A 72089-nucleotide genomic window follows, 5' to 3' on the forward strand; every position below is an offset into this window, starting at 1 on the left:
CAGTCTCTGGAGTAGCCAAGACAACAGGCATGACACCATACCTAATTTTTTAAATTTTTATTTTGTAGAGATGGGGTCTTGTTATGTTACCTAGGCTGGTCTTGAACTTCTGGCCTCAAGTGATCCTCCTGCCTCATCCTCCTAAAGTGCTGGGATTACAGGCCTGAGCCACCATGTCTGGCCCAGGTGTTGAAACTTAATGGCCATGTGATGGTATTAAGAGGTGGGGCCTTTAAGAGGTGATGAGGCAGCGGGGCACAGTGGCTCATGTCTGTAATCCCAGCACTTTGGGAGGCTGAGGTGGGTGGATCACCTGAGGTCGGAAGTTTGAAACCAGCTTGACCAACACGGAAAAACCCTGTCTCTACTAAAAATACAAAATTAGCCAGGCATGGTGAAGCGTGCCTGTAATCCCAGCTACTCCGGAGGCTAAGGCAGGAGAATTGCTTGAACTCAGGAGGCAGAGGTTGTGGTGAGCTGAGATTACACCATTGCACTCCAGCTTGGGCAACAAGAGTGAAACTCCATCTCAGAAAAAAAAAAAAAAAAAAAGAGGTGATGAGGCTATGAGGGCTCCTCCCTCCCTAATGGGACTAAGGCCCTCATAAAAGAAGCTTCACACAGCACAGCATTCAGTTGGCTCATGCTTCCACCTTCTAGCCACTTGAGGACACAGCGTTCCTCCCCTCCGGACAACGCAGCCCTCACGAGATAATCAAACCCACGGCACCTTGATTTTGGATTTTCTAGCCTCCAGAACTGGAGAAAAGATTCTATTCTTTATAAATCACTCCAACTCAGGTATTTGGTGATAGCAGCACAAATCCACTAAGACAGGTTTCAACATTTGTTATTTACTTATTTATTTTTGAGACGGAGTCTCACTCTGTCACCGAGGCTGGAGTGCAGCGGTGTGATCTTGGCTCACTGCAACCTCCACCTCCTGGGTTCAAGTGATTCTCCTGCCTCAGCTTCCCCCAAGTAGCTGGGATTACAGGCGTCCATCACCACGCCCAGCTTATTTTTATATTTTTAGTGGAGATGGGGTTTCACCATGTTGGCCAGGCTGGTCTTGAACTCCTGACCTCAGGTGATCCGCCTGCCTCGGCCTCCCAAAGTGCTGGGATTACAGGTGTGAGCCACCTCGCCCGGCCTAGGTTTCAACATTTGAATTTTGTCAGGGTTGGATGAAAAAACATTCAGCCCATAGCAGAAGGTCACAGCTCCTATGCGGTGGCTGTCTCCTGAAGGCCTTGCTGGATTCTGGCAGTGACTCCTTCTCTTTGCCCTTCCAGAGCTGCGACAGCTAACGGCTTCCTGATGGTGCCAGAGCTGGGGCGCTGATGGCTCTGGCCATACCTTGATGGCTCCCTGAACTGTGCCCACACCTCCATATACAGCCTTTCATACAGAAATCCCCTCCAATCACACCTCTGAGTGGGCCATCTCTGGGTGTACCTAACACTCCGTGCTAAGTACCCATCCTTGTGGTTGCCTGTGCTGTTATCTTATTTTCTTCGTGGCAGTGATCACTGTTGGAAATGAACTTGTGTGCTTACTTTTTCCGTGCCTGTCTCTCCACTGGCCTGTGTGCTCCATGAGGTCAGGGGCCTTGTCTGTTATGTTCAGTCCTGAATCTCCTGCACCAAATGCTGACCTCATAGGAGGAGCTCCATCCGTAGTAATTAGATGACTCAGCAAATAAATGGCAAAGTCAGAACTTGAACTCAGGTCTTCTGACTCCTAATTCAGTGCTCTTTCACCTTCTTACATTCTGGAAGAAAATGAATAGAAGATTCTAGAGTCTTCTGCCCTGTCCTGAAGAAGTTTATATGCTAGGACAAGGTAATTATTATACAATAACAAGGATACTGATACAATAACTACCATTTACCAGATGCTTATCTGATTCCAAGTGCTGAGCGAAGCCCCGGCCTCTATCACCTCCTAGGGACCCTCATGACCACATGGGAGACGGGGACTGTTGTGACCCTACTGACAGATGAGAGATGGAGCCTGAGGATTAGGGACTTGTTTGCTCGTTCTGGCCAGGCAGGCTGCAAAGCTGAGGGCATGGAAAACCACAAGAGGGTAAGGAGCACCTGTGCTCTCCACACCATACCCCAGAGCAGGGCCTGGTCCACACAATCTGCCTCCCAATTGCCATGCTCTGGGTGAGTGAGCGTGAAGGGTCTGCCCTCAGCACAGCAGGGAATCACTGGGATGGAGTAGGGGAGCCCTGTGGGTTGGTGTAGCCCTTTCTTGGCCACCCTCATAAAGTGCCAGGAGCCCAGGCTCTGGATGCCCTTTCTCCCTCCCTCCCAAGTTGGGCTGCTTGAGCCCCAGACCCTGGGCATGTCTCCCTAAGAAAGGTGTGAAGTCCAGTCCACATACCTGCTCTCTTGGTACCACTCTGTGCTGGTCAGGGGGGTGGGTGCTGGTCAGGGGGGCGGGTGCTGGTCAGGGGGGTAGGTGCTGGTCAGGGAGAATGGGGTGCTGGTCAGGGGGGTGGGTGCTGGTCAGGGGATGGGTCCTGGTCAGGAGGGATGGGTGCTGATCAGGGGGTTGGGTGCTGGCCAGGGGAATGGGTGCTGATTGGTGGATGGGTGCTGGAATGGACTGAAAGCAGCAGTGAGGGTGAGCTGTGTGCCAGCCCCAGTCTTGCCTACCTGGCTCACTTGCCTGAGGTCATGAGACCAATACCATGGAAGAACCAGGACCTGAGCCGGGGCTGATTGTGGAGCCCTGACCTTTAGTCACCCTTACTTCAGAATAGATGGCCCGGGCTTCTGGACAGCACAATAATTATGGGAACTGCCACTTATTTGTAGTTTCACACTGACAGCCTGCTGGGAGGGAACCCACTCAGACTCACCTCCTCCCGGCCATGTGACCCTTGCAGCCCGGGGAGTCCTGGGAGTGGGGTGGGGGTGGGGGATGAGGGTGTTCTCTGTTCTCAGGCCAAATGGAGAAAGACAGGAAACCAGCGCACATTAGGCCGGCTTTCCTCGTGGGCAGCGCCCTGGCCAGCCCTTGCAGACTCTCCCCGTGGGCATTGTGAATGCCTTTCCTGGGCTGCAGAGACACCCGATGGTCCCCTGACAGCACATCCCAAGGGGGTTTTAGGTACTTATGGCATTGAGAGCTCTGGCCAATTCAAGACCCTGGAGCATTTGACTCCCAAATTTGAGCTAGATTATTCTGACTCCAGGCCACAAAGCACTAAGGAAGCAGGAAGCAGTGAGGCGTCCAGGTCCGGGTTCTAAATCCTAGCTGTAGAGACAAAAGCAACTCCATCTTGGATGCATCCGCGGGTTTGACTTCTGATTAGCTTAGTCCCATGAATGCCTCCTTGTTTCCACTTTATTTCCTGTCCCTAGCGTAAGAACATGTCAACCTTGATGTTATCGCACAAACTGTGGGCTGTGACGCACACAGCATTCTTGCCTGTTCTGGAGGGCTGCCTGTAATTTTCTTGCTGGAATACACGTACCCTTTCTCTATGGTATACAATCCTAAGGTCTTGGGAGTAACAGTGGAGAACTGCCTGCATTATGGCCACCTAAGACCACGCTTCTGTCTGTGAGTTCCCCTAATAAATCACCCAATACTGACAAACTGGATTTGTCTGCCTCCTTTGGTTTCTCAGCTCCTTTGGCATTTGGGGATTGCTTTGCACATATGGCTCTGTGATAGTTAATACTGAGTGTCAACTTGATTGAAGGATGCAAATTATTGATCCTGGGTGTGCCTGTGAGGGTGTTGCCAAAGGAGATTAACATTTGAGTTACTGGGCTGGGAAAGGCAGACCCACCCTCAATCTGGGTGGGCACAATCTAATCAGCTGCCAGTGAGGCTAGAATATAAAGTAGGCAGAAAAAAAAAAATGTGAAAAGACTAGACTGTCCTAGCCTCCCAGCCTACATCTTTCTCTCGTGCTGGATGCTTCCTGCCCTCAAGTATCAGACTCCAAGTTCTTCAGTTTTGGGACTTGGACTGACCCTCCTTGCTCTTGCACCTCAGCTTGCAGACAGCCTATTGTGGGACCTTGTGATCATGTGAGTTAATTCTTAATAAACTCATATATATATATATATTATTATTATGAACTATTAGTTCTGTCCCTCTAGAGAACCCTAACTAATATAGGCTCTTTCACGGAACACCAGCTCTGCACATATGGGCTGTGGGAGATCTTTAGCCAGTCACTTGGCCTGCCTAGCCCTTGATTTTCTCATCTGTAAAATGGGGATAATAATAACACCAATGTCTCCAGGTGGTTGTGAGGATTACATAGAACAATGCAAGTGGGACCGTATGGAGGTTTTGAGACCCATGTGGTCCCGTCCTTGGGTAGAATCTAAAAGAACAACAGCCCATCGGAATTCCAGTGAGTGCTCATGTCTCCTGAAGAACATGATGTGGGTCTAGGCATATATGCCACAGCCCACTCTGGCCTCATCACCGTCCTCTGTAACACCATGCAACTCCCATAGGATGCTCATCCTCCTCTACAGAAAATCTCCCCTTCTTCCATGCATGCCTGCTCCACACTTGCCACCTTGCCAGGCCTCTGCCCTGCAGCCAGGGGCCCAATTCCAGAAGGCGGCACTCACAGCATGTTCAACGGGCGAGTCTGCACAGTAGTGCTGTTGCCACCTGCTACGAGGTGTACCGCCTTTGACCTTGCTTCCCTCGGGACAGTTCTTTCCCTTTCTGTCTCTCAGAACTTGTCTGGCAGTGGCAACATGCTTTAGGGAGGGCATGGAAGCAAACAGTAGGCAATGCCAGAGCCCTCTCTGTCGGGCCTGGGACAGCTAGGAACATTCCCACCTTCATACCTGTGCTTCTGTTACACAGGGGACGCACTCAGCACAGGTGCAAGCTCTTAGGCGGCATTTTTAGAACTGTCTAACGTAAAAGCTCTGCTGCAATTTTCTGTCTAGGCTAAGAGTGGGCTTGGGAAATGCATCCAGTCAAAGATGAAAGAACTTGGAAGGAAGCAGTCTGGGCTGCCTTCCCTGCCCCTGTGACATTGATTAGCCTGAGTGGTCACACACAAATAGGACAGGCTGGGTCTTGATGTTTTCCAGGTGACAGATTAGGGAACATCTGCAAACCTTGACTGAACTAAGTCAGAGGAAGGATCAGGACAAGCAGCCTAGTGGCAATGTTTTGAAACCAGAAAGCAACCAGGCAGCAAGGCCTTGGACATGGTGCAGCCTCATTCTCCAAGGCTGAGAGCTGCAAGGAAGGTGGCGGCGTGGGGGGCCCAGGAGCTGCCTGGGAGGCCAGTCAGTAAGGGGCACCATGACATACTGGAAATGCCATGAGAAGGAGGCGACCATATGAATTAATCAGAGCTCTTCTCAGGGAAAGCTGTGCGTGGGGCAGGTAGGGGAGCTTTGGGGAGCCTCCTAGAGTGAGGGAGGAAAGATGGCAAGGAGTGTGAGTAAGTAATCATGACAATTGCTTGCTGGACCCTAGGGCAGGTGGCTGAAGAGCTCCAGGGCTTCTGTTTTGCCGAGTTAGGGGTTCAGGACAGTTGAGGAGAGGCTAGACCTTGTACCAGCCCCTCCTTCTGAAAGCTCTGACTCAGGGACAGCCTCTCCTCTTACACGCACATCAAACATCTGGCCCAGGGATACTAGTTTTGGGGTTGCCTGTTGAGGTGCCCCGGATTATCACCAGGCTCTGGCTAAAGGAACCAGTGTCTCTGGGCCTTTGTTACCAGCTTCATTCTGTCTCCTGGTGGAAGGTGCTTGTTATGGGTTGAACTGCATCCCTAAAATATATGTTGACGTCCTGGTGTGGTGGCTCCCGCCTGTAATCCCAGCACTTTGGGAGGCTGAGGTGGGTGGATCACCTGAGGTCAGGAGTTTGAGACCAGCCTGGCCAACATGGTGAAACCCCGTCTCTCCACTAAAAATACAAAAATTAGCCAGGCACAACAGCATACACCTGTAGCCCTAGCTACTCGGGAGGCTGAGGCTGGAGAATCACTTGAACCCGGGAGGTGGTGGTTGCGGTGAGCTGAGGTCACACCACTGCACTCCAGCCTGGGTGACAGAATGAGAATCCATCTCAAAAAATAAATAAATAAGTAAATAAATGTTGACGTCCTCCCCCCCATACAAGTGAATGTGCTTTATTTTGGGAATAGGAATTTTGCAGATGTCATCAATTTAAGAAGAGATCATTAGGGTGGGCTGTAATCCACTATGACTGGTGTTTATAAAAGGGAAAATTTGGCCACAGAGACAGACAGGCACAGAATGAAGAGAACACAGTGACACAGCAGAAGACTGTATGTGATGATGGAAGCAGAGATCAGACTGACGCAGCTGCGGCCAAGGAAACCACCAGAAATTAGGAAGAGGTAAGGAAGGATTCTCCCCTAGAGCCTTCAGAGGGAGCATGGCCCTGCTGGCACCTTGATTTTGGATATCTAGCCCCCAGAACTGTGAGAGAATAAATCTCTGTTGTTTTAAGCCATCTAGTTTGTGGTGTTTTTTCACTACAGCCACAGGAAAGGAATCCAGTGCTTCTGACACAAGAGTGGGGGAGCCTTGTCCAGAAGCGTTTGTCTGGTAACACACCTTCCATCGGCCAGAGTAAAACCTGCGCACAGAGCCCGTCTGTGAGGAGGTTCTACAATGCACAGCTTGGCGAACTCTGGAGCCTATGACCCAGCCTTGGTTCCTGTCTGTAAAAGGAGGGACCAGAATGGAATTAGCCCTCTCCAAATTCTAACTTGTTTCAGTTTTGTAAGCCCTCCTATTCCTAGTCAGAACATAAAGACCCAAGGGACTGTCAACCATTGAGAGCTTGCTTGCCCTATACTGGGCAGGGTCCTAGGGGACTGATGGAGGCATCTGTCCCATGGGGATGCAGCCTATGGGCTCCCAGGACACCTCCTCTGCCTGCACTAGAGGAAGCTGGCAGCATCCAAGTGATATTTTGGTGACTTGGCTGCTCTGGAACTAATGACAAAATAAAATTCCCAACATCAAACCAGTCCCTGCTCTGAGCTGGACTGTCCTGTGAAGCTTTCCTATATAAATACCACTTCTGATCAAGGTGCAGTGGCTCACACCTGTAATCCCAGCACTTTGGGAGGCCGAGGCAGGCGGATTGTTTTAGGTCAGGAGTTTGAGACCAGCCTGGGCAACATGGTGAAACGGTCTCAACAACAACAACGACGACGACAACAAAAATTAGCTGTGTGTGGTGGTGTGTGCCTGTAATCCCAGCTACTTGAGAGGCTAAGGTGGGAGGATCACTTGATTCCAGGAGGCCGAAGGTACGGTGAGCCAAGATCGTGCCACTGCATTCCAGCCTGGGCAACAGAGTGATACCCTGTTTCAAAAATAAATAAATAAATAAATAAATAAATAAATAAATAAATAAATATCACTTCTTAGGCGTTAAAATCCCTGAGGTTGAGCAATTTCTGATATGGAGGCTTTTTTACCCTATTATTTATTTATGATGTTATTTCTATCCACTTTCTTTCTCTCTATGAGATTTAAGGGCCAAATCCACCTGCTCTTTCCATTCTCCAAAAAACTCATGGAAATGAAATGGCAACATTAAACTAGTCAGTAATTTGATGCTGGAGATTCTCACCTCTCCTCATCTTAGACAATGTGAAATTTAGGAGGGATAAAAGTAAAGTCCAATGTCAAAAACAAACCAATGGCATGAGAACAGGACAGCAGAGGCGTGACTGAAGACTGAAGCACTCAGGTCATTTCTAGCTGAATGAGCACAGCTTAATGTGCGGTTCCAAGGATGCTGATGAAACCCAGCAGAATGCTTACTATGCATGGGTCAGCAGGGTGTGGACAGGCAGGTCATTCTGGGATTGACATTTTGAGAAGGTCATAGAAATATTAGACAGCAACTGGAGGGCAGTGATCGGGATGGAAACCGTGTGTGTATGAGTGATGGTGCATGAATTTAGACAATGAATTTAGTCTTTGAGCCAGTGCTTTAGTCTGCAGGTTTATGTCTCCCCCAGCTCCTGTGACAAATTCGCATCACCAAAGCAATGCTATTAGGAAGTGGGGTGCTTTGGGAGGTGATGAGGCAGAGCCCTCATGAAGGAGGTCACAGAGAGCTAACTAACCGCTTCCACCATGGGAAGACACAGCAAGAAGGTGCCATCTATGAACTAGGAAATGGGCCCTCACCAGACAAGGAATTACTGGCGTCTTGATCTTGGACTTCCCAGCCTCCAGAACTGTCAAATATAAATTTCTGTTCTTTATAAGCCACCCAGGGTATGGTGTTTTTTTATAGCAGCCTGAATGGACTAAGATGCCAGTGATTTCATTTCTAGGTCTCTGGCTGAGTTTGCATCTTATTGTGGCTATAACAAATCACAATAACGAACTGGGCAGCCTGAGGAGCACAAATTCATAACCTCAGAGCTAGGGAGGACAGAAGTCCAATGGGTTGGCAAGGCCACAATCCTCCTGGAGGCTACAGGTGAGACTTCATTTCCTCGCCTTTTCCAGCTTCTAGAGGCCTCCTTTGGCTTGTGGTCCCTTCAACAATGACGTCACTCTGGCCTCTGCTTCTGTCATTGCGTCTCCTTCTTCCCCTCTGCTTCTGCATCACATGGCCTGCTCTGTGACTCTCTTGCTCTCTCTTGTAAGGACCCTTATGATTATAATGGGCTTACCCCACAACCCAGGATCACCTCCCCCCACCTACCACAAGAGCTTTAATTTAATCACATCTGCAAGTCTCTTGTCATGCAAGGTAACAAATTCACGGGTTCTGAGCATTAGCATGTGGGCATCGTTGGGAGGCCATTACTCTGTCCTCTACACTTGCCTACAGAATACACAGGTGTGCAAGGGTGTAGGAACAATGTTCTCAAATAATAAAAACACAGAGACAGCCTAACATCTGACAACAGGGTTCTGGTTGGACAATGATGCAGCCATTCTATGGAATATCACACAGCCATAAAAAGATGGAGGTAGATGACATGGAAGGATGTCCGTGATGTATTATTATTATTATTATTATTATTATTATTTTTGAGACAGGGTCTTACTCTGTTGCCCAGGCTGGACTGCAGTGGCACGATCTTGGCTCACTGCAACCTCCGCCTCCCAGGTTCAAGTGATTCTCCCACCTCAGCCTCCCGGGCAGCTGGGATTACAGACTCATGCCACCACACCCGGCTAATTTTTGTATTTTTTGAAAGAGACGGGGTTTTACCATGTTGGCCAGGCTGATCTCGAACTCCTGACCTCAAGTGATCCACCTGCCTCAGCCTCCCAAAGTGCTGGGATTACAGGCATGAGCCACTGTGTCCAGCCCATGATGTATTTTTGAATAAGAGATAATTTTCAGAAATTCATAATTTATTTAAGAAATACTTTCAACGCTTACTATGTGCCAGGAGCTGAGAACACAGCAGTAAGTTAAACAGGCAGAATTCATATTCATTTTCTAAAAACTGTATATACAGAAATGTGTATGTATGGGGAAAAAAGTCTTACCTGGAAAGTACATGCTAAGTTGTTAATAGTGATTCTTAGGAGAGGAAGAGTGGGGCATGGAGATGGTGAGAATTTGCCGGGTTTATTTTGATGTTTTCATATGGTTTTATCTTTTCAACAAGCACTTGTTATTTCTGCTAAAAATGAAAATGAACTAAGGTAGAGTCATCAAGACAAATTATTATGTGAACTCTAACTTCTTGACGATAAAGCTGTACCATCTGCAAAAGAGAAAGAAGGAAGGAAAGAAGAAGAGAGGGAAGGAAGGAGAGAGAATGGAAACAAAGAAAAGGGGAAAGGAAAAGAAGAGAAAAAGAACAAACTGGTAAGTGTTCACTTGGAGAAGGGAAGGCTTGAGGGGCCCTTTGCCAAGGCTCTTGTGGTTCAAAGTGTCCCTCTCTCCCCTGCAGGAGCTGGCAGCTCCTCCAGATATATTTCCTTCTATCCTCTCTTTGGGCACCTGGCCCTGTGCCTGTGCACAGTGGGTGATCAGTGACATATTGTCGACAAGCAAAGCAACAAATGGAAGCGCTGGTAGAGGTGGAGAAGCCACTTCATCAAGCCAGGGTGCATCTTTGACTCCCTGAGCCATCAGGCACATTCACCAGCCTCAAGTTTTTTCTTTATTTTGAGAAAGGGTCTCATTCTATTATCCAGGATGGACAGCAGTGATGCCATCATAGCTCACTGCAGCCTCATCCTCCCAGGCTCAAGTGATCCTCCCACCTCAGCATCCGGAGTAGCTGGGACCACAGCACCAACCTTAATACTATACCAAGATTCACTACCCTTTTTTTTTTGAGACAGAGTCTCGCTCTGTTGCCCAGGCTGGAGTGCAGTGGTGCGGTCTTGGCTCACTGAAACCTCCAGCTCTCAGGTTCAAGCAATTCTCCTGCCTCAGCCTCCCAAGTAGCTGGGATTACAGGCACCTGCCACCACACCCGGCTAAGTTTTATGTTTTTAGTAGAACCGGGGTTTTGCCATGTTGGCCAGGCTAGTCTGCAACTCCTGACCTCAAGTGATCTGCCCGCCTCAGCCTCCCAAAGTGCTGGAATTACAGGCGTGAGCCACCTTGCCTGGCCCTCCCCTCATTTATAACCATTTCAGGTCAAACTCTGGTCCTTCCCAAGCCCCTGGAACTTCCTAGATTCTTCAAGGCACAGATTCTGCCGTTTGGGGACGTGGGTGGAAATTCTAGCTCACTTATTTCGGCCACAGTGGTCCCCAAGATGAATCTGTGGTTTGCTGCTTCCTCACCCTGAACTGTAATCTCTGAGCTGGCCTTTCTGCCCGCTGCATGTGTCTCTGAGACTGAGGCTTTGTGGTGGGACGTGTGGGAGGAAGAGGAGGGATGAGGCCTTAGGCATGGGGGCTCTCTATCCTGGGCACTGTGATCTCAGCCTTACGTTCCCCTGACAGACACTGCCTCAGGTTGCACGCCTGGCAGATGGTTTTTCTGAGAACGCCACCCAGTAACAAACAAAGCAGGCATCTGTCTTTTCATTTTACTCTTGGTTCTTAGCGTTTTAGGAAAAAATGTGTCTGGACTTGAGTATCTGAAATATTCACATGTTTTACTGAGAAAACAAGGAACCTCTGATTTTCTTGGGAAACAATGAGAGTTGTCATTTCCTTTTAGTGCTCTTAAGCACAAGTTGAAACAAGGACAACACAATTTCGATTAGTTCTCATTGTCTCTTTGAATGCCTACTTCACCCTTCCTAGAGCTACAGTGGTATGAAATTAACACTGCTCCCTCCCAGCACTTTGGGAGGCCAAGGCGGGTGGATCATTTGAGGTCAGGAGTTCGAGACCAGCCTGGCCAACATGGTGAAACCCCGTCTTAACCCAAAATACAAAAATTAGCCGTGTGTAGTGGTGCATGCCTTTAAGTCCCAGCTACTTGGGAGGCTGAGGCACCAGAAATGCTTGAACCTGGAAGGTGGAGGTTACAGTGAGCCAAGATTGTGCCAGTGCACTCTAGCCTGGGCAACACAGCAACACTCTGTCTCAAACAAACAAAAAAAGTGTAGCTCAATTCAACCTGCCAGGCCCTCTGTGACATGTCACCACCCCTTCACTGCTCTATCCTCTTCTCCTCCCATCCTCCCTACTCTACTCAGGCAAGTTCCTGCCCCGGGACCTTTGCACATGCTATTCCCTCTGCCTGGAACACTCTCCCCTCAGGCGTCTGCATGTTTCCCTCTCTCCTTCAAGTCTTTGTGCTCCAATGTCACCTCCTCAGGGAAGCCCCCCGACCACCCTCTGTAGAACTGCAGCGCCCACCCTGTCTCAGCCCTCCTAAGCCCAGCCCTGCTTTATTTTCCTCTATAGCACTTGTCACCTCCCAATAGATCACTTATTCAGGGCAAGGATTTTTGTCCATTTTCTTTACCATTGTTAACCAGTCCTAGAACCATCATTGAATCTGAGTGTTTAGAAAAGAGTTTTGCATCATGTGTCCAAAATCTTATAAACATGGCCAGGTGCAGTGGCTCTTGCCTATAATCCCAGAACTCTGGGAGGCTGAGGCAGGTGGGTCATCTGAGCTCATCAGGAGTTCGAGACCAGCCTGGCTAACATGGCGAAACCCCATCTCTACTTTAAAAAAAAAAAAGATAGTGGGGCATGGTGGCGCATGCCTGTAATCCCAGCTACTCAGAAGGCTGAGGCAGGAGAATCACTTGAACCCGGGAGGCAGAGGTTGTAGTGAGCTGAGATCGTGCCACTGCCCTCCAGCCTGGGCAACAGAGCGAGACTCTGTCTCAAACAAACAAACAAAAACCAAACCAAATCTTATAAACATGCTCATGATTCCACCCAGCTATTCTATATCTAGGAATTTATCCCTTGGAAGTAATCACAGATGTGCACAAAGATATGGTTTGAAATGTCACAAGAGCAAAACACTGGAAATAATGGGAGCTGGCATTTAATTACCACTTACTGTGTGTAGGCGCTGTTGCAAACATTTTATGTGTATGAACTTATTTAAACTTCACAACAACCCTAGAACCTGCTGATTATTGTCTGTATTTTACAAGTGAAGAAACAGGCAGAGGGTTTGAAGAGTATGTAGGAAAGCCAGGATTCAAAGTTATGCGTCTTGTGTCTGACTCAAGAGCCCACACTTTTTTTTGAGAGAGAGAGTCTTGCTCTGTTGCCCAGGCTGGAGTCCACGGGCGTAATCTCAGCTCACTGCAACTTCTAACTCCCGGGTTCAAGCAATTTTCCTGCCTCAGCCTCCTGAGTAGCTGGGATTACAGGCGCCTGCCACCGCGCCCGGCTAATTTTTGTATTTTTAGTACAGACGATGTTTCACCATGTTGGCCAGACTGGTCTCGAACTCCTGGCCTCACGTGATCCACCCGCCTCAGCTTTATCAGATTCTCAAAGACCTCCAGCAACCAGGGTTGTAGAATAATTTTCCTACATAAAGTTATGAATTGTCAATGCTGCTTTTAGCATAGTCTTAAAAAAAATTTTTTTTAACCTTCATTCCTTCCACGTAAGCTTCCCTTTTCTTGCCCCTAAACCATGTTAAGAATCTGGAATGTCACCACAGATGTATCTTTAGGCCAGGTGCAGTGGCTCATGCCTGTAATCCCAGCTTTTTTGGAGGCTGAGGTGGGAGGATTGCTTGAGGCCAGGAGTTCAAGACCAACCTGGTCAGCCTAGTGATAGCCCATCTTTATGAAATAAAACAAAAATAAAAACAAAGTCCAAGCATCTTTAATGACTTGGAAAGAGCTTTGTTATATACAGTTAACTGCAAAAGGCAGGTTACTAAAGAGAGTCTACGTTCTGACCACATTTTCATTAAAAATGTATCTCTACCTATATTCGTGGTAAAAGGACTCAAATTGACTATGTATGTTAATATTGCCACTTCTAGGTGATGAAATCCTAGGAGTTTTAAAACTTATTTTCTGGTCTTGTTTGTACTCATTACATGTTTACAGGAATGCTACTTTTATCATTAAAGAAACTTTTTGTTTTTAGAAAAAGGCAGACTTTGGGCAGACAATTTGGTAGTCCCTGTCAGAATTTTAAGAGATTGGGGTCTTGCTGTGTTGCCCAGACTGGTCTCGAACTCTAGCAGTTCCTCCATCTCGGCCTCCCAAAGTGCTGGCATTATAGGCATGAGCCACCACGCCTGGCCCCCTATCAGAATTTTAAATGTACTTATTCTGTGCTTCATCAATTCCATCTTTCCAGAAGTCTGTACTACAGAAATCCTTGCACATGTGGCTGCATGTAAGTCCTGGGACATTCACTGTAACATTGTGAAAATTTATAAACAGCCCAAATCCTTCAGAGAAGGTGAGTGGTTAAATAGAATATGGTATTTCCCTACTCCGAAAACCTCTGCGGTTGTTAAACAAGAATAAGGTAGATAGATCTGAGATATTGTTAGGTAAAAAAGGGAGGGCACAGAACAGAATGTATAATAAGATCCAACCTACAAAAAGGACTACATGTGAGCATGAAGGCGTTGAAAGGGGCTGGAGGGAAGCCATCAGTTTGCTGATGTTGTTACCTCCAGGGGAGGCACCTGGAGCTGGGTGTGGGTGTGGCAGGGTGATGGTGGAGGGGACTTGATATTTTGTTCTGGTTACTTGAATCTTTCAGATGTCTATACATGCATGACCATGTACTATATATGTCATCAATTTAACACGGTAAAAATATGAAATTTTAAAAATAAAAGCTCCCAAACTCTAAAACGTTCTCCGCTCACTGAACTGCTCAAGGACTCCATTTGCAAACTGATAGAAAGTCTTAGGAAATGGCCATGGGTTTTGGTTACCATCTAGATAGAAACGGGCTCCATCACTGGGCTGGGCACAGTGGCTCACATCTGTAATTCCAGCACTTTGGCAGGCCAAGGTAGGAGGATCATTTGAGGCCAGGAGTTTGAGACCAGCCTGGGCAACATAGCAAGACACTGTCTCTATTTAAAAAGCAAACAGACTGGGATTGGTGGCTGACACCTGCAATCCCAGCACTTTGGGAGGCCAAGGCAGGCAGATCACTTGAGGCCAGGAGTTTGAGAGCAGCCTGGCCAACATGGTGAAACCCCATCTCTACTAAAAATACAAAAATCAGCCAGGCATGCTGGTACATGCCTGTAACCCCAGGAACTCAGGGGGCTGAGGCAGGAGACTCGCTTGAACCTGGGAGGCAGAGGTTGCAGTGAGCCGAGATGGCACCACTGCATTCCAGCCTGGGTGACAAAGAGTCCGTTTCAAAACAACAACAACTGTAAAAAACAAACAGGTTGTGTCTCCAGCAAAGGACAAATGGTTATGTAAATAGTGATGCAGCCATAAGGGGCTTTTTTTTTTTTTTTTTTTTTTTTTTGAGACAGGGTCTTGCTTTGTTGCTCAGGTTGGAGTGCAGTGGCGCCATCACGGCTCACTGCAGCCTTGACTGCCCGGGATCAAGCAATTCTCCTACCTCAGCCTTTCTGAATAGTTGGGACCACAGGTGCTGCCACCACACCTGGCTAACGTTTTAAATTATTTGTAGAGATGTGGTCTCACTATGTTGCCCGAGCTTGTCTCAAATTCCTGGCCTCAAGTGAGCCTCCCGCCTCAGCCTCCTAAAGTGCTGGGATTACTGGCATGAGCTGCTGTGCCTGGCCTGGGGCACACTCTTATGTCCTAAGCAAGAACACTAGTTGTGAATATCTTGGAGCAATGTGGAAAGTAAGAGACAAAAGTCAAATGGGAAATTGTGCAAGAGCTGCTGGGCTTACAGCCAGGCGGGATGACGTGTGCCCCAGATAGAGGTAGGAGGGCTGCAGCATACAGCCAGGTGGGGTTATGGCATCTTAGTCCAAAGCTGTTTCTCCCGGGGCTTTCTCATCCCAGCTCTGAAGCCACAAGCCTGCAAGTCATCTGGATTCCTGTCGTCACCACATTCTCTTGGCTCCCTTCACTTCTTGACATCCCCACAGCTCTACCTCCGGCCCCGGGCACCTTCATCTCTCACCTCCTTTATCATAGAAGCCTCCCAAGGGGTGTCCTGGTTTCCCAAGGCCATCTGTATTAGGCCGTTCTCACACTGCTGTAAGGACATACCCGAGACTAGGTAATTTACAAAGGAAAGCGGTTTAATTGACTCACATTTCAACAGGGCTGGGGAGGCTTCAGGAAGCTTATAATCATGGCAGAAGAAGAAGCAAACACATCCTTCTTCACATGGCAGCAGGAAAGAGAAGTGCCAAGCAAAAGGGGGAAAGCCCCTTATAAACCCGTCAGATCTGGGAGAACTCACTCACTATCACAAGAACAGCATGGGGAAAATCGCTCCCATGATTAAATTACCTCCCACGGGGCCCCTCCCACGACACGTGGGGATTATGGGAACTACAATTCAAGATGAGATTTGGGTGGAGACACAGTCAAACCATATTACCATCCTTCTCCATTCTGGAACGCCTACACTGTTCTTCACTTAAAGATTTGACTTCCCAGCTCCCCTGCCTGGACGCTCCAGGCCTCTGTATGTCCGGTGGCTCCACAGACTACCCAGAGGGCCCTTCTTACAGTGCGGCCACCCTCTTGTCCCCATTATTTACCACCTCAGCCTGCTTGTCTTCCTCATGGTTCTATCCCTGTCTGAAATCCTCACTGTTACTTGTTGATTCCCGATCTCCCCCACTAGCCAGCATTACTCAAGGGATTACCACGTGCAGGACACTGCTTTAAGCACTTTACATAGAACCCATTTACTGCACCTCAAAACCCTACCAGGTGAGTATAATCACGGTTCCTGGTTTACAGATGAGGAAAATGGGGCGCCGAGTTAAGCACCGTACTCCCATGTCACGTGGCTCCAAAATGGCAAAGCCGGGGTTTGAACCCAGGCCTCCCAGCCCAGAGCCTGGACCCCTAATTACTAAATGATCCTACCTGAAACTACTGATTTGCTAAAAACTGACTTTTTTTTGAGACAGCGTCTTGCTCTGTCACCCAGACAGGGGTGCAGTGGCGTAATCTCGGCTCACTCTGCCTCCTGGGTTTAAGCCATTCTCGTGCCTCAGCCTCCTGAGTAGTTGGGATTACAAGTGTGAGCCACCACGCCCGCCAGATTTTTGTGTTTTTAGTAGAGATAGGATTATGCCATGTTGGCCAGGCTGGTCTTGAACTCCTGACATCAGGTGATCCACCCTCCTCCCAAAGTGCTGGGATTACAGGCGTGAACCACCATGCCTGGACAAAAAAACAGGCATCTTACTTTTTGAAGATTCAAATTGTCTTGAGGAGCAGCCAATGTCCTGTTCACTCCCGTGCTGGGGAGCAGGACCCCCGGCACCCCCACCCGCGCCAACCTTTTATTGCCTTTAGTGATTTGGAGCACGTGTCTTGACCTGTTTTTCCCTGGACCTAGGATAAACCAGGCTGTTGTTGACAGAATTCTGCTTTTTGTTGAAGCTCTCAAAATATCGAATCCATAAGCTTGTTTTCTTTATTTAATTCTCACCAGGATTCGGTGGCATGAAGGAGACCCCCCCGTAGCTAGCACCGATGGCATTGAAACAGTGGCAGTGCCTCTGGTTGCAAAAAATAGGGGACCAACGCCTATTTGGGTTCTATTTTTATTAAAACCCCATTAGCTTGTTTCTATCGGAGCAATTAAGGTGTCGAGGCCTGATGCTCTGCAGGCACTGTGGAGGAGGCGCTTTCTTGTGAGCAGCTGTTCTCAGGTGGAGAACTTTCTCTTCAAAAGGACCCCTGGGGGCTGAAGTCTCAGGCTTATTCTCAGCCCCGGGTAGGTTTTCTTAGCGGATAATTTGGTAACATCCTCTGCAGCTGGGCTTGAGTTAATGAGGTTGAAGGTCACCTAATTTTCCCCCCTCCTTTTTTTCTCTTTCTTTGCCTGATTTTGTAACTCACAGTCAGTCTAAAGGCTTCTAACCTGCTCCAGCAAATGTTAATTCTGTTCACACCTTGCCAAGTGTGAAATTTCACCCGGCACAGCTGTGCAGACACATTTCTGTTTCTACCCTGGCACCCTGAAATCAGCTAAACCCACTGGAGCGGGGCCCTGTCCTCGTTCCACGCCAGGGTGGGTACAACCCGCTGGCTAGGGTGTGTCCCCACGACACGACTCTGTGCATCTTAACACGCCAGCACACTCTGGAACTTGACAGCTTGCACTTCGCAGGCCATGAATGGAGTGCGTGTTAGGCTCCATGCTCTGTGCTCTGGAGCACTCAGTAGGTCTGGGGTGGGCGCTGGAATCTGTAGTTCTAGCAAATTCACAGGTGGTGCTGATGCAGCTGGTCTGGGGACCACACCTTTGAGAACCACTGTTATGGGGTTTATTTATTTATTTATTTTTGAGATGGAGTCTTGCTCTGTCATCCAGGCTGGAGTGCAGTGGCATGATCTGGGCTTACTGCAACCTCCACCGCCTGGGTTCAAGTGAGTCTCCTGCTTCAGCCTCCCCAGTAGCTGGGACTACAGACCATGCCTATTTTTTTGTATTTTCAGTGTAGATGGGTTTTCACCATGTTGGCCAGGCTGGTCTCGAACTCCTGACCTCAAGTGATACACCCATTTTGGCCTCCCAAAGTGCTGGGATTGCAGGCATGAGTCACTGCGGCCAGTTCCTATTAGGGACTTTTGCTTAAATGTTGCTTTCTCCGGAGGCCCTCCAGTCACACACAACCTGACTTAGAAGGTGGCCCTGCCAACAGCTCTCAAGGCAATCTGTATGGCCCGTCCTGGGCTCACACTTGTGATGATCTAATAATGTCCTCCCACTCCCTGACTGTCAGTTCTACCCCTAGGGCCAGCTCTATCATATTCACCCCTCAAAGGATCTGCTCTCTGCCTCCTCCCCACTCCCTCATCTCCTGTCACTCTCATCCACACCTCTGCCACCCAGGCCTGCTTTTGTTCCTTAAGACAGGCCACCCAAGTCACACACCTCTCATCTTTTCCTGACCTAGGACCTCCTCTCACTGCCTGGAATGATGACCTCCTCTGGGCTCTTCACCCAGCCAGCTCTGCATCTTTCCTCAGAGAGCCCCTCTTTGGACTTACTATTTAAATAAGGTCCCCGAAAACTGGGCCAAGTGGCTCACACCTGTAATCCCAACACTTTGGGAGGCTGATGTGGGATGATTGCTTGAAGCCAGGAGTTTTAGACCAGCCTGGGCAATGTAGTGAGACTTCGTCTCTATAAAAATTAAGAATAAGAAAAATTAGCCAGATATGGTGGCACACACCTGTAGTACTAGCTGCTTGGGAGGCTGGGGCGTGGAGATCACTTGAGCCCAGGGGTTCAAAGCTGCAGTGAGCTAGGGTTGTGCCACTGCACTCAAGCCTGAGTGACAGAGCGAGGCTCTGTCTTTATTTACACACGCCCTTTAATTCACCTCACAGATCTCATTGCAATCCTGTTTATAGTCTGCCTTGTCCTTTACAGTGTAAACTCCACAGGGCAGGGAGGGTTGACCATTCCGCTCCTGACTTCAGACCCTCACTGGAGGGGCGAATGAATGAGTGAATGAGTGGGATTAATTTCTGCTGTCAGTGAAATTCACAGCAGAAGAAAACCAGAAAACAGCCAAGCCTGCCCTACAGGGATTGGTTGAACTGTGTAGCCTCTGCTGTCTCTTAATCTCCCTTCCTCTGAACCAACCATGAGCCACCCATCACCTGTTTTGAGCAAGGCAGTTGGGGGCGAGGCAGAGAGAAGGAGGCAAGGGAGTTTTTGTAGCAGCCAGAGCTGCTGTGTGATTAGACACATGTAATCAATCCGCAGAGCCACGCGGTGTTCTGCCAACTGAGATACCCAGATTAAACAGACCAAGGGCCCCTGAGGCAAAATGCCATGCAAAATAACTTTTCAAAAATAGCAGCTTGCAATCTCGGGAATGAGCACGGGTTGTCAATGACATGAACGGTGTTTTGAAACAGAAAGAGGAGTCCTGTTTTTACTGCAGATAATGGTTATATGACATAGGCATAGTTGGGCCAATTTTTCCAAAGGAGACACTTAGAAGGGATGGCGAGTCCTATAGAAATGGTGTTGGGAGGACCAGGACTGAAGAGAGAGACGCCTGATAGTGCGGTGGGAAGAGGGGATGGCAAGACCTATAGAAACAGTGTTGGGAGGACAAGGACTGAAGAGAGAGATGCCTGATAGTGCTGTGGGAAGAGGGGATGGCAAGACCTACAGAAACGGTGTTGGGAGGACCAGGACTGAAGAGAGAGATGCCTGATAGTGCAGTGGGAAGAGGGCTGCCCTGGCCTGCTCTGTTGCTCAGTGCACAGTGGAGCAGAGCAGGGAAGAGCTGGATCTCAGGATCAGCCCGACCTGGGCTCCAGCCCTGGGCCCAGCACTGGTTACTGTGTGACCTTGGGCACACACTTAACCTCACCGTGTCTATTTCTTTCTCTGTAAAATAGGGATAACAATAATTTATCTCTTAGGGTTTTTGTGGAAATTAAATGAGATAATACATATAAAATTAGAAGGGTGTTGTGGCAGGCATCTGTAATCCCAGCTACTCAGGAGGCTGAGGCAGGAAAATCGCTAGAACCTGGAAGGTGTAGGTTGCAGTGAGTTGAGATGGCGCCACTGCACTCCAGCCTGGGTGACAGAGCGAGACTCTGACTCCAAAAAAAAAAAAAAAAAAAAAGAACACCTGTAAAACAGTAGAACAATGGACAAAACATGTAAACAGGCATTTCACAAAAGAGGAAGCATAAATGGCCAATGAATGTATTTTAAAATGTGCAACTCATTAGTACTTAGAAAAATGAAAATCAGAATCACATTTATATATACAAATTTATATATATATATAATTTTTTTTGAGATAAAGTCTCATTCTGTCACCCAGGCTGCAGTGCAGTAGTATGATTAAGACTCACTTTAGCCTTGACCTACGCTCAAGCAGTCCGCCTGCCTCAGCTTCCCATGTAGCTGGGACCACAGGCGCATCCCACTATGCCTGGCTAATTTTTTTTTTTAAGTAAAGATGGGGGTCTTGCTATATTTCCTAGGCTGGTCTCAAGAAATCCTCCCAATTTGGCTTCTCAAAGTAGTGAGAATTTATAGGTGTGAGCCACTGTGCTTGGCCACAATGAGATATTTTTTATACCCATTAAATTGGCAAAAAAAAAAAAAAAAAAAATTCTAATAATGGATTTTTTTTTTTTTTTTTTTTTTTTTTTTTGAGACAGAGTCTCACTCTGTCGCCCAGCCTGGAGTGCAGTGGCATGATCTCGCCTCACTGCAAGCTCTGCCTCCCCGGTTCACGCCATTCTCCTGCCTCAGCCTCTGAGTAGCTGGTACTACAGGCGCCTGCCACCACACCCGGCTAATTTTTTGTATTTTTTTAGTAGAGACGGTTTCACCGTGTTAGCCAGGATGGTCTCAATCTCCTGACTTTGTGATCCACCCGCCTCGGCCTCCCAAAGTGCTGGAATTACAGGCATGAGCCACCGTGCCCGGCCGGAAACTCTTGTACACTGTTGATGAGTGAATAAAGTCATGTGATTTGGCAGTAGCGTGTGAAGTAGAGCACTGGCAGACCCTATAAGCCAGCACTTTCACTTGGGTGTTCATCCCAGAGAAATGTGTGCTATGTAAGAATCTGCACAGTGACAATGTTTGTAATAGAAAAAAAGCCTGGAAATGGACCAAATGTCTGCTGATAAGAGAACACTTTCAGAAGTTGTGACATGTTCCCACAATAGAATAATATTCAGCAGTAAAAATGAGCTGCGATGACGTGATTGAAAATTAAAATTGAGTGAAAGAAGCAAGATGCAGCTGACTGCATGCAACAGGAATTTAGTTTTACAAAGTTCGAAAACAAACCAGGCGTGGCATGGTGGCTCATGCCTGTAATCCAGCACTTTGGGAGGTCAAGGCGGGTGGATCACGAGGTCAGGAGATTGAGACCATCCTGGCTAACACGGTGAAACCCCGTCTCTACTAAAAGAATACAAAAATGAGCCGGGCATGGTGACACACGCCTATAATCCCAGCTACTTGGGAGGCTGAGACAGGAGAATCGCTTGAACTCAGGAGGCAGAGATTGCAGTAAGCCGAGACTGCACCATTGCACTACAGCCTGGGCAACAAGAGTAAAAATCTGTCTCAAAAACAAACCAACCAACCAAAAACCAAAAATCAGGCCGGGCACAGTGGCACATGCCTGTAATCACAGCACTTTGGGAGGCCGAGGCAGGTGGATCATCCGAGATCAGGAGTTTGAGACCAGCCTGGCCAACATGGTAAAATCCCGTCTCTGCGAAAAATACAAAAATTAGCTGGGCATTGTGGCATATGCCTGTAATCCCAGCTACTCGGGAGGCTGAGGCAGGAGAATCACTTGAACCCGGGAGGCAGAGCTTGCAGTGAGCCAAGATCATGCCACTGTATACCAGTCTGTGTGATGGAGCAAGACTCCATTTCAAAACAAAACAAAACAAAAACACCAAAATAATATATTCACTAGATATAAAAACTAAGGAAGTAATAAACATAAAATCCAGGATAGTGATTACTCTGGGGATAGAGGGTGGCAGAGAAACTGTGCAGGAAGCAATGATCATGTTCTCAACTTAAATTAGTGGAAGTTGGTGGGTGTTCATTGTATTACACCACTTCATAACACACAGATATGTTACGTATATTCTTTGGCATGTATCAAATATAAAATAATAAAAAGTGTATATATGCATGTGTATATATGTGTGTGTCTGTATATATGTGTGTGTGTGTATATATATATATTTATATATATATATATTTTTTTTTTTTTTTTTTTTGAGATGGAGTCTCGCTCTGTCGCCCAGACTGGAGTGCAGTGGCCGGATCTCAGCTCACTGCAAGCTCCGCCTCCCGGGTTTACGCCATTCTCCCGCCTCAGCCTCCCGAGTAGCTGGGACCACAGGCGCCCGCCACCTCGCCCGGCTAGTTTTTTGTATTTTTAGTAGAGACGGGGTTTCACCGTATTAGCCAGGATGGTCTCGATCTCCTGACCTCGTGATCCACCCGTCTCGGCCTCCCAAAGTGCTGGGATTACAGGCTTGAGCCACCGCGCCCGGCCTATATATATATTTTTTAAGACCGAGTCTCACTCTGTCACCCAGGCTGGCGTGCAGTGGTGCAGTCTTGGCTCACTGCAACCTCTGCCAGCCAGGTTCAAGCAATTCTCATGCCTAAGCCCCCCAAGTAGCTGGGACTACAGGCGCACGCCACCACACCCAGCTAATTTTTATATTTTTAGTAGAGACAGGGCTTCACCATGTTGGCCAGGCTAGTCTCGAACTCCTGACCTCAGGTGATCCATCTGCCTTGGCCTCCCAAAGTGTTGGGATTACAGGCATGAGGCACCGTGCCTGGCCAAAAAGTATACATATTTTTAACAGCCCTGGAATAGTTCATCCTTCTGGGCTCCTTCGACTCTAGGCTATGATTTCTGAGCCGCTGCATAGCAGCTCCCAGTTTAGGGAGATTTGATAACATCTCCACAGCCTCCACCATGTGGCTACCCTTGTATTAGTTTATTTGATTTTGCAGTGAATGACTGTCAGGGGCTTGAAGACGTAACCTCTTTCCTGTGAGGTTTGCTCTGAGACGTGAGTCCCTGAGGGACTGTGCCACATCATATGGATGACATGAGGAGGTGGGTGTGCATGAGCTGTAATTAAGCAAAGCAATAGTTTCATCTCCATTTAACTCAGCTGAACACTTTGTTCTTTCTACAGATATGAATACAATAACCTGTGACACATTGTTCTTTTTTTTTTTTTTTTTTAATTTGAAGTGGCAGAGGAGCTCTTCAAAATCACAAAGGCTCTTTAATTTTTTTTTTTTTTTTCAATTAGCCAGGCACAGTGACACATGCCTGTAATCCCAGTGACTCCTGGAGGTTGAGGCAGGAAGATCTCTTGAGGTCAGGAGTTCAAGACCAGCCTGAGTAATATAGCAAGACCCTGTCTCTAAATAAATAAAATAAGCCAGGCGTGGTGGCATGCACCTGTAGTCCCAGCTAGTTGGGAGGCTGAGGTGGGAGGATTGCTTTGTCTATGAAAATTAGAGTCTTTGAAAATGGAATGAGGTTTTAGTTTTTATCGATTTCTTTTGAAAAAATGCCTTCTGGATTTTCAATCCCGGCCATACACAAACGTGATGTGTTATATGGCTCCCCCCCTCCCTAAAAATCTTTGAAATGATCTGGGAATTCAGGCTCTAGGATCCTCTGAAATGTTGATCAAGGTCTGAGCTGGCTCAAAACCTGGGAAAATACTTCTTGGACTGCTGAACTATTTAAAAAGAAGCATGCTGGCATGGTGGTTCATGCCTGTGGTCCCAGCTACTCAGGAGGCCGAGGCGGGAGAATTGCTTGAACCTCGGAGGCGGAGGTTACAGTACACCGAGATCGTGCCACTGCACTCCAGCCTGGGAAACAGAGTGAGACTCCATCTCAAAAAAAAAAAAAAAAAAAAAAGTAAATAAATCAAAATAAATAAATAAATACATAAAAAGAAGCACATTACTTCATGTTTACCTAGCATCTCAGATAAAGAAATCAGAGTGAACATGAAATGCTAAATTAGAAAACAAGTGTCCTTTGAAACAGTTTTTAAAATGTTCTGCTCCTAAACCAAAGAGATAGCTAAGTGCCAAGTCCTCTCTGTCCTATTAAGATAAGGCCGCTCTCTGGGAACAACCACTGTCATCTCTCTCCTCCATGACTGGCAATGCTGGCTTTTAATACCAGTGTCTGCCTCCAGTCTAACAAGCCTCAAAACAAATCTCAAGCAGACTTTCCTTTCTTCTTCTTCTTCTTCTTTTTTTTAAATTTTTTTATTTTGATACGAAATCTTCCTCACTCTGCGGCCCAGGCTGGAGTGCAGTGGTGTGATCTCTGTTCACTGCAACCTCTGCCTTTCGGGTTCAAGCAATTCTCGTGACCCAGACTCCCAAGTAGCTGGAACTACAGGTGCACGCCACCACGCCTGGCTAATTTTTGTATTTTTAGTGGACACAGGGTTTCACCATGTTGGCCAGGTTGGTCTCAAACTCCTGACATCAAGTGATCCGCCCACTTCAGCCTCCCAAAGTTCTGGGATTACAGGTGTGAGTCACCGTACCCGGCTACTTTCCCTTCAATGAATGACACTTTCTTGTATGTGCCTCATTTGCTGCACTTGAATCTATACTCCTTAGCTACCTGTTTGCTTTCCTGTGTCCAAAGAAAAGAAAATGTCCTCAAGGAAGAATTTTTGTTGTACAAAAGGAGACATACAAGTCATGTGAGAATCAAATACACTTTTTTTTTTTTTTAAACCTGGAAATAAACTTCCCTCTCAAGGGTGATACAGGAGCAGAAAGCGTTGTAAAGGCTTGAAACTCTGGGGTCTTTCTTCTTTCTTTCTCTCTCTTCCTTCCTTCCTCCCTTCCCCTTCCTTCCTTCCTTCCTTCCTTCCTTCCTTCCTTCCTTCCTTCCTTCCTTCCTTCCTTCCTTCCTTCCTTCCTTCCTTCCCTCCCTCCCTCCCTGCTTCCTTCCTTTCTCTTTCTCTCTTTTTCTCTTTCTCTTTCTTTCTTTTTCTTTCTTTTTCTCTTTCTTTCTCTTTTCCCTCCCTCCCTCCTTCCCTTCTCTCTTTCTCTTTCTTTCTTTCTTTGTCTCTTTCTCTTTCTTTCTCTCTTTCTCTTTCTTTTTTCTTTCTTTCTTTTTCTTTTTCTTCTTTCTCTCTTTCTTCTCTTTCTCTTTCTTTTCTTCTTTCTTCTTTCTTTCTTCTTTCCTTCTCTTTCTTTCTCTCTTTCTTTCTTTCTTTCTTTCTTTCTTTCTTTCTTTCTTTCTTTCTTTCTCTTTCCTTTCTCTCTCTCTCTCTCTCTCTCTCTCTCTCTTTCTCTCTTTCTCTCTTTCTTTCTTTCTTTCTTAGACAGGATCTTACTCCCTTCACTCAGGCTGGAGTTTTGTGGCACTAACACTGCTCACTGTAGTCTCAACTTCCCTGGGCTCAAGCAGTCCTCCCATCTTAGCCTTCTGAGTAGCTGGAACCACAGGCATGAGCCACCATGCTCAGCTAATTTTTTAGTTTTTATAGAGGCAAGGTCTTACCATGTTGGCCAGGCTGGTCTCAAACACCCAGGTTCAAGCTATCCTCCTGCTGCAGCTTCCCAAAGTGCTGGGATTATAGGCGAGAGCCACCTCGCTCGGCCTGATTTTTTCTTTGTCCTGAGTCATGGGTGGGAGATGTTTGCAGGATGAACTGATTCCATGTGCTCCATTATGAATTCTGAACACTGACAGTTCCCAGGCACTATCTTCAGAGCTATGCTGACACTTAATCATGTTGGTATAGAAAGCCATGCTTGTTTTAAACTCATTTAGACACAGAGAAAATTAGCTAGAGAGTGCCAGAAGAGAAAAGGGGAGGAAATCAAGTTATTGCTATCAAAGAGAAAGAATGCTAAAAGTTCTAAGTAAAATCAGAGGCCTTTTTCTGTCAGTTGCAAGTACTAGACGAAAAGTAAAAATTTCAATGAAAGGCAAATATTTAGGCCGGGCGCGGTGGCTCAAGCCTGTAATCCCAGCACTTTGGGAGGCCGAGATGGGCGGATCATGAGGTCAGGAGATCGAGACCACCCTGGCTAACACGGTGAAACCACCATCTCCACTAAAAAATGCAAAAAACTAGCCGGGCGAGGTGGCGGGCGCCTGTAGTCCCAGCTACTCGGGAGGCTGAGGCAGGAGAATGGCATGAACCCGGGAGGCGGAGCTTGCAGTGAGCTGAGATCCGGCCACTGTACTCCAGCCTGGGCGGCAGAGCGAGACTCCATCTCAAAAATAAATAAATAAATAAATAAATAAGAAAGGCAAATATTTGACCAGGCACAGTGGCTCATGCCTGTAATCCCAGCATTTTGGGAGGCCGAGGCAGGTGGATCACCTGAGGCCAGGAGTTCAAGACCAGCCTGGCCAAGATGGCAAAACCCCATCTCTACTAAAAATGCTAAAATTAGCCAGGTGTGGTGGCGGACACCTGTAATCCCAGCTACTCAGGAGTCTGAGGCAGGAGAATCGCTTGAACCTGGGAGGCAGAGGTTGCAGTGAGCTGAGATTGTGCCATTGCAACTCCAGCCTGGGCAACAGAGCAAGACTCCATCTCAAAAAAATAAATAAAAATAAATTAAATTAAATTAAAAAGAAAGAAAAGCAAATACTCTCTATCTTCTCGATGTGCTTACCGGTAGTTTAATCCTATGTAAGCTCCAACTGGCCCCAGTGCACCTGCCTCAATGCAATGAAACCTTTCCAATAAGCTGAACTACTGAATTAATGTAGCAAAGAGTCTAATACAGTGTTGCTTTGAAAAATGATTGCCCTCTAAGTGCAATGTGGGACTTTGGATTGGATTCTGAAACAGGAAAAAGACATTTATGGAAAATTTGGTGAAATCTGCTTAAAGCCCGTGGTTTAAAGTGTAGCAGTGTTGACTCCTTAGTGGTGATAAGTGTACCATGATTATATAACACATTAGGGAAAGTTGGGTGAAGGATATATGGGAACTCTCTGTCTTACCTTTACAACTGCTCTATAAATCTAAAATTATTTTTAAAATGAAAAGTTTGGCTGCAGGCAGTGGCTCATACCCGTAATTCTAGCACTTTGGGAGACCGAGGTGGATGGATCGCTTGAGCTCAGGAGTCTGAGACCAGCCTGGGCAACATAGCGAGACCCTGTCTCTACCAAAAAAAAAAAAAAAAAAATTAGCCGATATGGTGGTGCATGCCTGTAATTCCAGCTACTCCAGAGGCCGAGGTGGGAGAATCGCTTGAGTCTGGGAGTTAGAGGTCAAAGTGAGCTGAGATCGCACCACTGCACTCCAGCCTGGGTGACAGACCGAGACCCTGCCTCGAGAAAAAAAAAAAAAAAAGTTGAATGAAATGATGCCTACTTTGTTGATTTGACTTGATCTTGAAAAAGCAGATACAGAAAGGAGATCTCTGCTTCTGGGTGTGTCCTCATTTGCAGCTTTCCCTAGACCACAAGGCTGGCAACGGGACAGCGTAGCCCGGGAGGAGAACGCTGCCATGCTAAAGTAAGGTGGCTTGGCAAGCAAGTTGCTTCTGGCTGCACTATGTCTCCTTTGATTAACTAGGCAGAAAAGCAGAAGCCTAAAAAACAAAACGAGCTCAGACAAAAGCAGGCTGGGCCTGTCACCTATATTAGTCATTTGCTCTCCGGAAAAGAGTGACTCTACATTTTTCCAGACTTGTCCTTGATTCACTGTACATTTTATTTGTTACCATTAAGGATGAGAGATTTACTCCTGCTCATTCAAAAGGATAATATCAAGAGCTAGCAAAACACACACACACACACACACAGAATTAGCAACAGAATTTCAGCTTTCAGATAATTCAAAAGGATAATATCATTCAAAAGGATAATATCAAGAGTTAGCAAAACAGAAACACACACACACATGCACACACATACACAGAAACAGATATAGCAACGGAATTCCAGCTTTCAGATACCTTTCCTTAGGTTTAGAACATTTACTTAATTATCTTTTAAACAAATGTTTCTATGTGTATTCAATATTAGAAATTTATCGGCCTGGCACAGTGGCTCACACTTGTAATCCAAGCATTCTGGGACGACAAGGCAGGTGTACTGATTGAGCTCAGGAGTTTGAGACCAGCCTGTACCACATACTGAGACCTCATCTCTACAAAAAATACAAAAATTAGCCAGGCGTAGTGGCGCGTGCCTGTAATCTCAGCTACTTGGGGGGCTGAGGTGGGAGGGTTGTTTAAGCCTGGGAGGTCAAGGCGTAGATCACAGCTGCAGTGAGCTGTGATTGGGCCACTGCACTCCAGCTTGGGTAGCAAAGGGAGACCTTGTCTCAAAAATAAAATAAAATGACCTAAAAAGTTGCTTTCACTAGATAAGGAATGTTGAAATTATATTTCTTAGACTAATTCTTATATTTGGCCTGGTGCAGTGGCTCATGCCTGTAATCCCAGCACTTTGAGAGGCCGAGGTGGATGGAACACTAGGTCAGGAGATTGAGACCATCCTGGCTAACATGGTGAAACCTCGTCTCTACTAAAAATACAAAAATTAGCTGAGCGTGGTGGCACAGCTTTTCAGGAGGCTGAGGCAGGAGAATCGCTTGAACCCGGGAGGCAGAGGTTGCAGTGAGCTGAGATCGCGCCACTGCACTCCAGCCTTGGTGACAGAGCAAGACTCTGTCTCAAAAAAAAAAAAAAAAAAAAAAAAACTTATAGTTAAGCATCTACCTTACATTTTATAGATTTTTCTCCCGAACACAAAAATATCTGCTTTGAGAAATATATATACGGCCTCTGCGGTTATTTTCTTTTGCCAAGGTCAGTTTAAAATATTACATTTTCACATAGACACAATAGTTTTAAGCACAAAGATGAAAAGCTCCCTTGGGGTTTCTTGAAGGATTGGAGGACAGAACAGACAGACGCAGCGTGGAACTGACTGTTGTTTGAACTTGAGTCACTCAGTGCTTCTGCATGCCAGTTTCACTAGTTCAGACACAGTATTCCAGAAACCTCGGGTTCAGGGGTTCCTTAGAGATTAGTGAGAAGCTCTGTAAGATGCTCAGAATTCTTAGGGAGAAGGTGGACTTTTTATTTAAAATAAGAAACAAATTATTTCTGCCATGCAAGCAATAAAGAAATTCAACATCAGATTAGCAGAGTAAAGATGACATTTTTTTTTTTTTTTTTTTTTTTTTTTTTTGAGAGACAGGTTTCACTGTGTTGGCCAGGCTGGTCTCAAACTCCTGACCTCAAGTTATCCACCTGCCTCGGCTTCCCAAAGTGCTGGGATTACAGACATGAGCCACCGCACTCGGCTCAAAGATGAGTTTTTAACAAAGTGTGCTGGGATAACTGGGTAGCCTTTATCTCTAAGATGGGAGGGTCTTGAGCAGAGAATTGACAAGATTGGATTTACTTTTTAACAAGAGCACTCTGACTGCTATGGTAAGAAGAGTCTGAAGGTAGAGTGGAGGGTGAATGCAGGGACGCAGTTAGGGGGTGACCCCAAAACTCCAGGAAAGAAATGGTAGGGGCCTGGCCCAAGTGACAGCACCTGAGGTGATGGGGAGGTGGCCGGATGCTGCAAATGATTTGATGGTAGACCCAAAAGATCTGGAGAGTGAGAGAAGGAAGGTCAGGGCGGACACAGCGTTTTTGTTCTGAGCAATAGGGAAGGATGGAGTTGTAAAAAATGGAGGTGGGAAAGATCAGAGGAGGAGCAGGCCGCAGGGAAGTAGGAACATCAAGCAGGGGATTGGATCCAAGTCTGGAGCTGGAGGGAGCGATCTGAGCTGGAGATAGGAATTTGGGAGCCATCAGTGTGGAGATGGAGAGCCATAGATAGCCCAGAGCCACCCAAATCCAGATGTCACAAACAGCAGGAGACAGAGCCTTGCCCCACTCCTCCTGGCAGCCCACATTGTCCCTGGGAAAAACCTGCATATACTGAGGTCTTCTATCTATAAGGCCACAGTTACGTGGGAACAGAGTGCTTCAGGGGAAAGGGCACACATTTACTCCGTGGAGTTTGAGAGCAATTTGGTATTTGAGTCCATTTGTGCGTTTTGTTTTTTTTTTTTTTTTGAGACGGAGTCTCGCTCTGTCGCCCGGGCTGGAGTGCAGTGGCGCCATCTCTGCTCACTGCAAGCTCCGCCTCCCGGGTTCACGCCATTCTCCTGCCTCAGCCTCCCGAGTAGCTGGAACTACAGGCGCCGCCACCACGCCTGGCTAATTTTTTGTGTCTTCCGTAGAGACGGGGTTTCACCGTGTTAGCCAGGATGGTCTCGATCTCCTGACCTCGTGATCTGCCCACCTCAGCCTCCCAAAGTGCTGGGATTACAAGCGTGAGCCACCGCGCCTGGCCTTTTTTTTTTTTTTTTTAAATTAACCTCTTGAAGAGAACAAATAAAAATCCAAACGACTGACTGGAGGGCTGCTGGGGAGAGGGGTAGTCCGACAGGCCTGAAGGCAGATCTGTAAGTGAAAATGGGTTCAGAAGCTACGTGTAATATAATCTGTTCGAAATGTAAAATAGGGGCTAAATTTTGGAAATGAATACCTACATATTCCTGACACATGGCCCCCGAGGAATTTCTTTTTTTTAGGAAGTAGGAAAAAACGGCAGCAGACTTAGGGTTGACTTTAAATATAAAGCTATGTGTGAAAAGAATGATGCCAAAAGTTAAATAATACGCTTTTCTCGCTCTATGAATGGTTTCTGGGGCCCTGGCTATATATAAATGCTGCGGTAGTAATGGAAATCTCATCTTCCTAGGACACAGCACCCTCCTACAGAGAATGTACCTCCTATTTATGTGTACCACACAAGCAAAAGAGCATCTGCTAAAACATGGATTTATTTGTGCATTACTGTCAAATATGATCAAAGACAAAATTCTGATAGCTTTGATGATTATCTGTAGTACTAGTGACAGAAAGAGTACTTGTACAGAACATATTCATGTACAAAGTCCATCATTTATTTAGCACTAAAATCAAATTATAAAAACATCAATTCCATCTTAAAATAGGCATTTTAAAAGCATTGCTGTGGTTCTAAGTTTGCATCAAGACAATCTAAGTTTGCATCTACACAATCTGGATACCCAAATCCCTCTATAATTTCCAATGACAAAGACAATTTTTGCTACTTGTGGAGTGTCAGAGGGGAAGCAGTGAAGCCCTGCGAACGGTCTAATGGGCCCAGGTAATGCTGTTTCTTTCTCAACTTGAGGTTGCATCCTTGATCTTCAGGAAAAGAGATTTGTGCTTGCTTAACCAGGTTCCAGTAAATGGTCCGGGATCTTCTATGCAATAAGGTTGCAACATTTACTGAAGAGGAAAGAAAAGCACAATGGAGCCTTCTTGCTCTCTTACACTTGCAATGTTAGGTTTCGAAAACAGGGCCCTTCGCAGTCAGCAACCAAGTCCTGACTTCTGGATGTAATGCAGGCTGGTTAACATCCCTTAATAACTACTTTGCAATTCCAAATGACTCCCTGACAGCTTTTCTAGACAGGGAGTGGAAGAAGTGTGCGGGTGCTCTTAGGCTATCTGAGGCAAAAAAATAAGCTGTTTAACCATTTCCCTTCTGGGCTGACTGCTGAGTTATGCAGATTCCAGTTCATTAAGCCCTGAGTATAGAGTATGAGGCCAATATCTTTTCTTTAGTAAAAGCCATGCTATTCGTCTGCCTTTCTCTTTTCCTCCTTTATCTGGGTGACTGTTTTTGGAAACTGGGGTAACTCCCTGCAGGCAGGCAGCAGGAGATATTTAGTCAGGCCAGCATGGTGGGGTACATGAGGAAGATGAGGCAAATAAGATCGAGAGAACATTTTGTGACCAGGCGAAGATGACCCAGTTTGTACCTGTGCTTTGTGGCTAGTGAAACTGTACATCTGGAGCTGTCCAAACTCCCACACACAACGAATCCCAGTCTCAACTCTACTGTGATATATTATATGGCAGTGATTCTTATTTAGGAAGGACTTTGATTTCTCCTTGGCCGTGGGTTTTTGGGTTAAACGGCCTGGGCTGTGGGTCAGCAGGGTGGGATGGTCCTGGAAGACTCACAGAGCCAGGGACACCCACATCCTCCAGCATGTCCAGTTCCCTATAATTCCCTATGGCCACAGGGAATAAGCCACGAAATGGGACAAGATTCTGGTTCTGTACAAGGTCAGCCAGCTCCTATCAAGGACACATGGAGGGATACGTCTACAAGGAGCCATTCTCTGTTCTTCCGGCCTTCAGTCTTCCATATCAGGGAATTTTCTCTTCTTGTAATTCTGAACGAGGTTGGAAGCTGTGATCTGAGAAGCCTGCCCCTTCTCCCAACACTGAAAGTCATTCAGTCCTTTCTGCCCTGTTTGAAATAAGCCCCTCTCCATCTCGTCTAGCCTGGCTACCAGGGCTGAAGTGTCTTCGTTGTAAGCATTCTGTGAGGAGTCCATGATGCGGCGAAAACGTCCAATAAAAGTCTGGAAAACAAGGGAGTATGAGAAGTCAGGGTTGACCTCACACCCCACAAAGTCATATCCATTTTTATCTCAGAACATTTAAATGGCATGAAAAGAAAGAATGATGTGTAGGACTCAGAAGGAGGTCTGAATTCCCTCTAGCACTCAAGTAAGTTATTGCACATTGCCAAGCCTCGATTTCCTCATCTGTGAAGTGGATTGTTATGAAAATCCAGTAAGTTGTTAAGAAAACCAATGAATACATGTAATGCACCTAGCAAATGGCTAGCACACAGCAAGCTTCCTGAGAAACTTTTGTCATTATTAGCATTGTCATTATTAGCATTGTCATTAGTCATTAGTAGCAAATGCTTCTGTCCTAAGAGACAGAAATGATGGTTTCTTCTAACAGTAACAGAATAAAAAATAATTATGAAAAATTAAAATAAGGTTATACCATAAAGGATGGGAACAGATGTATAACATTGTTTTGTCCTGGAAAAGCAATAACAATATAAGTTATTGTTTATTACACGGTGTTACATACTTTTACCACAACTCTATAATTTTGGCACTATTATCATCTCCATCAATTCTTACAGGTGAATTGATGTCTAGAGAGGTCAAGTAGCTTGACCAAGTCATATTGCTAGTTCATGGCAGGGCCAAGCCCTAACCCCAGAACAAAGGAAGGAAACAAATAACCCAATAACTCTTGTATTTCCAACAGGAACCCTCAGACCAGGCCTGGAACTGTATATCTAAGTGCCTGTCATCTGTAATGCACCATCACCCTTTTTTTGTCTTTTTTCTTTTTAATAGAGATGGGATCTCACTATATTGCCCAGGTTGGTCTTGAACTCCTGGGCTCAGTGATCCTCTCGCCTTGGCCTCCCAAAGTGCTGGGATTACAGGTGTGAGCCACCACACCTGGCCATCATCACCCTTTTCTCATTTCCTAGAGTTCCTGCTGGCCTCAACTTGTAGCAAGCAAATATGAGTAGTAGCAGACAAGTCATATTAAAACAAAGTGTGTGTGTATGTGTATATCTATAATATATAATGGGAAGACAGTGTAACTGTAGGCTGACCTGGAATAATAACAAACTAAATTTACAAGTCATACACTGTCCTGGGTAAAAGTAGTATCTGGGGCTGGCTCCTGAGACAGGTGCAGCACCACAGGTTTTCTTTTTTTTTTTTTTTTTTTTTGAGACGGAGTCTCACGCTGTCGCCCAGGCTGGAGTGCAGTGGCCAGATCTCAGCTCACTGCAAGCTCCGCCTCCCGGGTTCACGCCATTCTCCGGCCTCAGCCTCCCGAGTAGCTGGGACTACAGGCGCTGCCACCTCGCCCGGCTATTTTTTGTATTTCTTAGTAGAGACGGGGTTTCACCGTGTTAGCCAGGATGGTCTCGATCTCCTGACCTCGTGATCCGCCCATCTCGGCCTCCCAAAGTGCTGGGATTACAGGCTTGAGCCACCGCGCCCGGCCTGCACCACAGGTTTTCACACCCATTACTTGCCTGCAGCAGAGACTGGGAAATGTCTGCATTCTCGGGACTGTCAAAATGCAGGAGTTGGGAGCCAAACCCGTAGAAATGGGGCCCCATTTTGTGGAGGTCCACCACATTGGCATCCGCACTGAACACCGTCCTCCAGCCCTCCTGGTAGATCTTGGGGAGTTCCACAGAAAGGATCCGTCGCTTGTTGTCAAAAAGTCCTTTTGCCAGCCACAAGGGGAGTTCAAGCTTGGAACCCTGCAGCATGCATGAATGTAGATTTTAAAAACAGACAAATAACATAGGAAATGTGTGTGACGAAAAGGAAATACACATCACCTGAGCAATACTGCCTTTTCTCTCTGGGGGAGTGGCCGTCAAGCACAGAAGACCTGGTTGTGACTTGAAGCAATGAAGTACGTGGTTATGTGATGATGGAATGGAGAGAGAAAATGGACTTATACAACAAAAACATGGTGGAGAACAAAAAGGTAGGATAAGAGAGAGTCTTCTAACTAACACAAATAAAAACTGTCCGATTGTAGACACTTCAGAACTACAGTCAACATTTCCTTTTTCTTTGAATATTCAATATTTATTCTAAATATCCACTTGCCGAGTGCCTGCTATGTGCTAAGCACCCTATTGGGTGCTAGGGGTCAGAAAGAAAAATAGGATCAACCTGAGCTGGGGTGGCAGCCCCTTCCCATCCCACATCACAGCTTCAGAGATGACAGAACACATGTCTCTAGTTTTTAAAGCCTCAACAGAATTAGAAAACAAGATGAGGTGGTCATGACAGACCAGAAATTAAGAGTCATAAATCTCCAAAAAATCAAAGGCAAACAACTGGATTGAGTGAAGCAGTAAAAGCCAAACACTCTCACAAGGGAGAACTGTTGCAAAAAGATGGGAACAGCTTTGTGGGAGTGGAAGCAGAGCTTTTGGCAAACTGCACAGGACTAGACAGACCAACATTGAGTTCAAGGCTGCCAGCACCACCAGGACATAAGGGCCTAAGATCTGAGAAAGAAGTGACGGATGTAAGCCCTCTATTTGACACCAAATAGCAGAGAAATTAGGCCCCAACTTTAAGATAAATTTAAAAATCAAATGGAAATTCCAGAACTGAAAAATATAATAATTGAACCTAAGAAGCCAATAGATTAAATCAAATTTAACATGTTTACTGGACTGGATATGGATGAAGAGAGGACTGTAAATGGGAGAAAAGGTCAAGAGAAAATATTCAGACTAAAGAATCTAGAGAAAAAACAGAGAAGAGCCTAAGAGATGTATGAAATAAGGTATAAAAGAAAGAAAAACTTCAACATGCATGTATTTTAATGGGGAGGAGGGATAGACTGACGCAAAATAAACGTCTGAAGAGATAATAGCTATACATTATTCAAAATTAAAAAAAGATATCAAACCACAGATTCAAGGAACATTATGAATAACAAGTATTAATAGAATAAATACTAATAAAATCACAACTAGGCATATATTACCTGAATTGTGAGACCAAAGACAGAGAAAATCTTAAAAACAGCTGTAGATGGGAGTGAGGAATACATTGCCTTTACAGAAGGAACATTAAGAGTTAAAGCCGGCCGGGTGCGGTGGCTCAAGCCTGTAATCCCAGCACTTTGGGAGGCCGAGACAGGCGGATCACGAGGTCAGGAGATCGAGACCATCCTGGCTAACACGGTGAAACCCCGTCTCTACTAAAAAAAAATACAAAACACTAGCCGGGCGAGGTGGCGGGCGCCTGTAGTCCGAGCTACTCGGGAGGCTGAGGCAGGAGAATGGCGTAAACCCGGGAGGCGGAGCTTGCAGTGAGCTGAGATCCGGCCACTGCACTCCAGCCTGGGTGACAGCGCGAGACTCCGTCTAAAAAAACAAAAACAAAACAAAAAAAAAAGAGTTAAAGCCAACTTCTTAGCCAGGCGTGGTGGCTCATGCCTGTAATCCCAACACTTTGGGAGGCCAAGGCAGGCAAATCACCTGAGCTCAGGAGTTCATGCCTGACCAGCATGGTGAAACCCTGTTTCTACTAAAAATACAAAAATTAGCCAGGCATAGTGGTGGGCGCCTGTAATCCTAGCTACTTGGGAGGCTGAGGCAGGAGGCTCCCTTGAACCTGGGAGGTGGAGGTTGCAGTGAGCCGAGATCATACCATTCCACTCCAGCCTGGGCGACAGAGACTCCATCTCAAAAAAAAGAAAAAAGCCAACTTCTTAACGGAAACTATGGAAGCCACAAAACAATGGAAATGGATTTTTTTAATGTGCTAAAAGAAAATAACTGCGAGTGTAAAATCTTATACCCAGTGAAAATATTCTATAAAAGTAAAGGTGAAATAAAGGCATTTCCATAGAGAAAGTATGCAGAAAAGAGTTAATACAGTAGGCCTGAGACTGCTATCTTAGCAAGGCCTGCTTGTAAGGTTGGCCCTTGGTTGGCATCTGGGAACTTGGATTTCAGAAGAGGGATTCTCACCCGTCCCAGAACCAATGAGAGTGTGCCTGAACTGTTTGTGCAAACAATGCGATTCATGTTGAATAACTGCTTTGCCTCTGGAAGTCTGAATTTTGGTCTGTGCTGGACAGAAAGTGCCACATGAACAGCCTCTAATAAAACCCTGGGGACTGAGTCTGTAACAAGCTTCCCTGGTAGACAGTATTTCACACATTTTATCAGAATTCAAATTACTGGAGAATTTCGTGTGTCCTGTGTGACTCCACTAGGAGAGGACTCTTGGAAGCTTGTGCCTGGTCTCCTCCAGACTTTACTCCATGCAACCTTTCCCTCTGCTGATTTTGCTTTATATCCTTTTGATGTAATAAATCTTAACCATGAGTGTGACTATATGCTGAGTCCTTTGAGTCTCCTTAGTGAATCATGAAATCTGGGTTGGTTCTAGGGATCTGTGACACTGACAGAAACTGAGAATTATCACCAGAAGATCCAGAGTAAGGGAATTCTGAAGAGAGAATGAAAATGATTCCAGAAAGAACTATGGAAATGCAAAAAGAAAAAAAGAGTAATGAAAAGAATATGTAAGTGGATATATAATAATAATGTTTTATAGGGTTTTCAATGAGTCAAATTAGAATACATCATGATTAACACAAGTGACAAAATGGGTTTAAGTGTTCTAAGATTCTAGTCATTTCTGTGAAGTGGTGAAAGTAGTAACTTATATAACATTCTTTTTAGTCAAAAATGATTGTGTAATATATTTAAGGTAGCCACTAAAATGAAAGAAGAATAAATAACTAACTAAACTAATAAAAAGGTAAATGAATAGCAAAATAAATTTGATTAATGCAAAAGAAGTCAAGAAAGGATAGAAAAAGAAAGCTAAAACAGATGGGACATAAGAAAAAAGTAGGAAGGTAAAAATGAACACAAATATGTCAATATTAAATTAAATGTAAATGGATTAAATATACCAATTAAAAATCAGCACACTGAATAAAAAACAAAACCCAACTACATGCTGCTTAAAAAGAGACATACCTTAAATATGAAGACACAGAAAAATTAAAAATAGGATGAAAAAATGTCATATAAACACTAATCAAAAGACAGGAACATTACTAGAGATAAAGACAGACATGTGACAACAATAAAAGGGTCATTATATCTACCAGAAAATTAATATTTGTCTAAATTAACAGAAGTAAAAGGATAAACAGACAAATCTATAATCATAGTGAGAAACTTTAACATTTTTTTAATAAATTTTTTTTTTTTTTTAGAGATGGGGTCTTGTTCTGTCACCTAGGCTGGAGTGCAATGGTCTTCTAGGCTCAAATAATCCTCCTGCCTCAGTCTCCTGAGTAGGTGGGACTATCGGCATGTGCCACCACACTCAGCTAATTTTGCAATTTTTAAATTTTTCCTAGAGAGAGGGTCTTGCTATGTTGCCTAGGCTGATCTCAAACTCCTGGCCTCAAGTGATTCTCCCACCTCCACCTCCCAAAGTGCTAGGGTTACAGGCAGGAGCCACTATGCCTGGTCCACATGTTTTTCAGCATAAAAAAAAAATAGAAAAAAAAATCACAAGGATAGAGAATATCTCAACAAAACAATTAACAAATGAGCTAATTCACACATACAGATTATTTATTGGACACCATGACTTCACACAGACGTCTTTTCAAGTTCACACAGAATGTTTAAATTGGTCTTATGCTTTGCCATAGAGCAAGTCTCAGCAACTTTCAAAAGACTGAAATCATACAGACTATGTTTTCTGGCCACAGTGGAATCAAGCTAGAAATAAAAAACAAAAATGGTAAATGACCAAATCTCAAAATGTTTGAAATTAAGCACTAGTCTTCTAAATACCTATGGGTCAAAAAAGAAATCACAATAGAAATTAAACAGTTTTTAAAATTTTTTATTTATTTTTTTGAGACATTATCTTGCTCCATCACCTAGGCTGGAGTGCAGTGGTGTGATCATGGCTCACTGCAGTACTGACCCTCCAAGGCTTAACTGGTCCTCTTGCCTCAGCCTCCTGAGTAGCTGGGACCACAGGTGTGTGCTACCATGCCTGGCTTTTTTTATTTTTATTTTTTGTAGAGATGGGGACTCACTATGTTGCCCAGGCTGGTCTCGAACTCCTGGGCTCAAGTGATCCTCCCGCCTCCACCTCCCAGTGTTGGGTTTATAGGTGTGAGCCACCGCTGGCCTAAAAAGTATTTTTAGTTCATTGATAATGAAAATATAACACATCAAAACTTATGAAATGCAATTAAAGTTGTACTTAAAAGAAATGTATCGCTATGAATGTATAAAAGAAGATTGAAAAATTAATGACCTAAGTTTCCATCTCAAAATGTGGGGGTGTGTGTGTGGGGAAATAATAGAAAATTAAACCCAAATAAAGTAGACAGAAAGAACTAATTAAGACTTAATGATCTAAAATAAAGTACAAAAGAGAAAACTAACAGAGTCCTAAGTTAGTTCTTTTAAAAGAATAAAAAAATTGATAGACTCCTGGCAAGGGTAATCAAGAAAAGGAGAACACAACTTATTGATATTAAAAATAAAAATAAGGGCACCACTGTAATCTTACTGACATTAAAAAGATAGTAAAGGGAATTCTGAACATTGTACTGATATCATTGAAAATTTAGACCAAAAAAAAAAAAAAAGATACAAAAATTAGCTGGGCGGCCGGGCGTGGTGGCTCAAGCCTGTAATCCCAGCACGTTGGGAGGCCGAGACAGGCGGATCACGAGGTCAGGAGATCGAGACCATCCTGGCTAACACGGTGAAACCCTGTCTCTACTAAAAATACAAAAAAACTACCCAGCTACTCGGGAGGCTGAGGCAGGAGAATGGCGTAAACCCGGGAGGCGGAGCTTGCAGTGAGCTGAGATCCGGTCACTGCACTCCAGCCTGGGCGATAGAGTGAGACTCTGTCTCAAAAAAAAAAAAAAAAAAAAAATTAGCTGGGCATGGTGGCATGCACCTGCAATCCCAGCCACATAGGTGGCTGAGGTATGACGATCACTTGAACCTGGGAGGTCAAGGCTGCAGTGAGCCATATCACACCACTGCACTCCACCCTGGGCAACAGAGCAAGACCCTGTCTCAAAAAAAAAAAAAAAAAAGTAAAATGATCAAATTTTTAGTTAAAAACCAATATACCAAAATGAACACAAGAAGAAATAAAGTCTGAATAATCCTATAAACAAAATTAAATGTCATACAAACCTTCCTACACAAATCTCCCATGCAGAAGGATTCTAAAGTATTAATGGAGACACTCTGCACTCAAAGAAGTGGAACATGACTCCCTCTTCCTTCAGTGAGTGATAATGACTTCCGTCCAAAGAGTACAGTATGAAAACGTGGAGCAACCTCATGAACATTACCTCTGCCAAGGTTCAAATGAACAGTAAAAAGTCCTGTTGATAGTAGGCACCCTTAATATGTGATGAAAATGGCACTTTGCCTGCCTCTGTGGTCTTCCTCCCTAAAGCTGATAACCAAGTCTAATCCTGAGAAAAAAGAATAAAAACAAAAACAAAGGAGGCTGGGCGAGGTGGCTCACACCTGTAATCCCAGCACTTTGGGAGGCTGAGGTGGGTGGATCACTTGAAGTCAGGAGTTCCAGACCAGCTTGGGCAACCTGGTGAAACCCTGGCTCTACTAAAAATACAAAAATTAGCTGGGTGTGATGGTGGGCACCTGTAATCCCAGCTACTTGGGAGGCTGAGGCAGAAGAATCGCTTGAACCCAGGAGGTGGAAGAGGCTGCAGTGAGCTGAGATTATGCCACTGTACTCCAGCCTGGATGACAGGGCAACTCTGTCAAAAAAACAAAAAACCAAAACAAAACCAAAACTACCCCAAAACCAAAGATTTCCAATTGAGGAACATTTTACAAAATACCTGACCACCACTCCACAAAACCGTCAAGGTCATTAGAACAAGGAGGTCTGATTAACTGTCAGGAGGCTAAGGAAACATGTCTACTAAATGCAATGTGGTATCCTAGGTGGAATCCTGAAACAGAAAAAGGACATTAACTAAAAACTAAGGAAATATGAATAAAGTATGGGCAGCATAAAGCCATGTTTACCAGTGTGTATGGGAACGAAATCCTCATTTGCTAGGATACAAAGTCAACAGATAATGTCTACATCCAAACAACAACAACAACAACAACAAAACAACCCAACAAGGTAAGTTTAAGAATATTATTTAGAAATACGGAGATGAATTTTAAGACACCACTAAAAAAGGTACATGAGCCCTGTGGACTTGGAGGGGGAAGTGGGAAAAGCAAGGCAGGGCCTGTTATTTTTTCTTATAAATCTTTTGGTACTATTTGACTCGAGATGGAGTCTCGCTCTGTAGCCAGGCTGGAGTGCAGTGGCACAATTTCAGCTCACTGAAAACTCCGCCTCCTGGGTTCAAGCAATTCTCCTGCCTCAGCCTCCGAGTAGCTGGGACTACAGGCGCCCGCCACCACAGTCAGCTAAGTTTTGTATTTTTAGTAGAGATGGGGTTTCACCACGTTGGCCAGCATGGTCTTGATCTCTTGACCTCGTGATCCGCCAGCCTCGGCCTCCCAAAGTGCTGGGATTACAGGAGTGAGCCACCGCGCCCGGCCTATTTGACTTTTAAAACGTTGGTTATGTATTACTTTGATAAAAATTAACTTGAAACAAACAGACCAAACAAAAAACATTGTTCTAAACAAAACAGGTGAAACAGGAAATCCAACATAATCATTACAAGCCCTGTTCCTGGGACAGTTTTATATTTGAAGCCATACGACCTTTGGTTCCGAATCCCAGCTCACCACTAACTGAAGCTCCTGGCCAAGTGACCCAACGTTTCTGGCTGTTCAATTAAAGGGAAAAGCTTACTCCCCACACCCATCCATGCTGGCACTAAGTAAGCCCTCAGTAAGTGGGTGCTGATCCTGTCATCATTATGCAGGCATGAATCTAGCAACTTGGGGTTCCCACTTATCACATGCTCTTACAGAGCCCAAAGCTGTTTTAAGGCAAACATAATCAGAACTCTAATTCTGAAGTGTTCAGCTGGAGCCAATCTTCAAGCATTCAACACACGTTGCAGGGGGTAGGGGGAAGACACGAACGAATTTGGACAGTTTCAAAAATGAAATCAATGTTGGAGGCGCTTGGCGACCTATGATAAGTGTAGTTTCACCACAGATGGCGAATAACAAGTCTGGAGACCACCCTGAGCGCGACGAGACCCCCGCGGAGTTCCCAGGAAGAAGTCGTTAGCGCCTTCGGCCCTGGCTCCACGAAAACTACAAATCCCAGGGGGCAGCGCGCCCCGACGCGGCGTCCCAGGGCCGCGAGGCCCGCCGGGAGCTGAAGTCTTTCCGGGCGGGACCCCGCACTCAAAGGCTCACCTGTGGGACGGCGTTGTCAGTCTCGGCGCCTGCGCTCCGCTCCAGGAAGAAAGCGCCAAGGCGAGGCATGGCGGTCTCCGTGCGCACCGGCAGCTTCTCGTGGGACATCAGGATGTCGTCCAAAGAAAGAAAGTTCTCTTCAGGCCCCAGGGCACCCGACTCCACTCGGAAATAAGCCTCCGACATGGCGGCCACTTGAGCTTCTCCGCTTCCACTCGCGTGATTCGGAGGAGCCTCAGGGAGTTAGGGGTGTACAAGACGGGGAGGCGGACACTGGGCAGGATGGTTGGGGTCAGGAAAGTGGATTGAAACTCGTTTCCCGCGCCCGGGGACGCGTCAGACAGGAGCAGTCGATTCGGGCGGTACCGCCCAGGCAGAAGCAATCGACCAAGTCTGCAGATTTAGAGCAGTGGGACACAGCAGGAGAGCGGTAGGTGGGGGCGCCGGAAGTTCTCTTCCCTCCGCTTGTTGCCCAGTAGGGGAACATTACGAAGAAGCTGGAACGCTCGTTGAAGCTCCTGGACCCATTTGTACTGGATTGTGTTCATGTGATCCTTAAATATTTATATGAAGTTAAAAACACTTTGCAACACTTTTAGGGGTTTAAAATAAAGGCATCTTGTGCCCGTCGCTCCAGGCCTAAGTCCAGCTCTTTCCTACAGTTTTTTTCACTATGCAACTCCGTTAATCTTGGTATTTGAAAGAAATGTTAGACAAAAACTTCCAGCACTATCCCCAGCGAGTTATTATAGTCTAGATAATGAACTAGTGTGTTGTATTTGGTTAGTATTTTGGTGGGGGTTGGACGGGGTGGGTAGAGGGGTGGAGCACTAGACTGCACATAGCTTGCAAAGGTTGTGAGTGTACTTCAGGGTGTCCTAGCTCATCATCAACTGACAATCTCTTTTTGTGGCTCTGAATTTAAATCCCTAAAAATGGAAATCCGATTGGTCCAGTTTATCGATTGGTCCAGGCAGGCCACATGGCCACAGATCGCCAGCCACCCTATAGATGGGGGTGCCTGTGTTGGGTGCGATCACTATCCAGTGACCAGGGGGAGGACCATGGTCGCATAGTATCAGGTTTGATGGCTGTCCGCAGCCAGGGCTATGGGTGGTAGCAGATTGTTGAGAGATGCGCTACAGAACTTACTTCGTCTAGAAGAGCATTTCTGCGGCTACTGGAGTCGGGAGTAAAGGGTGTGTGGGAAGGGAGGTGTGTATTAATCGTGGATTTTAGTTTCTGTTTTCTGTATTTTATGATGCGTTGACATCTTGGGGCCTTGGGGACCTGGGGAAGAATTGCCCCTCCAGAGTTAGCTAATTCCTAGAGATAGCAAACAACTTGCTTGTGAACACCCCTTTCATATACAAACCAACCAACCCAAGCCTATATCCCCACACCACCTTTATCCATCTCACACACCAATATTTTCCCTGCCCCAAGTCACTGTAATAAATCACCCCATGGCCAAGTACCAGACAACTAAAATTCACCCCTATATCCCAGATCTCGCCAACATTATTCAAACTATTCCATCCTAAGCTTGCTCAGACTTCCTTTCCCTGCCTTGCCCATTGCTTCCCATGGCAATAAAGGCTCTGGGCTTTCTCCTTGCTCCCTCTACTTCCTCATTGACCCTAATACTTTCTCGTGTGGTCATAGGCACAGCCCCCTCTTGAGAACTATAATAAAACTTTCTTTCTTTTTTATTATTTTTTTAATAATAAAACTTTAAAAGGCATTGGCCACTAATTCATTGATTGTCATCACCCAGTCACCTTTATAAATGAAATTCAGAGGACAATGAAAACAAGGTAGAGTGGGGTGGAAAGGCATGGCCAAACTGGGAAGTCTTGGTACCATTCTAAGGAGTTAGGCCATTCCATAGAAAATGGGAGGAAAATGCAAGGTTTGGGGGCAAATAATAACATAAATCCGAGCTTCAGGAAGAGAATTCCAGCAGTAGATAGAGAGAGGTTAGATGCTTGGAAGCTGTTCAGTGGGCAGTATTTGGCAACCAATTGGATACAGGAAGTGAAGTATAGAGAGTAGTCAGAGATTCAAGTTTTGAACCTGGTTGACCAGGTGGATGGACATGTCATGAATAGATACACAGAACACAGGAACAGGGGCAGTTGGAGGGAAAGGTTGAGTTCAGTTTGGGACACATGGTGTCCAGGAGCTACTAGACAGGAAAGTCTGCAGCCCAATGGAGAAAGCAGCCTAGAAGCTTTAGAGAGGAGGCACATTGAGAGGCAGTTATATGAAGGTTTTTTCCTTTTTCATATTTTAAATGTTCGGTTTGTGATACAGTCCAATGTAAAAATAAACACAATCTGCAGTGATAATTAAAATTTCTCTGATGACATGGATATATGGTACTGGATGTAGTTTGAGATAGAAATATAATTTGGCTAATTGAAGGCAATGTTATTTACTGCCAAGGACAGTAAGCTATTTTTTATGCTGATATAATTAAGATAGATGCATACTGATTTATTGATGCCAAAGAAAGGCATTATCTTTGTACAAAGACTAGAATACTGGCTCCAAACTCAAATACCACTATTATTTTAATAATAAAGTAATAGGCCAATGTTTAACATAAAATCAGATTGCCTTATTTGTCTTATTTAATGTCTTGCTCATCATGAAACTATTATTGTGTATATATTGTTACTCTATTTAAACTGTCCTTTTCCTGAACTAATAAACAAGTGAATAAATCAGAAAAAGGTGAAATTAACGAATATTTGAGCTTATGATGCTGAACTGTATCAATTCATTTGACAAAAGTGGCATGTGGTTTTCAAGCACAGATATGTGTTAATAGCTTAAATCCTAAGAGCCAGTAGTATTTCTGTTCTCTGAGAAAGCTGATACTGATAATATTCAGAGTATATTTGGTATATTTACAATATACAAAATATCAGGATTCTGAAAAGTGTCTGCTGGATCCTTGAAAATAGAGTTTTTTTTTTTTTCATTATAATCCTTTCAAGATTTCAGAATCATAGAACTGCAGTGTTTTACAACTTAGAACAAGTGTTTTGGTGAACAGGGCAGGGGCCACTTTAGCTTTTATGACTTGCCCTTAAAAGTCACAGCCTCCAAAGAACACACAGGCTTTAGATGAGTAAAACCTCAAGCAGCTTTTACATCTGTTCTTTTGAATACCAGTGCTTTCTAAATTTCTTTCTTGAGTGAGGAGGTTGTGGTGCAAGTGACAGAAATGCAAATCTGGGGGTGGGGAGAAAAAGGAGAAACATGAAAAACTGTACACATGGTTCATTGAAAGAAAACGAAAGAAAAAAGAAATGTATTGGGCACCATCCTTCCAGTTACCTGCTCAGGCCAAAATTTTGGGATTTTCCTTGATCTCCTCTCCTAACCCTTACACTTTGTAGTGGCCCGTCAGCTAACTGGCCTATCAGCAAATGTTGACTTAACATTCATATTTCTAGAATCTGACCATTTCTTATCATTCTGGTTTAAGGCACCATCACCTCTATCTTGGATTTTTGCATTAGCTCTCTAGTCTCCTTGCTTCTGCCCATGACCTCCCTGTTGTTCCTTAAGCATCCCAGATACATTTGGTCCTCAGTGCTTTGCATTGTCTGTTCCACTACCTGAATTGTGTTTCTCTTGGATTTTCACATGGCTTGTCCCTTTCAGGTCTTCACTCAAAAGTCACTGTCTCAATGAGGTCTTCCCTGGCCACTCTATCTAAAATTTTAACTATTTAACAACAGTTTTAACTCACACACTTGATATCCCCTGCTGTGGTTTGACAGTATGCCCCAAAATTCATGCGTTGGAAATGTAATCCCCGAAACAACGATGTTGGGATGTGAGGCCTAATTGGAAGTGTTTACATCATGAGGGTTCTACCCTCAAGAATGGATTAATGCCATTATAAAAAGGGGGTTGGGGGAGTGGGTTCTCTACACATGCCATGTGAGAAGACAGAATTTGTCCCCCTGTTGGCCCTTCTGACTTCCACCATGTGAGGACAGCAAGAAGGCCCTCATCAGATGCTGGTGCCTTGATCTTGGACTTCCCAGCCTCCAGAATTATGAGAGAATAAATTTCTGTTATTTAGAAATTACCCAGTCTCAGCTATTCTATTACAGCAGCACAGAATGGACTGACACCCCCCTTTCCCTTCAGCACTGATCAGTCTCTAACTATATATTTTACTTATCTTGTTCATTTTACTTTATTATTTTTCTTTTGAGAAGGAGTTTTGCTCTTGTTGCCCAGGCTGGAGTGCAACGGCACAATCTCTGCTCACTGCAACGTCCACCTCCCAGGTTCAAGTGATTCTCCTGCCTCAGCCTCCTGAGCAGCTGGGATTACAGGCATCTGCCACCACACCCAGCTAACTTTCATATTTTTAGTAGAGACGGGGTTTCACATGTTGGCCAGGCCGGTCTTGAACTCCTGACCTCAAATGATCTGCCCGCCTAGGCCTCTCAAAGTATTGGCACTACAGGCATGAGTCACCTTGCCCTGCCATTTATCTAGTTTATTGTCTGTCACCCCTACTAGAACATTAACTCCATGAGCGTGGGGATATTTTTTAGTTTCTTTTTCAGTGCTATATCACTGCTGCCTAGTGTGTATTGGGCACTTTGTAAATATTTATTGAGTGATTTAGTGTCTCTTTATTTAGAGCAGTAATATTAAATTTCCTTTAAAACATCAAGTAAAAGTTTTAAGTAAATAATAGTACAGATGATATGTAGATATTACAGTGGTTACAAAATGTAGCAGTAAAACACTGAAAATACGAAGTTAAAGTGGTTAAAAAATAAATTGCCGGGCCGGGCGTGGTGGCTCATGCCTGTAATTCCAGCACTTTGGGAGGCCGAGGCGGGAGGATCATGAGGTCAGGAGTTCGAGATCAGCCTGGCCAGCCTGGTGAAACCCCATCTCTACTGAAAATACAAAAACTTAGCCAGGCATGGTGATACACACCTGTAGTCTCAGCTACTTGGGAGGCTGAGGCAGGAGAATTGCTAGAACCTGGCAGGTGGAGGTTGCAGTGAGCCGAGATTGTGCCACTGCACTCCAGCCTGGTGGATAGAGGGAGACTCTGTCTCAAAAAAAAAAATTGTTTGCCAAGGTACATGCTAGTCACAATATAATTCTGTAGATCCATGAGCTTAAGTCATTAATATCATGATGAAAGTTCATTGATTGGGCTCCAGTAATGTAGATTTTGTTGAGTTTTGGTAGAACTGTACTGAATTTTACCTTTATATCAACTGTAAAAAAGGAATGCTTAAGCAAATACAATTTTAAATGGCCTAGTTCCCTACTTATGAAGATTTCCAGCAGCCGTTTCTAGTCAATTGCTGTGTTACTTCAGGAAGCCAACAGGCCTGAGTAGGGTCCAATTTTTACCACTTCAATTGGCTTTGTAACCGTGGGTGAGTTACCTTTCAGAAGCTTCTGTATCTGTAAAATGGAGATAATGATAGTAGTTCACGGAGTTGTGGTGCGGGTAGGACAAATAAGCTAAAACCCAGTTGGCCCTCAAACAATGAGAAGGTCAGGGCACTGACCCCTACGCAGTCAAAAATCTACATATAACATTTTAAATTTAAAAATTTTTTTTTAAAATTTTTATTGAGGTGGGATCTTGCTATGTTGCCCAGGCTTGTCTCGAACTCCTGGCCTCAAGCAGTCCTCCTACCTCAGCCTCCCAAAGTGCTGGGATTATAGGTGTGAGCCACTGGCTTACATATAACTTTTGACTTCCCAAAAACTTAGCCACTACTAGTCTGCTGTTGACCAGAAGCCTTATTGATAACAGTTGATAACAGATATTTTATATGTTATATGTATTATATACAGAAGCCTTATTGAACAGTTAACAGGTATTTTGCATATTATATGTATTACATACTGTATTCTTACAATAAAGTAAGCCAAATAAAAGAAAATGTTAAGAAAACCATAAGGAAGAGAAAATACATTTACTATTCATTGAGTGGAAGTGAATCATGATAAAGGCCTTCATCCTTGTCATCTTCATGTTGTGTAGACTGAGGAGGAGGAGGAAGAGGAAGGGCTGGTCTTGCTATCTCAGGGGCAGCCAAGGTGGAAGAAGTGGAGGACTTGCAAGGGGAGGCAGGAGAGTCAGACACACATGGTATACATTTTTTTTTTTTTTTTTTGAGATGCAGTCTTGCTCTGTTGCCCAGGCTGGAGTGCAGTGACACGACCTCGGCTCACTATAACCTCCGCCTTCTGGGTTCAAGTGATTCTCTGGCCTCAGCCTCCAGGGTAGCTGGGATTACAGGCACAGGCCGCCACGCCCGGCTAGTTTTTGTATTTTTAGTAGAGACAAGGTTTCACCATGTTGGTAAGGCTGGTCTTGAACTCCTAACCTTGTGATCCGCCCACCTTGGCTTCCCAAAGTGTTGGGATTACAGGCATGAGCCACCATGCCTAGCCCATGATATAACTTTTATTGAAAAAAGCTTCATGTATAAGTGGGGACTCACACAGTTCAAACCAACCCGTGTTATTCAAGGGTCAGCTGTATACAAAGCACTGAGCTCAGGGCCTACCCCACAATAAGAGCTCAATAAATGTCTTTCTTATCATCATTATTCATGTGTGTTTAGTGCTGCATCCTCAGCACCTCAGAGAATACCTGGGACATAGCAAGCACTCCATGAACATTTGTCAAATGGCTGTCATTATTGATGATCATCTGTTAAATAGCTGTCACTATTTTTTGTTTGTTTGTTTGTTTTGTTTTGTTTTTTGAGACAGAGTCTCGCTCTGTCGCCCAGGCTGGAGTGCAGTGGCACAATCTTGGCTCACTGCAAGCTCCGCCTCCCGGGTTCACGCTATTCTCCTGCCTCAGCCTCCCGAGTAGGCGCCCGCCACCTCGCCCGGCTAGTTTTTTGTATTTTTTAGTAGAGATGGGGTTTCACCATGTTAGCCAGGATGGTCTCGATCTCCTGACCTTGTGATCCACCCGTCTCGGCCTCCCAAAGTGCTGGGATTACAGGCTGGAGCCACTGCGCCCAGCCTAGCTGTCATTATTGATGATCATCCTCGGTCTAGGCTTGGCTACACTTGTCTCCCCTTCAGTTCCAGTTACCAAATATATTTGAAGGTGATAAAGTATTGTTCTCCAACTTTTTCCTGCAAAAAATTAGGTAGAATTTATCTCCTATGAGATCAAGTTATTACAGTTATTTGTGTTTGGGAATTACAGTACCATGTTTGAAATCTTACTATGTAAGATTAATAGATCTGAATCATTGGAGTTCATTTTTACATAATTTAGATGTTCTTTTGGTTGAGCTATTTCTTGAGCACTGCTCCAAAACGCCTTCCATGAGATCAAAATAAATTGATGGGCATGATGCGACCTTGTGTGTGGGTAGCACCAATTTTAGATTCTTCCCACAGTCTTCAGCAGCACTAACAGAAATTGTTAACCCGTCTTATATATTGAGAGATATTGCATGTGCGTGTATGTGCGTGTGTGTGTGTGTCCCTCTTAACTTGCAAAGAAGAAGCTATTGCATCATTATAAGAGAGGTACCTGTTAATTCAACTTCATCAGGCAGGGCTGGTTTCTCCGAGGCCTCTCTCCTTGCATGCAGATGGCTGTCATCTCGCTATGTGCTCACATGGCTATTCCTGTGTGTGCATGCATCCTTGGAGTCTTTCTCTTCTTATAAGACACCAGTCATACTGGATTGGAGCTCCACCCTTAGGATCTCATTTAACCTTAATTACCATTTTGAAGCACTCTGTCTCCAAATTTAGTCACATTAAAGGTCAGGGCTTCAAACTGCAAGTGTTGAGGGGACACAAAACACAGTCCATAACAATCTGGTCTCTATCTTCATGTTCTGAAACTTTTTTAAAGTTTATTTTTGAATTTTTAATTGATAAATAATAATGATATACACACACACACATATATACATATACATATATATGTATAGTACAACGTGATGACTTGATACATGTGATATTCCTTCATCATTGCCCTGAGATATAGTTTCCCAAGAGCAAAGGTTGGCTAGAGACATCTGACTGAACACAAGCCCACACACTATCTCCCTACTTCCTGCCTCAAATCTCCTTACGCAGTACATTCTGTCTCTCAGTGGGCATTTGATATGTACATATGAAACCCACAAAAACAGGAACACAATAAAGAGGGCCACCAGAAGACCAGAAGGATACGGGAATTCCTGGAGGATAGAAAGCAGACAGGATCCGACTGACAGCAAACCTGGAGCAAAGATGAACACAGCTTAACCAAAGGTAGGCAAATGACTACCAAGGAAGTGAGAGCTAGTTTAGGATCCCGGCTTAGTCAATAGATACCTGGAGCAGGAGCAGGTACTGGCACAAGAGATGGAAGAGCTGTATTCACAAGAGCCAGGTCAGGACTTGATTCCATGGTACAAACTAAAATGGGAAGGATACCGTGATGATTAGAACAGCCCCTGTACTAGAATGACATGAATTGTGAGGCATTTTGCATTTTTCGTAGTACCACCCCACAAATCTCATGCAAATCACAAAGATCACAAAGATGAAAATGTACATTTTTACAATGGAGAGATCTGGGGTCACCACTCTATGAAAATGATGAGACCTAACCTGTTAATACAGGATGACCTGACATGATGTACCTATAGATATCATGCAGTATGTATACTGAATCACCTATGAAGTATTTGTGCCTAAATATTTAACCTGAATCCAATTAAGCATCAAAACCTAATTTTACATGGAATATGAAGGTAAGGGAGGGGGATTTGAGAAGTTCAATGTCACCAAGAGGAAACAAGCAGACAAAATCAGATTGTGGAGTATTTTTATAAGGACAATGCTTGTAAAATATTATCTCAGGGAATATGTCTCTAAGACCCTTGTTAATGAACTCAGAAGGATGTAGGATGGTGCTTTGTGCTCTCTTAGTTACACAAAGAGCTAAGAATCTAAAGGGCATGCCTCCTAGCACCTCTCAGCTAGACAGCAATGCTTCGAGGACTCCTGAGGGTGTAGTTGCACAGCAGCTTCACAGGGAGCCCAAGAAGCGCAGACTTCAAAGAGCCCGGCCTGATGTCACATTGGGATGAGACTTTGGTGGAGTCTTGGAAAGCGGTGCCTGTTTTGCATGTGAGAGAAAAGCAAATTATTTGTGGCCAGAGGGCAGACCATGGCAGTTTTAAAAACAGGCCGGATATGGTGGCTCATGCCTAATAATCCTAGCACTTTGTGAGGCAGAGGTGGGAGGATTGCTTGAGCCCTGGAGTTGGAAACCAGCCTGGGCAACATGGTGAGATCCTGCCTCTACAAAAAATCCAAAAATTAGCCGGGCATGGTGGTGTGTGTGCCTGTAGTCCCAGCTACTTGGGAGGCTGAGGTGGGAGGATTGCCTGACCCCAGAAGGTTGAGGTTGCAGTGAGCTGTGATTGTGCCATTGTGTTCCAGCCTGGGTGACAGAAAAACAACAACAAAAAACCCAAAAATCAAAAACACAGCTGCAAATTCTCTGAATCTGGGTGGGCTTTGTCACAGAGCATAATGGGAGCGACAACAGAGCCTGATGGAAGTGACGCTGTGTGACTGGCGATACTGGATCATTAAAGGTAATGCAGCTCCTGTCCTGTTCCCCAAAACACACTCCTCCTCATAACCAGGAATCAGGATGTAAGGAAACTGACCCCTCTGAGACCATGCTAGCCAGGGAGGCAACATGGACATGCTCTGGTGGGCAGTTCCAGCTAATCACAGCCTTCCTGCCATCCCAACCAAGGTCTCAGACATGAGTGTGCAGAAGCCATCTTGGAGCCTCCAGACCATATCCATATGACAAGTGGATACCACCAAGTGACCTTGTCAATGTCATGCAAAAAAGAGGAATTGCTTGACTGGGCTCTGCCTGAATTCACAATTGACAAAATTGTAAAATATAATAAAATAATCATTTGAGGCCAATGAAGTTTTGGAGCTTTTTTTTTCCTTAAATCTTTATATAGACTTGGCCGGGCATGGTGGCTCACGCCTGTAATCCCAGCACTTTGGGAGGCTGAGGTGAGTGGATCATGAAGTCAGGAGATTGAGACCCTCCTGGCTAACATGGTGAAACCCCATCTCTACTAAACATACAAAACATTAGCTGGGCATGGTGGCGGGTGCCTGTAGTCCCAGCTAATTGGGAGGCTGAGGCAGGAGAATGGCGTGAACCCGGGAGGCAGAGCTTGCAGTGAGCCGAGATTGTGCCACTGCACTCCAACCTGGGTGACAGAGAGAGACTCCATATAAAAAAACAAACAAACAAACAAACAAACAAAAAAACTTTATATAGACTTCTATATAGACTTCTAGAACAGAATTTGGCTCTCCAAAAACTCGATGTTATGGATGAGGGATGGGGAAAATGGGGTGGGATGTCTGTTTAAAGTGCTATAACAATCAAAAGCAAGGATTTGGCCTTGATTGGCTTCTAGTTCAAAAAAGTAGATTACGGGTACTTTGCGGACAACGGAGGAGACTTGCACACAGACCACTACACAATATTTTTAGGAAATTGTTGTTAATTGCATATTAGTCTGTTTTTGCACTGCCATAAAGAACTTCCCTGAGACTGGATAATTTATAAAGGAAAGAGATTTAAGTGACTCACAGTTTTGCATGGCTGAGGAGGCCTCAGGAAACTTATAATCATGGCAGAAGGGGAAGCAGTCACCTTCTTAACTAGGCGGCAGGAGGGAGAAGAGAGAAGAAAAAACTGCCACTTTTCAAACCATCAAATCTTGTGAGAACTCACTCGCTATCATGAGAACAGCATGGGGGAAACCACTCCATGATCCAATCACCTCCCTCCTTCAACATGTGGGGATTACAATTCACGATGAGATTTGGGTGGGGACATAGAGCCAAACCATATCATCGTGTTAGATATGATCACAGTTTTATCATTATATAGAAAAATGTCTATTTGTAGGAGATACTGGTATATAGGTCAAGTGTCATTATGATTGCAACTTACTTTACAATAGATCAGCAAAACAATTATATACACACACACATACACGAAGCAAATATAGCAAAAAGCTAACAACTGTCTGAATCTAGGTACTAAGTATATGCATGTTCATTATGCCAGCCTTTCAACTTTTCTGTGGGTGAAGATTTTCATAATAAAAAGCTGAGAAAAAAAGATCAGAGAAAATTAACTCATAAAAATGTTTCCAATTTCAGTAGTCATGAAGACAATGTAAATTAAAGCCCAAATGCAATACCACCCACCAGAATGGCTAAAATGAAAAGGACAGAAAAGCGTTGGCAAGGCTGTGAATCAAGTGGAACCTCTCACAGAAGTGTAAAATGGTCCAACCACTGTGGAAAACTGTTGGCTGTGGCTACTAAAGCCAACATATGTAAACACATTGCATCATTATTATAGAGGTAACTTGTTAATCCAAGTTTTCTTTTTCTGTGTTTTCAATCCCACAAAATTACCCCTTCCTACCATTCCTATATTTTCAGATTTTCCTGGTAACTTGATAAGTAATTTATTCCCTGGTCTGATAGCCAGTTTCTCTCAGCCCAAAAGAGTGGGGTGGTGAGCAGGTTCATTCGTTTGAAAAGAAAATGGGTGAAACAGCTTTCATTTACTCATCAAGATGTTTAGGTGCCTATTAGATGCATTGGGGCTGCAAACCTGTACATAGAGATGAGTACGATGTGTTCTTGACTGTTAGGGAGATCAGTCAGCACCCAGAGAAGAACATGGTAACATGAGGTGATAAAAGCAATAATAGGCGGGTGTAGTGGCTCATGCCTGTAATCCCAGAACTTTGGGAGGCTGAGGCAGAAGGATCACTTGAGCCCAGGAGTTTGGGACCAATTTGGGCAACAGAGCAAGACCCCATCTATAAAAATAATTTTTAAAAAAATTATCTGAGTGTGGTGATGCATGCCTATAGTAGCAGCTACTCAGGAGGTTGAGGTGGGAGGACTACTTGAACCCAGGAGGTTGAGGCTACAATGAGCTGTGAACATGCCACACCACTGCACTTCAGCCTGGGCAACACAGCAAGACTTAAAAAAAAAGCAATGATAGAGCTATGTCCAAAATGTACGCAGGTTCAGAAGGCATGGTGAATTCTTAACTGGATATAAGAGGTGTTTACACTGTTCTAGAGGAAGGGCCATCAGAATAGGGCCTTAGATTATGAGTAGGACTTTCCAGGCCCAGGGATCAACATCAAGCAAAGATGTGGGATTGTGCAAGTTCAGGACAAAGCATCTCTCCTTTCAAACTAGTCCCTCTTTTTGCTTTGCATTTCCTGGTTAATGGCACCACCATCTACCCAACGACCTGTGTCTTTATGAGACTGATGCGCTGCCTACTGTACTAAAGCGGCAATTAACCTGTATCTTTATATGCCAAGTAACATAAAAATCCAATTTGAACTGGCTTAAAGAATAAAGGGGTTTCTAGGCTTTATAACACGAGAGTCAAGGACTTCATGGTTGGTTGACCCAATAGCCCAAGGATACCACTGGGGACCTATCCTTGCTTTGGTCTGCTACGGTCAGCTCTAGTCTATGGCCCATTTTCCTGGGGCCTGGAGTCACAAGATGGTTTCCAAATAAGCCAGGTCTATCCACCTCCCTGTTCTTGTCAAGTGGGAAAGGGCACTTCAGTCCCGGTATTCCAATCAAGAGTTCTGGCATTCACTGATTGGTAAGTTTAGATCACATCGTCACTCTTGAACCAAAAACTACAGTGAGAGCCATGGAATGTGCTAATTAATGTAAGTCAGTCCAGGCCCACCTCTAAAGCCAAGATAGAGTTCAGTTTCTCCAAAGCACATGGGCTGTACAACAAGAGAGATTGGGAGATCGTGTTGAGTGACAATCTGGAAGTTCTTAGGAAGAAGGAAGCTGGGTAGAAAACAAATAAATGTTCATTGCAGTTACTACCTGCAATGAACAAATAAATGTTCATTTCAATTACTAGATGCAATTCAGGAGCCTGGGAAGAATTTGGTATTTCTTACTTTCTTACCTCCCCACATCCAACCAGTCAACAAATTCTGCTGACTTTACCTTCTTGTTATTATATTATTGACCCAGCTGTCTTTGTTCAAGCTGTCATCATTTCTCACCCATATGCTTAAAATGCCTCCTAGTTGGTGTCCTTGCCTCTACTGTCTCCTTACTCCGGAGTTCCTTTGGACTACTCCAATAGTGATCTTCCTGCCCCCAAGTTCTGATCCCATTACTCCCCTGCTTATGACCCAAATGGCTTCTCACTGGTTACAGAATAAATTCTAAAGCCTGGATAAGTCACTTCCTGGAGGTCATGTCTTTCATGTTATGTGTATTAGTCTGCTAGAGTCATAACAACGTATCACAGATTGAGTGGTTTAATAACAGAAATTAGTTTTCTCACAGTTCTGGAGGCTGGAAGCCCAATATCACGGTGTCCACAGGGTTGATTTCTGGTGAGGCCTCTCACCTTGGCTTGCAGATGGCCACCTTCTAGCTCTGTCCTCACATGGCCTTGCCTCTGTGCATGCTCACTCATGGTGTCTCTTTCTCTTCTTATAAGACACCAGTCACGTTGGATTAGGGCTCCACCCTTATGATGTCATTTAACCTTAATTACCTTTTTAAGGATGCTGTCTCCAAAAATAGTCATTGGGAATTAGGGCTTCAAACTATGAATTTGGGGAAAATGTAATACAATCCACAATAACCTGGTTTCTATCTTTATCCTCTGATATTTATTTTTTTATTTAATTTAAATTTAATTTTATTTAATTTTTTTTTTTTTAGACGGAGTCTCACTCCATCACCAAGGCTGGAGTGCAGTGGTGCAATCTGTGCTCACTGCAACCTCCGCCTCCCAGGTTCAAGCAATTCTCTTGCCTCAGCCTCCCAAGTAACTAGGACTACAGGTGCATGTCACCACGTCCAGCTAATTTTTTTTTTTGTATTTTTAGTAGAGACAGGGTTTCACCATGTTGGCCGGGCTGGTCTTGAACTCCTGACCTCAAATGATCCACCCACCATGGCCTCCCAAAGTGCTGGGATTACAGGCATGAGCCACCGCACCTGGCCCTTTTAAAAATTTTTAATTGACAAATAATAATGGTATATATTTATGAGATACAACGTAATGATTTGATACATATGACACTTCCTCATTTCTGCCCTGGGATATAGTTTCCCAAGAGCAAAGGTTGGCCAGAGATGTCTGACTGAACACAGCACATACACTACCTCCCTACTTCCTGCCTCAAATCTCCTTACACAACACATTCTGTCTCTCTGTGAGTATTTCCTACATACACATGAAACCCACAAAAGCACATGAATACAATAAAGAGGGCCACCAGAAGACCAGAAGAATACAGGAATTTCTGGAGGATAGAAAGCAGGTGAAATCTGAATGACAACAAATCTGGAGAAAAGACGAACATGGCTTAACCAAAGGTAGGAAAAATGACCACCAAGGAAGTGAGAGCAATTTAGGGATATTCTAAGCCTGAGTCAACAGACATCTGGAGCAGGAGCAGATGCTGGCACAAGAGATGGAAGAGCTGTATTTGAAGCTGTCCTCACAGGGTTAACAAGAATTCTGGGCAGAAATATAGTTATAATTAAGCATTAGTCAGGCTGCAATTTGACCCACTTCCTTGTAACCAAAATTCATGTAGCACTAGATATTGACCATTTGTATCCCCATTGTTTCTATAGATGGGATTTCTGATGTTAGAATCATAACGGTTTTGTGTAAGAATGGCTTAAGCCAATCCTTAATTCTAGCGGAGTAGCTGATGTCAACCATTTTAAAGATCCCACAGAGGAACAAAATCAATGTACAGATATAGTTTCTTTATCTCCCTGTCCCATGACGTCACCCTGGACTTGTTGACCAATCAACCATCTTCACACTTTGGCCCATTCCAAAACCCTTAACATCCCTAGCCCCAAACTCCTAAAGGAGACAGATTTGGGATTTTCTCCTGTCTTATTATTTGGCGGCCTTACGATTAAACCTCTTTCTCTGCTGCCTTAGCATATTGACTTGACACATGCATCAGGCAAAGAACCAATTACAGTTACAAATTCGTGAGAGCCAGGGCAGGACGTGCTTCCATAGCACAAACTAAAATTAGAAGGATGCCAAGATGATTAACATGGTCCCTGCACAAGGATGACATGAATTTTTACAGCATTTCATATTTTTCCTAGTATCACCCCACAAATTCCATGGAAATCACAAGGAAGAAAATGTACATTTTTACAATGGAGAGGCCTGGGGATCACCACCATATGCAAGTGATGGAACCTAACATATTAACAGTAGGACAACCTGACATGATATACCTATAGATATCATGCAGTATAATGTATTCAAAATCACCTACAAAGTATTCTTGCCAAAATATTCAACCTTAATCAAATCAAGCCTCTAGACCCAATTTTGCAGGAAATACAGAGTTGAGGGAAGGGGATTTGGAAAAGGTTAAATGACACCAAGAGAAAACAAGCAGACAAAATCAGAATGGGGAACATTCTACAAGAGTAATACTAGGAAAACAGTCTCAGGAAATGCAGTGCATAACTGTAAGATCCTGTTAATGGCCTCAGAAAGACTTAAAATGGTGCTTTTTGTGTCTCCTCTTAGTTATACCCCAAATTCCTGAAGAATCCAAAGGGCATGCCTCTTAGCCCATGTCAGCTAGACAATAATACCTCTAAGACTTCTACAGCAGCTTCACGGGGAGCCCATGATAAAGAAGAGCGGATCTCAAACAGTCTGAGCCAGGTGCCCTAATGGAATGAGAGTCTGGAGGAATCTTGGAAAAGGGTGTGTGTTTTGCATGTGAGAAAAGGGCACATTATTTGTGACTGAAGAACAGATCATTGCAGCTTTAAAAACGTAGCTGCAAATTCTTTGCATCTGGGTGGGCTTTGTGACTGCTTCAAACAACAGAGCCTGATGGAAGTGACGCTGTGTGACTCCTGCTACTGGGTCATAAAAGGTAGTGTGGCTCCTGTTCTGATCTCCAAAACACTCGTCCTCAGAGCCAGGAGTCAAGATGTAAGGAAACTGACCATTTTGAGTCCATGCTAGCCAGAAGGGCTACATGGACATGCTCCGGTTGGCAGTCCCAGCTGATCACAGCCTTCCTGCCATCCCAACCAAGGTCTTGGACATGAGTATGCAGAAGCCATCTTGGAGCCTCCAGACCAGTCCATATAACAAGTGGATACCACCAAGTGACCTTGTCAATGGCATGTGAAAAAGAAGAATCACTTGACTGAGCCCTGCCTGATTATGATTGACAAAATTATAAAATATAATAAAATAATTGTTTTAAGCCGCTAAGGTTTTGGGGTTTAAAAATTTTTTATATAGATAACTGGAACAGAATTTAGCTCTCCAAAAAAATCAATGTCGTGGGTGAGAGGTGGGGAAGATGAGGGATCTGTTTAAAGTGCTATAACAATCAAAATGCAAGGATTTGGCCTTGATTGGCTTCTGGTTCAAAAAAGTAGATTACGGGTACTTTAAGGACAACTGGGGAGACTTGCACACAGACCATTACACAGTATTTTTAGGAAATTATTGTTAATTGTGTCATATATGATCATGGTTTTATGGTTATGTAGAAAAATATCTATTTCTAGGAGATACTGGTGTAATTATGAGTCAAGTGTCATTATGATTGCAACTTCCTCTACAATGGATCAGCAAAACAATTATGTGTATGTGTATGTATATGCATATACACACACACACGAAGCAAATATAGCAAAAGGCTAACAATTGTTTAAATCTAGGTACTAAGTATATGCATGTTCATTATGCCAGCCTTTCAACTTATCTGTGTTTTAAGATTTTCATAATAAAAAGCTGAGAAAAAAAGAGCATAGAAAATTTAACTCATAAAAATGTCTCCAACTTCATTAGTCATGAAGAAAATTTAAATTAAAACCCAAATGCAATACCACCCACCAGAATGGCTAAAATGAAAAGGACAGAAAAGCGTTGGCAAGGCTGTGAATCAAGTGGAACACCCTCGCAGAAGTGTAAAATGGTCCAATCACTGTAGAAAACTGTTGGCCCTATCTTCTAAAGCCAACATGTAGCTACCCTATGACCCAACAATTCCTGTTCCAAAAGAAGTCCATACATATGTTCATCAAAACATATGAGTAAGTACTACTAACAATAGCCTCAAGCTGCAAACTACCCAAATGTACATCAACAGGAAAAGGAATAGATAAATGTTTGTTCATAAAATGGAATGCTATACATCAACAAGCATGAAGAAACCACAACCACACAGAACAAGGTGGATTAATCTCACAAACATGCTACATGAAAGAAGTCAGATATGAAAGAGTATGAATCCATTGATAATCTTTTAATAGAGATAATATTTTAATCAAATAATATTTAATAAATCTACCATAATAGATGTTAGGGCAATGATTACCCTTGGAGGTACAGTGAATGGAAGGGGATGCAAGGCCCCTAGTTGTTCTGTTTCTTGATCTTGGTGCTCGTTATAAGGATGTGTTAACTTTGAGCAACTTTCTGATATATGCTACATTTTAATACAAAGTTAAGAAAAATAAAAGAAAAAGATCTTTTCCCACATATGCTGACTCAGAAGCTGGCATTACCTTCCCCACCCCCACCACCAGGATAAAGCCTTGAGTAGAGCTCTCTGAAACAGGACTTCTGAAACTGGGACCAAAAAGGAGGGAGGTATTTCAGGTAAGTTACAATGACCCTGAGAGTTCCTCTCACTCAGAAGGCAAACATATTATCCTTTCCTAACTTTGTAGTCTGTCATTAGGAGACCCAAGATTTACTTTTGAACTAAAAAACAGATAAATGATAGATGGACTGATATAGACAGATATTCAATTACAACTTCCAATTATAAGTATTAATAGATACTTAAGAATCATCAGCAGTTTGGGAAACACAATACACACACAAAACATCAAACTCAACAAACAGAAAAATGAGTACCCAAAACACAGAATTCATACAGCAATCAAAAGACTTTAAAATAATTATAATTAATATTATCAGAAAGAAGAAACTGCTAATAAATAAACCACTCTGTTTTTGGAAATTAAAAAATATTATCATTACCATAAAATAAACCCTCCACAACTTAATAGGTAGGGCACATAGCAGAATAGACTCAATTGAAAATGAGCTAAAAGATCAAGTTGAGGGATTTTCCCACAGTGTCTTACAAAAGTAAAGAATGATAGAGCCTATGACAGAAAAGTTGAGACTTGTTAAATGGATCCAGAAATATCAATGTTCAGTTAATAGGCTAGGAGAGACCAGAGAGAATGGAGAGAAAAAAAGTAATGAAAGAAATAATACAAAAAAATTTCTCCAGACTGAAGAAATAAATTCTTGGATTAAAAGGGCTTACTCAGATCTATGCAGAATAAATGAAAAGAATATCTACACCCAGACACATTATGCTTGCAATTTATAAATTAAAAGATAAAAAGAAAACCCTAAACATTTCCAACCCTAAACATTTCAGAGAGGATGAACAGGTTACTGACAAAAGAACTCTTAAGAATTGAATTGATAGCAGTTTTGTTTGTTTGTTTGTTTTTGAGACAAGGTCTCACTCTGTGTCACTCAGACTGAAGTGCAGTGGTGTGACCTCGGCTCACTGCAACCTCTACTTCCTGGGCTCTTAAGCAGTCCTTCCACCTCAGCCTCCTAATTAGCTGGGATCAAAGGTGTGTGCCACCACATCCAGCTAATTTTTTGTATTTTTCATAGAGACAAGGTCTTACTATGTTGCCTAGGCTGGTCCCGAATTCCTGAGCTCAAGATCCAACTGCCTGGGCCTCCCAAGGTGCTGGGATTACAGGAGTGAGCTACCACACCTGCCACTGATATCAGATTTCTTATCAGAAACTCAGAATATTAGAAGACAGTGCAACATATTCAAAGTTCTGGGGGAAAATTATTTTGAACTTAGAATTCTATAACCGGTAAAAATAGCAATCAAGTGTCAGGTCAAAATATGGAAATGTTTAAATAGGCCAGCACTCATAAATTTTGTGATCCATAGATTTTCTAGGAATAATTACTCAAGAGAATATTTTATCAAAAAGCATAATTAAAGTGAATCCAAGAAAGGATGATGCAGGCTGCAAATAATGAAACCAAAACCACAGTTCATTTATATTTCTATTCTCAGGACCTGAAACTGTACTAGACACAACACAAGGTCCACACAGCTGGAAAGATGGACTCAAGACCTGGCTGTGCAGGACCGTGCATACTTGCAAGAAGCTGGGACTGAGATCTGTAGGTAAAGGATGGAACTGCATTTTAGTCTAGGCATTTCCCCCCAAGTCTTTTTTTTTTTATACTTTAACTTCTGGGGTACATGTGCACAACGTGCAGGTTTGTTACACATGTATACATGTGCCATGTTGGTGTGCTACACCCATTAACTCATCATTTACATTAGGTATATCTCCAAATGCTATCCCTCCCCCCTCCCCCCACCTCATGACAGGCCCCAGTGCGTGATGTTCCCCTTCCTGCATCCTAGTGTTCTCATTGTTCAATTCCCACCTATGAGTGAGAACATGCAGTGTTTGGTTTTTTGTTCTTGCGATAGTTTGCTGAGAATGATGGTTTCCAGCTTTGCCCATGTCCCTACAAAGGACATGAACTCATCCTTTTTTATGGCTGCATAGTATTCCATGGTGTATATGTGCCATATTTTCTTAATCTAGTCTATCATTGATGGACATTTGGGTTGGTTCCAAGTCTTTGCTATTGTGAATAGTTCCACATTAAACATACGTGTGCATGTGTCTTTATAGCAGCATGATTTATAATCCTTTGGGTATATACCTGGTAATGGAATGGTTGGGTCAAATGGTATTTCTAGTTCTAGATCCTAGGAATCTAGGAATCACCACACTGTCTTCCACAATGGCTGAATGGTGGGGCTGAATGTCCTATCAACAGTGTAAAAGTGTTCCTATTTCTCCACATCCTCTCCAGCACCTGTTGTTTCCTGACTTTTTAATGATCACCATTCGAACTGGTGTGAGATGGTATCTCATTGTGGTTTTGATTTGCATTTCGCTGATGGCCAGTGATGACAAGCATTTTTTCATGTGTCTGTTGGCTGCATAAATGTCTTCTTTTGACAAGTGTCCATTCATATCCTTTGCCTACTTTTTGATGGGGTTGTGTTTTTTCTTATAAGTTGGTGTTCTTTGTAGATTCTGGATATTAGCCCTTTGTCAGATGAGTAGATTGCAAAAATTTTCTCCTATTCTGTAGGTTGCCTGCTCACTCTGATGGTAGTTTCTTTTGCTGTGCAGAGGCTCTTTAGTTTAATTAGATCCCATTTGTCAATTTTGACTTTTATTGCCATTGCTTTTGGTGTTTTAGACATGAAGTCCTTACCCATGCCTATGTCCTGAATAGTATTGCCTAGGTTTTCTTCCAGGGTTTTTAAGGTTTTAGGTCTAATATTTAAGTCTTTAATCCATCTCAAATTAATTTTTGTATAAGGTGTAAGGAAGGGATCCAGTTTCAGCTTTCTATATATGGCTAGCCAGTTTTCCCAGCACCATTTATTAAACAGGGAATCTTTTCCCCATTTCTTGTTTTTGTCAGATTTGTCAAAGATCAGATGGCTATAGATGTGTGGTATTATTTCTGAGAGCTCTGTTCTGTTCTGTTGATCTATATCTCTGTTTTGGTACCAGTACCATGCTGTTTTGGTTACTGTAGCCTTGTAGTATAGTTTGAAGTCAGGTAGCATGATGCCTCAAACTTTGTTCTTTTGGCTTAGGATTGTCTTGGTAATGCAGGCTCTTTTTTGGTTCCATATGAACTTGAAAGTAGTTTTTTCCAATTCTGTGAAGCAAGTAATTGGTAACTTGATGGGGATGGCAATATGGCTGCCCTCTCGCTGTGTCCTCACACATGGCCTTTCCTCTGTGCATGCATATCCTTGATGTCGCTTTTTCTTTTTCTTTTTTTTAAATTTTGTTTTGTTTTGTTTTGTTTTTGAGACAGAGTCTCGTTTTGTCACCCATGCTAGAGTTCAGTGGTGCAATCTAGGCTCACTGCAACCTCTGCCTCCCAGGTTCAAGCAATTATCCTGCCTCAACCTCCTGAATAGGTGGGATTACAAGCGTGTATCACCGTGCCTGGCTAATTTTTGTATTTTTAGTAGAGACGGGGTTTCATCATATTGGCCAGGCTGGTCTTGAATTCCTCGCCTCAAGTAATCCGCCTGCCTTCGCCTGCCAAAGTGCTGGGATTACAGGCGTGAGTGACCTCACCCAGCCATTCCCCCCGAGTCTTGATGAAATCTTTTGAGACTGGGAACCATGTCTTTTTTCTTTTTTTTTTTTCTGAGACGGAGTCTTGCTCTGTCGCCCAGACTGGAGTGCAGTGGCGCAATCTTGGCTCACTGCAAGCTCCGCCTCCCAGGTTCACGCCATTCTCCTGCCTCAGCCTCCCAAGTAGCTGGGACTACAGATGCCCACCACCACGCCCGGCTAATTTTTTGTATTTTTAGTAGAGACGGGATTTCACCGTGTTAGCCAGGATGGTCTCGATCTCCTGACCTCGTGATCCGCCCGCCTCGGCCTCCCAAAGTGCTGGGATTACAGGCATGAGCCACTGCGCCTGGCCAACTATGTCTTTTTTCATCTTTGATTCTCCAGTTTGTGGCAGGGTGCTTAGCCCATAATAGTTATTCAACAGGTGTTGAATGAGTCATCTAGAGTAGTCAAATTCAGAGATAGAATGTGGAATGATGGTGGCTAGGGAATGGGAGGTGGAGGGGAGAATGGGGAATTATTTTCTAAGGAGTACAGAGTTTCAGCCTGGGAAGATTAGAAAGTCCTGTCCTGGAGATGGATGCTGGTGATGGTTGTACAACAATGTGAATGTACGTAGTGCCACTGAACTCTACTCTTAAAATGGTTAAAATGGTAAATTTTATGTTATGCATCTTTTTGCCACCATTCAATTTTTTAAAAATGTTGAATAAATGATGTGACAGGCAAAATAATAGTTCTCCCCAAAGATGTCCAAGTCATAGTCCCTGGAACCTGGGAATCTATTATGTTACCTGTCAAAGGACAATTAAGGTTACAGATGGAATTAAGGTTGCTAATCAGTCGAGTCTGAGATGAAGAGATTATGCTGGGTCATTGGGGTCAGCCCAATGGACTCACATTGATTCTTCTAAGTGAAAGATGGAGGCAAGAGCAGAAGTCAGGGGTCTGGAGATGCTAAACTGCTGGCTTTGAAGATAGAGGAAGGGCCATGACCCAAGGAATGCAGGTGGCCTCTAAAAGGTGGAAAAGTAAGGAAATGGATTATCCAGAATAGCGCAGCTCTGCTAACATTGTGATTTTAGCCCAGTGAGACCCATCTCAGACTTCTGCCCCCTAGAACTGTAAGATAATAAATTTATACAGTTGTAAACCACTAAGTGTGTGATAATTTGTTATTGCAATAACAGGAAATGAATACAAATGGCAATGACTTGATTAGGAAAAGTTTTAATGTATAAGAACATTCAGTTTTTATTATTACAAACTATTTCAGGCACACCAAAAAGGTATAGTTATCTGAATGCCTATATATCCAGGTCTGCACAACACACAAACAGTAAGCAATTAAAATGCAAACCTGACTATTTTCTCCTTAAAACCATCAATGGTCCCTGCAGCCTGCAGGAGAGAGCTAGATCTTTGCTTCTAACTGGGCTCCTGCCTGCAGTTTTGGCCTAATATTCTCCCTGCCCCTCTGGAAATGCTGAATTTCTGTCATTCTCACTCCTGAAGTTCATTCATGCTGTTCCTTCTGCCTGGAGTGCCTTCACTCTTCAGCTCAGATGTTCTCTCCTCCTCAAAGCATTCTCTAACCTCCAGCTTCAGCTAAATTCCTCTTCTCTCTGTACTGTAGATACAGCATCTACTCTAAACAGTTATCCTAGTACTTACTGCAATACAGTGAAGTTATTTCGACTCTGTTGCTACACTGCAAGTTCCTTGAAGACAGGAGCAGTACTAGAGTTTGGGGACTGTTTGCTAAAAGGCCTCAGCTACAGCGCCCCCTAGATACTTAAAAGAAATGTGAAATGAGCCCAATTTTGTTTTAAAAACACAGCCTGAAGAATTTGGTTGAATAAAAAATAGTAATATTATCTAACTTTGATACATAAAAAGATAATATAGTACTTCTCTATTTTTACAAAGCCACTTTTTAGTTTTATAAATTTGGTTTTATTTCAAGCAAAGTTTAAGCTTACCTCAAAATTTAGCAACTATAACCAGAATATATCATTTTTTCACTTTTCAGGTTGGCAATGATCTTTAAATTTAGTTTGAGAGGACAATATATTGGATAGGACTATAAATTGGGTCAAACTCTTTGGAGGGCAATTTAGCACTGTCAAAATGTTAAGTGAATATACTCTTTGATGAAGCAATTTTATTTCTATATATTTTTTCTGTAACACCCTGCACATGTGTGAAAAGACATGTGTAAGGATATTCATTGGAGCGCTGTTCCTAATAGCAAAAGATTGAAATCAACTAAAGGCCTATCAATAGGACACTAGCAAAATAAATTTTGGTGATTTTACTATGGAATACTACAAATCCATTAAAAACATGAGGTTGATCTAAGTTGCTGGTCTGATCTGATCCCCAAGTAATATATTAATTGAGAAAAAGCACTGTGACAAGTAAGAAAAAGAAACAGAAGGCATACAGTTTGAGAAGAAATGAAACTGTTCCTATTTGTAGGAGAAATAGTGACAACACCAAATGCTGGTGAGGATGCAAAGAAACTGGATTGCTGATGGGAACATAAAATGGTACAATCACTCTGGAAAACAGATTGGTAATTTCTTACAAAATTAAATGTGCAATTACCATATGACCTAGCCATTGTACTCTTGGGCATGAATCCCAGAGAAATGAGAACTTATGTTCACGCAAAAACTTGTACACGAATGCTCCTAGCAACTTTATTCATAATAATCCAAATCTGGAAACAACCTAGATGTCCTTCAACAGGTTGATGGCAAAACAAACTGTAATACATTCATATCATGGAATACTATTCATCAATAAAAAGCAATAAGCTACTGCATGACTAATAGCTGTGCATTTATTATGCAACAACTTGGATGAATCTCCAGGAAATTGTGTTGGGAGAAAAAAAAGTCAATACTAAAAGATAATATATTGCATATTTTCATTTATATAACATTTCTGAAAAGACAACATTTTGGAAATGGAGAGATTAGTGGTTTCCAGGGGATTCAGGATGGCAGAAGGGACAGGGAAAAGCTGGGTATGGTTATAAAAGGGAAACATAAGAGATCCCTATTAGGATGGAACTGTTCTGAACTTTGACTGTGGTGGTGGATCCTGAGCCTATACATATGATAAAATTGTATAAAGATAGGTACATATATAAAAGAGTACTAGTAAAAGTGGCAAAATCTGAATAAGGTCAATGGATTATATCAACGTCAATATCCTGGTTGTGATACTGTACAACAGTTTTGCAAGATGTTACCATTGGGGGAAACTGGATGAAGAGTGCCCTGGTCTCCCTATACTACATCGATTCCCTGAGTTATGATGGTTTGACTTAACTATTTTTCCAACTTTACCATGCTGTGAAAGTGATACCTATTTAGTAGAAACCATACTTCAAATTTTGAATCTTGACCCTTTCTCGGGCTAGTGATATGCAGTATGATACTCTCTTTTGATGCTGGGCAAGGGGGAGTGAGCTGCAGCTCCCAGTCAGCTGTGCCACCATGAGGGTAACCAACCAATACTCTACAGGGTCTTGTGTTGCCAGATGATTTTGCCCAAATGAAGGCTAATGTAAGTGTTCTGAGCATGTTTAAGGTAGGCTAGGCTAAGCTATGATGCTTAGTAGGTTAGGTGTATTAAATGCATTTCTGACTTACCATATTTTCAGCTTATGATGGATCTACTGTGACGTAACCCTGTCCTAAGTCTAGGAATGTCTGTATTTCTTATATTTGCATATGAACCAACAAATACCTTTAAAAGTTTAATTTTAAAAATCAAGGTACAGAACAATGTGTGTAGCATACTACCACTTCTATAAAAATGGGGGCCATATATTTATAACTATACTTGTATTAGCATAGAATATTTCTAGAAATATATTAATAAAAATGGTAACAGTGGTTCCTCTAGGGAGGAGAACTAAGAACCTGAAGGTCAAGGGAGGAGGGAGACTTACTTTCCACTGTATATTTTTTTGCAGGGTTTAACATTTAAAACCTGTGCATGTATTGTTTTTACATTTAAAACTCGAAGAAATTTTAAAGCAAATATGAAATTTAAATAATTTTTTTGTAGTGAATGCAAAGATGAGAGCTTATAAACCATCAGTTTATGTACCACAATGATCCTACGCCCCTTTCGGTGGGGGACATCTGGGCTTTTACTGGTAGGAGAGGGAACAGAACCCAGGCTAGTGCCAGCAATATGCACCCACCTCAGAAGGCCACCTAAATCTCCTGATTAATAAATTTGGGGTGGGAAAGGGTGTCACTGCACCCCATGAAGTGACAAAGCACTGTTCCCCAACATTCTGCTGCTGGATGTATAGATGGCTCTGTGACTCCACTATAAATCACCAGGGTTGAGCCCCAGGGGAGCTTTTATCTCCTGAAATATAATTACACATAATTTAAATTTTAAAATCATTCATCACTCCCAGCCATGTAGGGGTTCTTATGCATTGATGTGTTGAGCTGGAGGGTGAGCCATAGGTAAAGTAGACTCACTCTTCAGCAGGAACCAGTAATGCTCCCTGACAATTCTGATCCCTTGAAGTGAAGCTACTTATAGCTGTCTGATCCTGAGAAACAGGCCCGGTTGCCTGTTTACTTTATTTATGATGATCAATATCACATCACTATCACTGAGTTTTTTCAACTTATTTACAGCGTATCCTGTTCACCTAATATTTGTTGGTGAAACCTCTTTTTAGGAGATAAGGGTTTTTACTTAATGAAAATAGGAAAATTAACTAAAGAGTCTATAAAAATGCTCTTTAAAAAGTCCCGCATCCCATACTATCCATAAACACAAGACAATATAATGCAGTTGAAATCTAAAATGTGAGACTTAAAGTACAAAAAGTATGGTTTGATTCCATGCTAAACAGATTAAGCATGTATTTTAGAAAAAAGACACTTTTTCCCTCCACCCATCTCCAATGCCATGAAAGATTTAAAATATTTCAGACCTGAAAGATGCTCAAATCTGTCAGCACTAGCAGTTGGGAAAGCAATGCAAATAGAACATTACACCTCCCCAAAACCTACTGTTCTCATTCTTAGCACACAACAAACCTCGTTACAGACCATGAAAAACAGACGCCTTGTCAATTGTACTGAAGCTAATACAAAAAAAAAAAAAGTGTTTAACGCCAGAAACTGAGCATTCTGTTTTCTTGCAAGCAATGCAGTGTGAAAAAAATATATAGAAAAGTGGTACATTTGGCAGCTAGCACATTTAAGAAATAGTGAACAAAAAACAGGAGGACTGGGCACGGTGGCTCATGCCTATAATCCCAGCACTTTGGGAGGGGGAGGTGGGTGAATAACTTGAGCCCAGAAATTCGAGATCAGCCTGGGCAACATGGTGAAACCCCATCTCTATTAAAAAAAAAAAAAAAAAATTAGTTGGGTGTGTGGTGCATACCTGTAGTACAAAGAACTCAGGAGGCTAAGATGGCAGGATTGCTTGAGCCTGGGAAGTTGAGGCTGCAGTGATCTGTGATCACGCCATTGCACTCCAGCCTGGGCCACAGAGTGAGACCTTGTCTCAAAAAAACAAAAAACAGACCAGGCGTGGTGGCTCACTCCTGTAATCCTAGCACTTTGGGAGGCTGAGGCAGGCGGATCACGAGGTCAGCAGATCGAGACCATCCTGGCTAACACGGTGAAACCCCGTCTCTACTAAAAATAAAAAAACATTAGCCGGGCATGGTGGCGGGTGTCTGTAGTCCCAGCTACTTGGGAGGCTGAGGCAGGAGAATGGCGTGAACCCAGGAGGCGGAGCTTGCAGTGAGCCGAGTTTGTGCCACTGCACTCCAGCCTGGGTGACAGAGCAAGACTCTGTCTCAAAAAAATAAAAATAAAAATAAAATACATGAGGGAAGAAACAGATCTATTTACTGAGAAATGCATGATTTTTATAAGGTTTCTTGTGAAGGGAAAACCCTCTCAGCTTCGTAGGAGTTAAATCATTGATGCACTTTGGTATTTAAGAATAAGGCCAGGCTTAGGCAAAACCGAATGCTGTGGACTGTGAGGATGTGTGTGTGTGTGAGGTTATTATGTTCAGTGTCCCATTTGGACAATGAATTCTCTCACTGAGAATTGGCTGCTCCATTAAGGATCTCTGATAACCACCTCTCTTTAGCCTGCTTAGTTCTCCGAGGCTGTGTGGGAAGATTCACCTTTCCTGGGACACCAAAATCATGCCCTGTGCAGGCGGAGTTTCCCTGGTGGTGATGCCCTTGGCTGCTTGTGCTGGTGTCCTGGTTTTGGGTATGCTAGCTGGGTCTATGTCTGGGATGACCAATTGTCCCAGTTTGCCCAGGACTGAGAAATTTCTTGGGACATAAGACTTTTAGTGTTAAAACTGAGCCTGTCCCACCCATAACAGTCTAAAAGGCAGAACTAACTCAAGGGTCTATTGATGAATAAATAAGTTAACAAGACGTGGAATATTATTCAGCTTGCAAAAGGAAAGAAATTCTGACACACACTACAACATAGAGGAACTCCAAGGACATTATGCTACATGAAATAAGCCAGTCACAAAAGGACAAATGCTGTATGATTCCACCTATAGGAGGTACTTAGAGTAGTCAGATTCATAGAGGCAGACAGGAGATGGTTGCCAGGGGCTAGGGAGAAGGAAAATGGGGAATTAGTGTATAATGTGTGCAGTTTTAGTTTGGAAAGATGAAAAGGTCTAGAGATTGATGGTGATGATGTTTGCACAATGACACCACAGACCAGCATGCTTGAAAGTCATTAGAACGGTAAATGTTATGACATGTACATTTCACTACTATTAAAAATTTAAACCTAGTCCCAGGCAAACTGGGACAGTTGACCACTCATATCTTACACCTGCCTGCCTTTTCTCCTCCGTCCCTCCAACAGATAGATATAACTCAGGATGCTGCTTACTCAGTGTGGTCTCATCTGTGGCAGATTTCATGGTCTCAGCTCCTGTTACACGAAAGGGCAGGTTCTGAAGCATGGGATTCCACTTTCCCTCTAGCCCTGGATACAGCTGATTGGATGGGCAAACCCCTGTTCCAAGCAGAGCACAACTCATGGGCTTGGCTTGAAAAGATGAACTGAACCAATCAGAGTCCTCCCTTGAATACTGGTTGACGCAAAGTACAGTTGCAGCTGGCATGGACACTGGAGTGGAGAAACAGGTTGGTGTGGTGGCTCACACCTGTAATCCCAGCACTTTGGGAGGCCTAGGGGGGCAGATCATCTGCGGTCAGGAGTTTTAGACCAGCCTGGCCAACATGGCGAAACCCCATCTCTACTAAAAATACAAAAATTAGCTAGGCGTGGTGGTGGGTGCCTGTAATCCAGCTACTTAGGGGGCTGAGGCAGGAGAATCGCTTGAACTCAGGAGGAGGAGGTTGCAGTGAGCTGAGACTGTGGGACTGCACTTCAGCCTGGGTGACAGGGTGAGACCCTGTCTCCAAAAAAAAAAAAAAGATACAGTGGCTCAGGAAATATCCCTGTCATAGGTTTAGCAAACCATAGAAAAGACTCTGATGGTAACACGTAGTGTATATGTACTTGTAGATATAGAATATACATATATGAATATATATATGCATATATAAAATAATAATACTATTTGGAGCTTTGCTATACAATTTTTTTCCCCAACAGAAGATCCACATACCTTGTTACCACTCTGCCTATCTCATTTTCTGCCAGTTTTCACCCACATCCTCTCCTCTCCAAGCTCAGCCACAGTTATTATTGCCTTTAGCCCTTTGTGCCTGGGGTTCCCTTCCTAGCGGGGTCTGGCTGTTGGCCCCAGTGAATTGAATTTCATCTCATGCTCACTGAGCCTCTACTAGGTGTCATATACTGTGCGAAGCACTGCATATGCATGACCTCATTTTCACCTACATAACAACTCTCTGTGGTGGGTACTATTATTTTCCTCATTTTACAAATTAGGAATTTACCTGTTATGATTTGAAAGTGTTCTACAAAGTTCATGCCTTGGAAGCTTAATCCTCAATGCAACAGTGTTAAGAGGTAGAAACTTTAAGAGGAGATTAGGTCATGAAGGCTCTGCCCTCATCTATGGATTAACCCAGGAGAGTGGGTTTGTTATAAAAGCAAGCTCAGCTCTCTTCCTCTGTGCCTAGGTGCTCTTTTGCCATTCCACCTTCTGCCATGGGATACACAGCAAGAAGGCCCTCACCGGATGCCAGCACCTTGATCTTGGACTTCCCAGCCTCCAGAACTGTGAGAAAATAAATTTCTGTTCTTCATAAATTACCCAGTCTGTTAAAACTCTGTTATAGCAGCACAAAATAGACTAAGACATTACCCAAGATCTCACAGCTCATAAGTGGTTGACTTGGATTCAAAACACAAGTCTGTTGAATTTCATTGCTTGTGCTCTTAATCACTACATCACACTGGCATCTGCTTAGAAGAATGAATCACTTGAACCAGTAAAAAAAGTTCTATGGAATTAAATTAACACATTTTTCTTACAGAGGCCTTGATATGAAGAAAGCTATGCTGTAAGTTTTCTGTATCTACTGATTGGATTTATAATCTCAGGGCATTTTGTAATCAAATACAAGTTCCCAAAATTTCCACAAAGAGATATGTAACTTACATAGTTCTGAGCTGTTCTGCCAGCCATATACCAAAATGCAATCTTTCTAATCACTGTGTGACAAT

The 72089-nt window shown here is 43.8% G+C and overlaps 1 protein-coding gene and 2 pseudogenes across 2 annotated transcripts; 2 read left to right on the forward strand and 1 right to left on the reverse strand.

Annotated features, from left to right (window-relative positions):
* Nucleotides 1-30937: 30937 nt before the first annotated feature.
* GINS3 (GINS complex subunit 3) lies at nt 30938-42766 on the reverse strand. 2 transcript variants are annotated; one of them, XM_031658188.1, is made up of 4 exons: nt 41974-42766; nt 39548-39664; nt 34081-34314; nt 30938-32578 (listed from the first exon to the last, which is right to left on the reverse strand). In XM_031658188.1, the coding sequence occupies exons 1-4, from the start codon at nt 42157-42159 to the stop codon at nt 32348-32350; spliced, it is 768 nt and encodes a 255-aa protein (XP_031514048.1). In that variant the 5' UTR covers nt 42160-42766; the 3' UTR covers nt 30938-32347. The 2 variants fall into 2 exon arrangements, with proteins under 2 accessions (XP_031514048.1, XP_003917019.1); XM_003916970.5 differs by lacking the exon at nt 39548-39664 and having other exon boundaries at nt 41974-42758.
* Nucleotides 42767-50410: 7644 nt separating this feature from the next.
* Nucleotides 50411-50510, forward strand: LOC116271434 (annotated as a pseudogene).
* A 6632-nt stretch (nt 50511-57142) lies between these two features.
* LOC116271429 lies at nt 57143-57241 on the forward strand (annotated as a pseudogene).
* Nucleotides 57242-72089: the final 14848 nt, after the last annotated feature.

Source organism: Papio anubis, chromosome 18 (assembly GCF_008728515.1).
Source record: "Papio anubis isolate 15944 chromosome 18, Panubis1.0, whole genome shotgun sequence".
Taxonomy (NCBI): Eukaryota; Metazoa; Chordata; class Mammalia; order Primates; family Cercopithecidae; genus Papio; species Papio anubis.

Coding starts and splice junctions, on each gene's coding strand:
- GINS3 (XM_031658188.1), bottom strand. CDS start 42,159: ATGTCGGAGGCTTATTTCCGAGTGGAGTCGGGTGCCCTGGGGCCTGAA. Junction 39,665..41,973: donor CTGACAACGCCGTCCCACAG/GTGAGCCTTTGA, acceptor TTTTTGAGACAG/GGTCTTGCTCTGTTGCCCAG. Junction 32,579..34,080: donor TTTCCCAGTCTCTGCTGCAG/GCAAGTAATGGG, acceptor CTTGTTTTCCAG/ACTTTTATTGGACGTTTTCG.